The following is a 69,414-nucleotide window of genomic DNA, read 5'->3' as shown; positions in this document are numbered from 1 at the left end:
CATACAATCTTTTAAAATTCGAGATGTTAATCGCTAGAAAGATGCTTACACATGATTCTCAAAGATGCTTGTGATAAACATTTGTACGCAAACCATTAAAGTTGCTTTGCGCACCCCAAGTTTGAATATATAAATAACAATCACATGATTATTTAAAATGCAAGTAACTCGCATAATCATGCGACTTATTAAAATTCAAGATGCTTATCAATAGAGTATAATAAATATCTTTTTATGTAATGATGTGGTCTTCTATACTATATACATGGCACTTGACATGTGATATTCATTGAGCAAACAACAAATTTTTGTTTTTTTCTCTTATATCAAATTTCTGATACATTTAAAATTTTATAATAAGCGTTGTCTTATTTAAAGTCAGTTGATGTATTGTTTAATGATTTTGTTATTTGTATTTGTTTATTCTCAGTGATTATAATAACAAAATTATGCATATCAGCTATGAATTCTTAAATTATTATGAGTGTTAAGTGACAAGATTGTTTTTTAAATTACAAAAAAAAAAAACATAAATGTAAAGTACAACAAAATAATAAAGGGTATAAAAATGCGCAACTTGTTTGATTGTGGTGTAGATCCAAAATATGTATAAAGTGTAGTTATAACTAAACACTTGTCATACAAAACAAACGTGATTTTCATATAATGTGTCACTACGCCAAATTTAAGTTTTAGCAACGCAGCTACAAAAGCGCTTTTGGCAAAAGCGCTGCTATAGGCCTTCGCTAAAAACAAAACTAAAAATCAAGGGAAAAAAGCGCTCCTGTAGAGGGTACCTACGAAAGCGCTTTTGAAAAGCGCTGCTATAGGGCTGGTTACTAAAGCGCTTTAAAAAAGCGCTGGTATAGGGCTTGTTACTAAAGCGCTTTAAAGAAGCGCTGGTAAAGGGGTAGGTTACCAAAGCGCTTTTAGAAGTGCTGGTAAAGGGGTAGGTTACCAAAGCGCTTTCTATCTAAAAAGCGCTGGTATAGGGCTGGGTACCAAAGCGCTTTTTAAAAGCGCTCTCGTAGGGTATTTACAATTATATTTTTTAAAACAAAACATTCCCAGGTTATTACGTTTTTCAGAAATCAGGATACCATTCTAGCTTCTTCCCCAAACGTAAACCTACCACGATTGTTGCATATCTCCATGAAAATCTATGCCTTCCATGATATTGAATCACCATTCCATCCTTGAGTTTCGTTTGGGGCTGAATTTCGATACTGAATCTCTGAATTTCGTCTTCTCCTTCCGCCTTCGCAAACTCTTCGTCTCCTCATTCACTTCGTGGCTGAGTAATAGGGATAAACCCCCGCCTCCGGCTGAATCTTCGTCTCAGTCAAAGGAGACGCTCTCAAACCGTTTCGAGAATTGCTGACCACCATTGTAAGTCTCTAAAACCATCTCTCTATGCATCTCTTGCTGACCACCATTATGCTGCTTGTGTTAGGATGTGCTTTTTGTTGCTCTTTATCTGTTTGAAGAAATACCCAAATGTAAAAAAAATGATTTTTTTGTTAGTTTGTCTGTGATTTGTTGCATGTATCTTTCATTATCTGTGCAAGGTTCATCAACTCTGCCTAGAAATAGAGTGTGTGCTTATATGTTTCTGCCACATTTTGTTTTAGTAGCCATATGGAGCATTTTGATACAAAATAGATAAGCAAATTGTTGAAGTTGGTTGTGTAAGGGAATAGCAAGAAACAGAAAGAGTTCCTGTTGGCTGAACCTTGTTATATTTGGATTTATTCCATAGATTCTCCATTTGAAAAAACATTAACTATTGAGATTTGGGTGTTTATTCTGTATAGATCATTTTCTTCAATCATTGCTTGTGTAGATCATATATGCGATTCGATGAAAATTCTATATGACATCTCAATTTTCTGCAATCATTTACAGATTTTGTTTTTAATTTCTTGCCTGGATTTGTTTTGTTACTGTACGACTTAGTTAATGATTTGAGATTATGTTTTATTGTGTTACAATCAGTGTCTCAGGATTTTTATTACTGTGAAATTTGTGATTCTTTATCAGAATTGTCTATTCTGTGATTGTAGTTGGCTTTTAGTATTTTTAATTTTAATGGTGTTAACTTTCATGATCTTAGATTTGGTTATAAAATAATATTGTATTAAAGAATTCAACACAAGTTTTCCTCAAATTTATTGGTTGTTGTGTTTCATGTGTTTGTTGATATGAGGTATTGCCTTCAAATTTGTGATGCTCTCTAAACTTTAGACATGTTTTTGGAACTGATTTGTTTTGCAATTTCATTTTATAAATAGAAGAAGTGGCTTTTAAATCACCCTAAATTGGTGCAGTTTCTACTAATAGTGGTGTGATGTTGGTGGGTCCAAAGAAGGGTATCGTAGTTGCTCGCTTTTGCGACAACTTTTTGTGTGCTTTCTCGTTAGACATTAATGCTGCCCCGTTATGAAAATACATGCTAAATTGTTGTTTTCTCATGAGATATAATTGCTCCACCTTGATTTCTCCATTTGTATGACTCGACTATGATTTGTGGACGTTTTCACGCCGTTGTTTTGACATGCGTAGTTGCTGCCCCGGTTTCTAAGTAGTTGTTAAACTTTGATTTGCGGTACTATGTATCTAGAATTGCTATAACATCTGGGTGATGATTATTTTTCAGGGGATATTAAAGATTTTTTAAAAGAATATCACTAGAGACATCAGATTAGCTTACGGTGTGTGGTTCCAGAAGTTTCTGAATTTCTCTAAAGGTAATTAGTTATTCTTTTGCTATAGTTTCTGAATTTCTCTAAAGGGGACTGAATACTAATAGTTTATTTTTAGATTATATTAAGTAATACTCATTTTTGTTTGGTACAGTGGATATTTGTATTTAACTGCATCATGTGTGTGTGTTTAATTTTACAGTTACTTTGAAGTCTCTGGTTTCTACTTGTACAACGCCGATTCAAACCTACCCATCTCCCACATCAAGTCTAACTCAGGTTACTATCCCTTTCTTCTTGCTTATAGTTTGTTATTTTCTGCTTATAGTTTATTGTTTATGGTTCTATTTAATATCAATTTAGTGTCTCTCAACCAGTTTTTTGGTTTGTGGACTTATATTACCTTGAAATAAGGTAATGTCTTCTTTAAGAAATCAGGTATTCTGATTAGGTATTCTGATTAGGTATTCTATTATGATGATAGCTATTTATTATCTTGACAGAATTCCTTAGTACCTGATAGAGAAACCAAAAAGCATTTGTTTAGCTTAATTAAGACATGGATAAGACATGGATGAATTCAAACCGATTGTGGAAAGAGTACGAGAAAGGGGTATGGGAATTCGTTGAGTTTGCGGTTGCGCACTCCGAAGACCCGTTTCGAATGTCGTGTCCTTGTCTGGGTTGCTGTTATGGGGGTATGGTTGACGCGAATAAGTTGGCATCCCATTTACTACGGTTTGGAATTGATAGAAGTTATACATGTTGGACAATGCATGGTGAGAAAAGTAACGGGAATGCTGAGTCGAGTTATAATAGGAAGTATGCTTCAAACGACGATTGCACAGACACATACGATTGCGATCGAGTCGAAGAGATTGCAGAAGCCCTTGAAGAAGATCTTGCGGATTGTCCCAAAATGTTTGAGAGGTTGGTAAGCGATGCATAGAAACCGTTGTATGATGGTTGTTCAAAATTCACAAGATTGTCTGCGGTGTTAAAGTTGTACAACTTAAAGGCGGACAATGGATGGTCGGATAAAAGTTTCACAGAGTTATTAGCCCTTATGAAAGATATGCTACCAAAGGATAATGTTCTTCCCAATCGAACGTATGAAGCCAAAAAGATGTTGTCCTCTATTGGCATGAGCTATGATAAGATACATGCATGTCCAAACGATTGCGTTTTGTTTCGAAACGAGTATGCAGCGTTGAATGAGTGTCCTAAATGTGGTGCCCCTCGATATAAGAAAAAGTTGTCTCCTGCTAAAGTCTTATGGTATTTTCCTATAATTCCGAGATTTAGACGCATGTATCGTAGTGAGACCGATTCAAGACACTTGACTTGGCACGCAGATGAAAGAATTATTGATGGAAAGTTGCGACATCCGGCAGACTCACCACAATGGTCGAAAGTTGATACTGATTATCCTGAATTTGGAAAAGAAGCAAGAAACCTTCGGTTGTCATTGTCTACTGATGGAATGAACCCGCATGGTATTCAAAGTATCTCGCATAGCACATGGCCTGTGATTCTTATGATTTATAACCTACCTCCGTGGCTATGTATGAAGCGTAAGTACATGATGTTATCTATGCTAATTTCTAGGCCTAAACAACCAGGGAATGACATAGACGTATACTTGGCACCGTTAATCGAAGATTTAAAGTTTTTGTGGGAGAACAGTGTGGAGGTTTACGATGGGTATAGGAAGGAAAGTTTCAACTTGAGGGCGATGTTGTTTGGAACAATTAATGATTTTCCAGCATACGGAAATCTATCCGGGTACAGCAATAAAGGTCAAAAGGCGTGTCCTGTTTGTGAAGATGAAACCGATACGACACGATTGGAGCTTTGTCAGAAGAATGTCTTTCTCAGCCATCGTAGATTCTTAAATTCTAATCATCACTACCGTGGGTGGAGAAAAGCATTCAATGGAAAGGCCGAACATCGTACAGCCCCGCCTTTTTTGTCAGGTGATCAAATTTTTGAAAAGGTGAAAGATATGAGCACTCAGTTTGGCAAGACTTTTGCACATTCACTTGTCAAGGGTGGGTGGAAGAAGAAGTCAATTTTTTTTGAACTTCCATATTGGAAGTCGTTGTACGTAAGACATTTCCTGGATGTTATGCATATCGAAAAAAATGTATTTGACAGCGTCATAGGTACGTTACTCAATATACAAGGAAAGTCTAAGGATGGCCTCAACATAAGGAAGGACATGGTAAACATGGGAATGAGAACTGAATTGGGACCCGTGACGAAAGGAAAACGAACATATCTGTCACTTGCTGTTTACACTCTATCTAGAAAGGAGAAGAAAACATTGTGTAAGTTCCTCAGTGAAGTTAAAGTTCCAGAAGGCTACTCTTCAGATATTAGAAGACTTGTGTCCATGAAAGACCTCAAGTTAAAGAGTTTGAAGACGCATGATTGCCATGTTATAATGGAACACTTTTTACCAATAGGTATACGTTCTATTCTGCCAGAAAAAGTAAGAAGCGCAATAACTAAGCTGTGTTTCTTCTTCAGGTCAATTTGCAGTAAGGTGGTCGATCCCGCGATCTTACCAACATTGCAAAAAGAGATAGTTGTTACTTTATGTGATCTTGAAATGTATTTTCCTCCCTCGTTTTTTGACATAATGGTTCATCTAGTCATTCATCTTGTGAAAGAGACACAATTGTGCGGACCAGCTTATATGAGATGGATGTACCCTGCTGAACGTTATATGAAAATATTAAAAGGGTACGTGAAAAACAGAAGTCGACCGGAGGGTTGTATTGCCGAACGATACGTTATTGAAGAAGCGGTTGAGTTTTGTACTGAATATCTGTCAAATGTTCAATCAATTGGACTCCCCAAATCTCATATTGTCGAAAAAAAGAAGGAAAAAGGCTAATTGGAAATAAAGTTGTGACAGTATCAATGGTCGAACGGGATCAAGCGCACTTGTATGTTCTGCACAATGAGATTGAGGTTGAGCCATATGTTGAAATGCACAAGGTTGTTCTCCGAGATTTAAATCCAAATAGAAATGAGAACTGGATAGTACGAGAGCACAATCGAAGTTTCATACCGTGGTTTAGGGATCATATTTATTCAAAGTATCGTTCAGATCCTGCTTCAGTAACAGAAAGGTTGAGATGTTTAGCCTATGGTCCAAGTGTAATTGTGCTTTCTTATAGCGCATACGCAATTAATGGATACACATTTTATACCAAAGAACAGGATGATAAAAGTACTATGCAAAATAGTGGTGTTACCTTGGTAGCTGAAGCAATGCACATATCAAGTGCGAATGACTTAAATCCGAAATTTGCAAATTTGTCATATTTTGGGGTTATCGAGCGTATTTTGGTGTTTGATTACGCGAAGTTTCAGATTCCTGTATTTGGTTGCAAGTGGGTTGAAAATAATAGTGGCATACAAATGGATAAGTCAGGATTTTTGCAAGTGGATCTCAATAGGGTAGGGTACAAAGATGAGCCTTTCATTCTAGCCTCTCAAGCTAAACAAGTGTTCTATATCAATGATCTGACAAGTACGAAATGGTCTATAGTGCCTTTATCTAACAAAATAGTTGATGAAAACATTGAAGATCAAGGTGATATTGGTGTTGGCATTGAATCTTGTACAAGAAACGATCAAAATGAGAATGAATCTTGTACTAGAAATGATCATAATGAGGGTATTTGGATCAATCCAACCGTCCGCGTTGTTAAGAGACGCGTAGAACACAATCCTACCAAGAAAAGAAAGAGACGTTAGTGTTAAAGGTAATAGTATACATATTCCGACTAATTTGCTTTATTCAATTTGTACCGATTGTTTTATTCAATAGTATAGTACTTATTCAATTTTGGTGCATATTCTCGTTTTGTACATAACTTTTGAACCATGTATCCGTTTGTTGACTTCTTTACATGTAACTATACTATTTTGACGATTCTGGAGCTGCTCATGCACTTATCTTTACATTTCGGGACTGTTTTTTTATCGGTTTTGCTTCTGCCCGTAATCAAAAGTCGGGCTTAGGGTCTGAATTTCAGAAAACCGACTTTATTTTTGAGTCCGTGGGGACGTTTTACCATAGCCATGTAAATTTCGTTCAATTCCGACAACTTTCTTTTTTGACGCTTATTTTGATTTGTACCGATTTCGTTTCCAATTTACTTGTACATGCATGGTTTGACTTTCATTTGACTTGTATAGATTGTTAGCTTATTAATAGTGTACTAATGTGCTTTAGTTTGTTTGATACAGGTTCAATGGCTCCGGATAGAGATGCTCCACCTGAAAACTCACAAGAAAGAGATGCTCAAGAAAGAGATGCTCCGGATACAAATGCTCCACCTGATACTGAAGCAAAAGAAGTTGCACGAGGCATCACCATTATGAAGGGAATCATTCGACATAGAGACCAAGGATTAGTATACCATTTGGATTGGAATTCTGAAAACCAAGCAATTGGTCCTAATTCTGCAAAGTTGACAAGCTATATTGGTACACTTGTTCGTATGCATATTCTGGTCTCCGTAGCTAAATGGAATCTGAAAAGCGAAGAGTTGGATGCGAAAAAAAAAGCGATTTGGGACGAGCTTCAGGTATATATCATATATGGTTAATTGTTGTTATTATCTTGACGATAAATTGTTTAAATTACTTATACTAACACACTATGCGTATGTTTTTTTGCAGAGGACTTTTGAGATACCAGATGATCGTAGACGCTACATACTTAGTTTGGCCGGCAAAAGATATAGAGGGTGGAAAGCTTTTTTGACAAACACCTATCTTAAGGATAAAGATGGAAACTTTCTTGAAGAAGCACCGGGACGGCCAAAAAAGTATGAGATCTTCATTGATGAAAAAGATTGGGCTGAGTTTGTAAAGCAAAGAGATGAAGATTTTCGGAAAAGGAGTGCCACGAATAGTGCGAGAGCATCCAAACCCGCGTATCCATACAAAAAAGGGCGTTTGGGATATGCATGCTTAGAGGATAAAATTGTAAGTAAATAGAAATACGTTTTAATTAATTGTCTAAATGTGCATGTTTTATTTGACGATTTTATCATTTGTGTCAATGCATAGTTAGAGGAGACTAAAAGTGAGGAAACTTCACTTCCTGTACATGTGTTTTGGAAGGAAGCTCGTGTGGGCAAGAATCAAGCTGTCGATCCCGATGTTCAGAGAGTTTATACTGAATGTGTAAGTATAATACTGTGTCTTTAATTAAATCAAATGTTTTTTAATATATAAATGATTTTTTATCTCCACTAATAATTATTGAAATGTAAATGAATTACAAGAGACCTTGTCGCAATCGGTATCCACCGGTGAGGGGAGCGTACTTAGTAGAGCACTAGATGCTCCTGAGTATCCCGGTCGGGTGAGGGGTAAGGGTCATGGTGTGACTCCAACCTCTTTTTACAAGAGTCCTAGGTGAAGATCAAATATTACCAATGAAGAAGTGTTGCAAAAGTTGCAGGAATTGCAAGCACAAGTCTCTGAATTACAAAGGGATAAAGATATGTATATGAGAGAAAAGTGCAACACTTCATCGGTGAAAGAAACTAGTGATAAGGCTAGTTTCAACTATCAAAGGAAATTTCCCGAGGTAATTATAAATTTTTTTCCTTACAAATTGTTCTATTTTATTAATGATAATGACTTTATATTTACTATTGGTTTAGGGCATTTCATCTTGCCAACTATACTTATCGTCACCGAATTATCGACTAGTTGGCAAGGGAAAAGTGCACAACACTTTGGGAGATTTACTTCACCATAGACCGCTCCCGGATGGACACCTGAAAGTATCGGTGGATGTTGTATTAGATCATGATGCGATGCTACCGGTACCTGACATGGTCTCAGAGACGACATTGCTGCGAGATGCAATAGGATCATTTGTTGCATGGCCCTCGGAGCTCATTACCATTAGTGATGAGGTATATTGAAAACGATTATGAATCATTTAGTTTTCGAATGTCAATTCTAAACCGTTTATTAATTATTTTTTACATTTTAATTTTAGACTGCTCCTATAAAACCCGCAATTAAGGGTAAAGGGATTTTACAGGAGGAGGAGTCTGTTGCATCACTAAAAGAGGTACATTTAAAGTGTTAATATATAATCTGAATCTAAATCTGCATGATTTTATATTTTACCTAACTTATATGATTTTTAGACATCCGCTCGGGAGTCACAACAAGTGACGCAGTAAGTTCGTAGCGTACCACCCACTGGTCCTCCGAAGATAGCGGCAAAAAAAGACGGTGCTTTTGAGCCTCGATACCGGACGACGCTCGCAACAACGGTTGATATGTCTGATTTGAAGGATGGTGCTTTACGTGAAATCAATATGGATGAAAGTGTCTTCGGTATTGAATTCAAGTCACATATTGCAATTGATGACTTGGAAGAGATTTTTACGCATGAACTACTAGGCGTCGGTAATATGCACTCATACATCCGGTAATATTCACTCATCCGATATATTATTTAATTAGTCCCACAATATAATTTATTTACACATTTCAATGAAAATAATCTAATGTTTATTATGTTTTTATTTAAGGTTGTTGTATGACAGAGTGTTGCGCGGGACTGTATTGTCTAACAGATTCTGTTTCGTGTCTTCCGCCTATTGCAGCGGAATGGCAATTGCTTCGGAACCGGAATCAATTAGACAGCTCTTAGTCGATAGATTCATGTCCACCGGCAATTCAGAAAGTCTGCATCTTTGGGCGTATAATACCCGACCAGTAGGGTTAGTTTCTCATTCTTGGTTCATCTAATCTCTGTTTCTTTTGTGTATAGCAAAATTTTCATATAACCTATTGTTTTAATTTATAGAGCATACTGGTTGTTGCTTGCTATCAACCCTATAAGAGAAGTCGTGTATTATCTGAATTCGGTAAATGGTGACTGGACCAATTATCCGGCTATGAAGGAAATCGTTGATTTGTAAGTGGGATCGTTCTAAATATTCGTGTATATTTATATATTTACTTATTTGTGGGATTGATCTAAACATATGCTTTTATATATTTGTTAATTAGATCAATACAAGTGTTCCGAAGTCAACGGGACGCACAGGTATCCCGGACTAAATCAAACAACATTACTTGGATCAAAGTGCAGGTACATTATTTTTCACAATTTTGCTTATAATATTTATGCTACTTGATAAAACAAGACAACTATAAAATCCTATTTGTTTTTCTATGTAGTGTCCGCAACAACGTAACAGTTCAGATTGCGGATACTTTGTTTTGAGGTTTATGAAAGAAATCCTTCAGGCGAATCAATTAGAGATTCCGCTCACGGTATGAATTTATAACTTAAGATAATTTCATATGATTTATTACATTTAACTAAATATATCATTCATATTATGTTTTTGTTTTGTAGTACCTTGACGAATTCCGTGCTGCTGGGTACCCGAGACTTAAGTTGGAAGAAATCAAAGAGGATTTGTGTCACTTTTATATTAAGCAATTTTTCATGTAGGATTTGTGTCGATTTGAACTATAATATTATTGATGTTGTAATGATGTATATATATAATTTTGGATATTATAATGGTATTATATTAGTATATATATTGTCTTACTGATGGCTGAAATTATATCGTCGAAAATATATTACAGGTCGAAAATATTACAGGTTGAAAACATATTACAGGTCGAAAATATTACAGGTCAACTAGGAGGATTAAATTACAGGCTGCACATTAAAATACCTCATTTAGCAACGACAGCGCTTTTAAAAAGCGCTCTTAAAGGTCCACCTACAAAGGCGCTTCTTAGTAAAAGCGCTGCTAAAGATTAATAAAAAAGCATAAAAAAAAACGCAACATACGAAAGCGCTTTTGGAAAAGCGCTCTTATAGGGGGAGCTACCAGAGCGCTTTTTCCAGGAAAGCGCTCTTATAGGGGGGCCTACCAGAGCATTTTTTCCAGAAAAGCGCTCTTATAGGGGGGCCTACCAGAGCGCTTTCTGAAGCGCTTTTGTTACCTATGCCAGCGCTGGCTTTCACAGCGCTTTTAAAGCCCATAAAAAGCGCTTTTAAAGCCCCAGCGTGTTGTAGTGTGTGATTCTTCCCGTTAATAGGAGTATGTAACATCCCATTTGTACTTGTATATTTTCAAAGAATATGCATAGGAAAATAAGATTAACAACCAAAAGCGGGTGGATAACAAAAAGTATCATCTAAAGTAGGGCTATAGAAAGTAAGGAAAGAATTAAATGTAGCTTTTATGATTGGTTCAAAAACCCACTTTTTTGTCCCTGAGTTAATATTCTGATTTGTTGGTTGGATGGTCTCCTCTTGTATGGGTTGGAGTACCCCTAGTACTCCCATCTTTATATAAGAAGTTGCTTATTAAAAAAAAAAGTAGGGCTATTACCCATCCATTTATCGCAATGCACACCAATTTATCACAATGAGTATCCATTATTTGTGGCGTTCTTTCTTTTGATTGAATCACTCCCCACTTATGAAAACACAAGAATGGTGTGTCCCTACTCAATAACGGTATAGAAGAGAAAATTAACAAAGAGACTCATTTTCTTCAAGATAATAGAGTGAATAACTACTCTACTACAAATAATATATTTTCTAACAAAGTTTTCATTTCATCCAACAAAAATCAGAAATATAATGATAAGGCGCATCATGTTTTATTTGTTTTAAAAATAAAAACAACATATTTTCTCTACTGTTCATAAAATCGAAGGGAAAAACAATTCAGGACATGCTTCAAATCTCAGTTTATGCAGTTTAAGTTTTTATTTCTTACCTTTGTTTTTCGAATTGCATGCCTCTCATCATTCATTTCATACTCTTTAAAACATAAATTGTGGTTCAATAGCATGATTCTTTTATTGCATCGATTCCTTCGATTCTAATTTAATTTGAACAACATCCATTTATTAGATGGGTCTAACTCATTGTCGTCGCTTATCATCATAATTGTTATGATAACTTATCATCATAACAATCGCGATGATAAGCGACGACAATGAGGTAGACCCAACCAATAATTAGATTTTATTCAAATTAAACTATAAGAGAATATATCGATGTATTGAAGGAATAAGGTCATTGCATCAAATTCTAAATGCTAAAGAACGAGAAATAAATGATGAGATGCAAGTCATTCGGAAAACATTGATTTATATAAGTTGGTTTTCAAATACAATTTAATTTTAAAATTATAAATTTCTATGTCAATTTAACTGAATATATTTTCAGTAAAATATTAACGAAACAAACAATTTATATAGCATATAATAAACTACACTTCATCTACTGTCAATCTGTATAAGAATTTAAAGAACAAAACATTGGTAAGTCACGAGAAGCCTCATTCTTGTGAGTTACTAATGTCTTATTCTTGTTTTGAGAATATTTGTCAACAACAACATCATACAATAACACAACAAACACATGCAACAACGTACATTTTAGTACGCACCTTTTATAAAAAATTATCGTAAAAATGGAACAATTATGAAGTTCATATAGTTTGTGAAACTATGAAAAAGAAATACAAAGGTGGATGAAGTTTCCTCTGCAACTTCATACTTCTTAAATTTTTTTCCATAGCTACGCAAACTATAGCCACGCATGCGCTTTGTTAAGGTGGTGAAGACGAATCTGAAAAAAAATCATGACAAAAAAATTTAGAATAATGTTATGAAAATCATGACAACAAACATTTATGACGATGAAGAAGAGAAATAATATTATGAAAATCATGTGAAACATAACAACAACATACACGAAAACAAGAGAATAGAAGAATACCTTCATGTATGACGATATAGGATAAATTGTTCTCACTTATCTGAAAAACACTCATATAGAATAGGAAAGCTAATGACGAAGAACAAGATTGACGACTATTCTGTAGTATAGGAAAGCTAATGACGAAGAAGAAGAGAAAAAATGGATGTTAGGATTTTGTTGTGAAGGTTACGACAATACTGTCAAGAAGCGAGAGTTTATTCGCTTATATATAGGTAAACTTTTCACAACGCTTTTCATTACTGTTGATGCAAGCATAGCGGCAAGCAACAAAAGATTTGGAAATATTGATCCGAGAATTATCATCCTCAGAGATGGAGAGATGCCATTCAATAGTTTATATAGTTTCGAGCTTGGGTTTGAATGAACAAAAGATAAAAATATAAAAACAGGTAAAAATAAACATATTCTTAGAAGAGAAGGAACTTATCAGGAATGTAAATATATTCACTCTTCACAAACATACACTTACCAACCTGTTATACTCAACCTACGGTACTCATCTATCTCATCACGTATCTCTCACATAAGCGTCCATCTCTAGAGCAGAAACGAGATCATCTCACAACTAAGGTTATCTCTAACGCGAAGTCGCGAGAACATCCATATTCTCGCGTCGGCGATCTCTCGCGCGCCGCTCAGACACGAAAGCATTAAGAACAGATACAAACAGTGAATGCTAGCTCTAAATCTATCTCTAGAGTTCAGAACCAACAGATTATCATCCTAGATAAGGATTCAAGAAGTTTATCTCTAAAGCAACCCAAATCCCCAACATAGAGCAAAAGTCCATAACAACATCAACACAAATTTGTAAAGAAAGTTAAACATAACATTATAATCGGTAAATATACATAAGATTCAAGTAAATATACAAACAAAACCCAACCAAAGAGAAATACACAAAGAAGAAGAGAAATGAACCGAAAATCTCTCGGTTTGTCAGCTCCGTTCGACGCTCAATCCACCCCCGATCATCCGTATGCAACCTCCGAAGTTGTTTTCTAAGCTAATCTATCCTAAGAATGAAGGTTTGATGATTTGGGAACAATTACCCCAAAACATAACCTAAAAATTGTGTTTTTGGCCCCTTTTAACGAGCTGCTGTCTTAGCAGGTCCGCTTAGCGGAGGGATCCTGCTTAGCGGCTGGCAGCGAAAGTGAATTTTTGTTTTCGCCGTAACTTGAGAACCGTAACTCCGAATTGCGCCCAGTTCGAAGCGTTGGAAAGCTTATTCAATGCTCTATCCAATAATGAATTAATGGAAACCAAAATGATGATTTTTGTCATCCTTATTTTGAGCCTATGGAAGTCCGCTTGACGGTGGCTAAGCGGGCTTGCACCAAAACTGCGAAATTGAAGCCGTGCCTTTGACACATTATTCCTCAAGGCTCCAATAAGCATGAATACCTATAAAAACAAAGGATAAACTATCAAATGGTATAAAAGTATATGAAAATACAACTATTCACAAAGTATACGTATTTATACACAAAACGGGGAATTACTCAAACGGTATTAACAAAAGTATCGATAAGTGCCACTATTTACATACTCAAAACATTGACATTTTGGCACAATGGTTGTATAAAAAAAACCTTAGTGATACCCATTTTACTTTTTGTAAAACTAAATAAAGAAGAAAATGGGCGCCTTAATGTTAAAGGAATAAAATATTTTAAGAAGTTGAGGTTCGAACCCATGAAAGCTTGATTTTATCACCATGGTGAGTCTAACAGCCGTTATTATATCCTAAGAATGTTTTATTTAAAAATAAAAAATGTTAGCGCCTAAGATTTTAGATGTCAGAACGATGTTTAGAAGAACTGTGGTGACTTGGGCATTGTTGTTTGCATGTTTTGTAGGAGTGTTGTAATCCATCAGTAAAGACTTTTAGGAATAAGTCATAGTTGTTCAAATCCTTCAACAATGGCAACATCAACACCATTGTTTGACGATGGATTGCGAAAGCTGAAAAAAAATTCTTCAAGGTAAAATAATATATTTTTTTTTCTAGTTTTGCAATTCATCCTAAAAAATGATGCATTCGATGGTGGGCGGCTACAAATAAGATATCATTAGGGTGAAATCTGTTCAACGATTGCTTTTAAGTAAAATCTGATTATTATATCCCTCGGGTTACCAAAGAAACCGAAGGGTTAAATTTTTTTTTTTACATTTGTTAACAAATAAAAAAACATAAAGTGCATTAGCTACGATTCGAAGCATGTCCTGAATGGTATATCACATTAGTTTTTAAAACAACTGAGGCAACAAATTGTTATATATATATATATATATATATATATACGGCGCGCCTTGGAATAAAATCTCGATTTTTTTAATAGATGATGAGAAAATTTCGTTATTAAAAGCATCATTTATTGTAATGAGGTTGTCATGGTTTAGATCGAGAACACTTGTAATTGAACCGATTTAAATAAGTAATTGGCTGGTTTGGTTTCCATTGGTAGGATAGGAGGTCGATCCGCACCATAAACACCCATAAATAAATAAATCACATTAAAAAGTTGATATGTGTGAAAGAATATCTCACACACACACACACACACACACAGATATATATATATATATATATATATATATATATATATATATATATATATATATATATATATATATATATATATATATATATATATATATAGGGGACGACTCAAGTGAGAACACTTGGTTATTATGAGAAATGAGAACAATGAATCACGACCATTAAATTTTAATTTTGTTGATTTTAATGGACTTGATTGGTTTCTCTTTCTATGTTTTAATTAAATTAAATATTAAGGATCATAGAAAGAAAAACCAATCATGTCCATTAAAATCAACAAAATCAAAATTTAATGGTCGTGATTCACTGTTCTCATTTCTCATAATAACCAAGTGTTCTCACTTGAGTCGTCCCCTATATATATATATATATATATATATATATATATATATATATATATATATATATATATATATATATATATATATATATATATATATATATATATATATATATATATATATATATATATATATATATATATATATATATATATATATATATATATATATATATATATATATATATATATATATATATATATATATATATATATATATATATATATATATATATATATATATCAAGGAACTCTAATAGAAGCACGGGTGTTCGAATTCACAACACATAACCTATTCAGCATTAACCAAAGAATTCTAACAATTATATTTTAATAGACAAAAAAAAAAGAAACAACTTATTATTATTAAAAAAAAATTTGTTCAGATGGCTTTTAATTTAATACAGAGGAACTAAATAATTTTGCATCTAAAAAATTTGTAATATAAAAACTTAATTGTTAACATAAAATTATTTTATTTTAGAATTCGCTTCTTGCCTATATATGTGTTGGATCAACATTTACTAAAGTTATATTTATATTTATAAAAAAAAAAATCTATTTTCCAAAAAAAGAACCTATAGATAAATAATCTTGCATCTAAAAATTTTGTTTAAGTAAAAATTTAATAAGAGAAATGATATAATGACACCCATTTTTAATACTTACCCTATAATAGTATGCATACAAGATAAAACTTTTGTTTTTTAATAGTTTATTCTGCTTTGGTTTTTGTGCATGGATATTTTGCCTTACAATTTTATAGCATTTGGTGTATACACTGTCAAAATAACGAGTAAGGATCCCCTTCATTTCTTAAACTCTATTTCTTTTTTATTAGTATAGTTTTGTGTGTATAATACACATATTTCTAAAACATGTGACACATATTTATTATTTATTTAATTTTATGTACACAAAATTATAGTAATGGACCTTCCATTTCTTTTTAAAAAATGGAGTGGATCTTTACTCAAAAATAGCAAAGCTCGTTTAATAATTAATATAAAATTGTTTGTGAGAGTTGCTATTTTGACACTTAAAAGTGACACCTTATCTTACACCAAATCCAAAATACATCGTGCATGTGTTTGTTTGTATCAAGAGAAAAGAAAAAAATAATTATTAAACATAATGAAAAAAACAAAACCGTATATTCATACGGTGTAGTGTCATTATGTAAGCATAATATTTCTCATTGTTTTATATTAGAACTTGCTTGTAGCCTCAATATATGTTGTATATCCATAAAGTTAATATTATATTTATTCAAACTCTTATTTTTCAAAAAAAAAAACAAACTATAGACAAATTATTTTGCATCTATAGAAACGTGTAATTTAAATATATAATTTTTTACATAAAATTATTTTATTTTAGAATTCGTTTCTACCGTCAAAATATGTTGGATTGGCCATACCAAAGTTATTATTATATTTATTCCCTTAACTTTTAACTTTTAATATATGTTTCGTTTTAGTTATTTTTGTTTATTAGTCATGACAAAAAATTAAAATCGGTCATTAAATCCATCTCTAATTAAATTAAAAGACTACAATAAAAAATTTTAAAAATTGAAGAACCAAAGTGATAAAAAAAATTAAAAGACCAATCTAAACCTAATAGTATAATTAACAGACCAAAATATTTTGCCTTTATTAAATGACACTTTTGGTCAATCATGTTTACTAAGTCAAATGTATTGCGTGTGTGTGTGTATATATATATATATATATATATATATATATATATATATATATATATATATATATATATATATATATATATATATATATATATATATATATATATATATATAGCATATCAAGTGAGAGTAATTTATAATGAGAGATGAGATGAAGAAATATTAACCATTGGATTCATCAAGAGAAAGAAATTAATAGTCACATTGAATTCTTAATATTCTCTCTTGATATTGGAACCTCGAAACCATGGTGGAATATGCAAACGATCCTTTTGTCCAGGCGTAGTGTGGAGATATCGTGGAGCTGCTGTCCGAGTATGTGATCTGCAGGGATTTAGAAGATAGCCACAATTGGAAGATGACAGAAGAAGGTGATAAGTGCAAATTGTAGCTATTTTTGCATATACTTTTTAGTGCACTTATCGACTTTTTGTTGTTAATTTCAGTTGAATAAACCCAACTTTTATGTAAATACGTTTAGTTTGTGTATACTTGTGTTTTTGATTCATTTATGTATCATTTGATAGTTTTCTATTCATTTTGTAGGTATTGAGGCGTATTTGGAGCATGAGCAATAAAGTGTCGAAGACATGGCTTCAAACGCGCGATTTTGAGCAACGGAAGCAACGAATCGTCGAATAAATCTAAAAATCAAATAAAAATAAATCATCAATTTAGTTGATATTCATTCATTATTGGATAGAGCATGGAATAAGCTTTCCAACGCTTCGAACCGGGCGCAAATCGGAGTTACGGTTCTCAAGTTATGGCCGAAACAGTGCAGAATTTTTCTGCTACTGGTGTCACTCGCCGGGCGAAGGATTAGGCTCGCCGGGCGAGCCCGACTGGCCCAAAAATGTGATTTGCTACTGCCTGGAGTCGCCGGGCGAACCATTTTAGTCGCCGGGCGAAGCAGTGTCGGCAGAAAACGCAATAAAGCTGTTGGAAATCATTTTTTCATGGATGGTTGGATATTTTAGAGCTCCAATCCATCCAATAGCATTTTTTGAGTGGAAAGATGCTAGAAAACACATTGGAGCTGTCAAATGGATGATCCGGGGTTGAATCCTTCATCAATCGGAGCCGACAAACCGGGAGATTTTTGGGTTTTTCTTCTTTTCTTCTCTTTGTGGTTTTATTTGTGGGTTTTGTGTAGATCTACTATGAACTCATGTATATTTGTTGACTATTATGTTATATAAAGCTTGCTTTCATATTTTTATGGATTATTGTCTTAGATTGTTGCTTTGTTGCTATGTGTTTGAGTTGCTATAGAGATGTAGGGCTCTAATGCTTATCTAGGATGATTTTCTATTAACTTAATTGCAGAGATGGATTAGGTTGATAATCACTTAGTGTCAGTGCTTAATGTGTCTGAGCGGTCGTGTTTGTCTGAGAGATCGACATTTACGGGAAGCTCGGATTTCTCATGTGTTGTTTAGGTGTCTGAGAAATCGACACTTAGATAATGTTGTGGGTTGTGTTGTTGACATGTGGTAATATTGATAGGTTACAAGTTGAGTATATTCGGTCAATAAGTTTAAGTTTGTGAAGAGTATATTATATGCAATACTTGATAGTTTCTTCTATTTGAAGAATGTATTCTTTTTGTGTTAATATTTACTTTTCCATTTTTTATCTTTAACAAATTCAATCCAAACTCATAACTATGGAAACTGTTGAATGGCAGTTCAATGCACTAATCCCTGTGGACACGATAAATTCCCGGAGTAATATTTCCTAATTTTTGTTGCTTGCCGCTTTACCGCCTCAACAAAATGGCGCCGTTGCCGGGGATTGGTGTTTTATTGAATTTGCATTGCAATAGTTTCTTTGGTTTGGAGTTTTGTATATATTGAACATATTGTATATTCTTACTTGTCTATATTTGTGTATATGTTTACTATACTTTCACATGTTTTCTATACTTGTACATTTGTTATATTATTGTTTGTTTTCCTTTCACGTTTGCTTGTGTGTGGTTAGGAATAGCCAGACGGAAGTAACTTGAAGGAACTTTATTGAATAACAGGCGTCGAGCTTACGACGTAAAACAAGCATGTTTATTCTTTTTAGTTTGTGTTTAGTTTAAGTAGTGTGATGCAATTGTCTAAACAAATTTAGATCGGACCAGTTCTTAAATTTCAAATCTTCACTTTTAAATTTGTTTAGACAATTTCATATGGTCTTTTAGTTTGTGTATATTAATAGTTGTGTGTTTGTCTTTGAGCTTGTTTTGAGTAGCTTGAGGAATTTGAGGTGGTTTTCCAAGTTTGATCGTTTCGACTTGCGAGTGTATGGTAATGATTTTGTTAAAGTTTTGTACACGTTCAAGGTACGTGTTTATCGCTTTCTATACTATAGCATATTCATGTTACTTAGGCTTTTTACAACTTCTATGTCATTCATTCTTTTGTATACTTGTTCATTTGTGAATCACTTTAGTCCCCACCTTTTTGTGAGGTAGTTTTCCATTGTTCACATATGCTGGAGACCACATTCTTGTTTTAACTAGATTTTATTATGCTTAATCTTTTATGTGTGTTGATTGTATAATTGCATGAAAGTGATCAAGGCATTTTTGTTTCATTTTGAGCACAACTACCTTGGCCAAATAGTCAATTCACCTTGTGAGTGTGTGATCATTTGTACCTCCTTTGAGCCTTTTTGTCAATGTCCATGTTGGTTTTGCTAAATGCTTGTCTATGAGTGTTTGGTTCTCATTTTTTGTATGGATGTTGATTCTTTGTTTTCTTGAACCCTTAACCATGATTTTGGGTTTGAATTTTTACCTTGCCTTAGAAAGTAGGGAGTATTCACATTTTGATAATATGGTTGAATTCAAGTTGGGGAGAGAATGATTGTGTACTTATTGGTTGATTGCTATGAGGTTGAAAGAAAAGAAAAAAAAATATGTGAAAAAAAAAAGTGAAAAGAAAAAGAAAGAAAAAAGAGAAAAGTCTTGAAAAAAAAAGAGTTTGAATAATTGTGCAAATAAGTATGGTGCTTTGGTGTGAAATGGGGGTTGATGAGGAAGTTTGATTGGAATTTTGTGTTTGAACTTTTGTGAGTTGATCACTCCCTTAGGTTTAGGCAAGTAAGTTTTTGTTTCGATTATCCTTAGGAATTATCCCTTGTTTGTTCACCAGACCATGCTACAACCTTGAAAAGCCCTTGTGATTCTTGCGTTTTTATTTTCAATACGATTTTTGGATGACGGCATAATTTAGTCTTTTGTTTGCAAGATTGTTGGTGAGTGAAAATACCTAATTTTTGTGTTTTTCATCTACCGATGATTGTGTGCTAGGTGTGATTCATTTTTGAACTAGTGTTGTTTTAGAATGTTTGGCATATTCTTTGTATTTAGCATTTGTGTCATGTTTATGTTATCGTCGTAGTTTAGTGGTAAGTATTTACTTTGTGTGTACCGTTTTGCATTTGAGTCATACATTTGTCCGTGTTTCAAAACTTGTTGTTGCGTAATTGCTTGAATATTGCTTTTGTTTCCTTGAGTTAGTTGATTCTTGTTTAGGGACAAACAAGTTCAAGTTGGGGAGAGTTTGATAAGTGCAAATTGTAGCTATTTTTGCATATACTTTTTAGTGCACTTATCGACTTTTTGTTGTTAATTTCAGTTGAATAAACCCAACTTTTATGTAAATACGTTTAGTTTGTGTATACTTGTGTTTTTGATTCATTTATGTATCATTTGATAGTTTTCTATTCATTTTGTAGGTATTGAGGCGTATTTGGAGCATGAGCAATAAAGTGTCGAAGACATGGCTTCAAACGCGCGATTTTGAGCAACGGAAGCAACGAATCGTCGAATAAATCTCAAAATCAAATAAAAATAAATCATCAATTTAGTTGATATTCATTCATTATTGGATAGAGCATGGAATAAGTTTTCCAACGCTTCGAACCGGGCGCAAATCGGAGTTACGGTTCTCAAGTTATGGCCGAAACAGTGCAGAATTTTTCTGCTACTGGTGTCACTCGCCGGGCGAAGGATTAGGCTCGCCGGGCGAGCCCGACTGGCCCAAAAATGTGATTTGCTACTGCCTGGAGTCGCCGGGCGAACCATTTTAGTCGCCGGGCGAAGCAGTGTCGGCAGAAAACGCAATAAAGCTGTTGGAAATCATTTTTTCATGGATGGTTGGATATTTTAGAGCTCCAATCCATCCAATAGCATTTTTTGAGTGGAAAGATGCTAGAAAACACATTGGAGCTGTCAAATGGATGATCCGGGGTTGAATCCTTCATCAATCGGAGCCGACAAACCGGGAGATTTTTGGGTTTTTCTTCTTTTCTTCTCTTTGTGGTTTTATTTGTGGGTTTTGTGTAGATCTACTATGAACTCATGTATATTTGTTGACTATTATGTTATATAAAGCTTGCTTTCATATTTTTATGGATTATTGTCTTAGATTGTTGCTTTGTTGCTATGTGTTTGAGTTGCTATAGAGATGTAGGGCTCTAATGCTTATCTAGGATGATTTTCTATTAACTTAATTGCAGAGATGGATTAGGTTGATAATCACTTAGTGTCAGTGCTTAATGCGTCTGAGCGGTCGTGTTTGTCTGAGAGATCGACATTTACGGGAAGCTCGGATTTCTCATGTGTTGTTTAGGTGTCTGAGAGATCGACACTTAGATAATGTTGTGGGTTGTGTTGTTGACATGTGGTAATATTGATAGGTTACAAGTTGAGTATATTCGGTCAATAAGTTTAAGTTTGTGAAGAGTATATTATATGCAATACTTGATAGTTTCTTCTATTTGAAGAATGTATTCTTTTTGTGTTAATATTTACTTTTCCATTTTTTATCTTTAACAAATTCAATCCAAACTCATAACTATGGAAACTGTTGAATGGCAGTTCAATGCACTAATCCCTGTGGACACGATAAATTCCCGGAGTAATATTTCCTAATTTTTGTTGCTTGCCGCTTTACCGCCTCAACAGAAGGTACATTCACCGTTAAATATTGTTACGGTCTTTTTTTCAGCAGAGTTAAATGTGGAGGATAGGGTGGATGAAGTCATTTTAAAAGCTTTGAATTTTCAGTGGAAAACCAAAGCCCCGGCTAAGCTCTCTTTCTTCGGATGGAGGTTTTCTTTAAATAGGCTAGCAACCAAAGATCAACTCATCAAACGAAATGTTGTGTTGGAATCAGATGATGTTTATTGTGTTTTCTGCCATTTACATGATGAAACCATTTCCCATCTTTTTGGATCTTGCTCTTTCATGGAAAACATATGGTATTCTGTTTGCAAGTGGTTAGGAGAAGATATGATAATGTCTCTGGAGGATTATAAGACCTACTTCCACCATGCCGAGAAGATTAAAAATGAGGCAAAAAGGAATATTTTAGGTGTTGTTTGGCTGGAAACGATTTGGAGTGTGTGGTTAGCGAGAAATGATTGCATTTTTAATCACATCTCTCCCTCTTTCGATAATGTTATGTCTGCCATTGTGTATAGAACGTGGATTTGGATCTCTTCTTATTGTTCTTTAAAAGAGGGTTGTAATTTTTACACTTGGAACTCTTTTCCCCTACTTTTTTTCGGGAGGTAGAATTTTTTCTGAGTTTGTATTTTGGGTTGAGTATCCCTAATTGCTCCGTTTTTAATAGATTTCTTGCCTATTAAAAAAAAAATTCTCTCTTGATGAATCCAATGATTGATATTTCTTCCTCTCATCTCTCATTATAAAATGCTCTCACTTGATATGCTATATATATATATATATATATATATATATATATATATATATATATATATATATATATATATATATATATATGGGAGCATATCAAGTGATGAGGTCATTTTTAAATGAGAGATGAGAGAAAGAAATATCAACCATTGAATTCATCAAGAGAGAGAATATTAATACATTAATGAGGCTATTAATTTCTCTCTCTTGATAGACACCTTCGGAAAATACTGGTCAATGCGGGATATGCATTAACTCGGCCTACATTCCAACATTATCGGAGTGAAACTGTTTTGTCAAATCCGAATACGAGAAGTTTGATTGACAACCTATCCAAGGAGAAATGGACCATGGCTTACGATAACGGCGTGCGATGGGGCCACATGACAACAAATCAAGTAGAATCCATGAATGGTGTTTTTAAAGGCATCCGAAACCTTCCAATCACTGCACTAGTGGAGGCAACCTATTTTAGGATGGCTTCACTATTCTCAACAAGAGGTCAAATGTGGAGTGCTGTTAGAGAATCGGGTCAACTGTTCAGCGAGAGTTGCATGAAATTTATGAAAGAACAATCTGCCAAGGCCAACAGTCATCAAGTAACTTCTTTCGATCGATTCAACCGCACCTTCAGTGTTCGAGAAACAATTGACCACAATGAAGGATTGTCGAGACATCAGTATCGGGTTATACTAGATGAGCATTGGTGCGATTGTGGTAAGTTTCAGGCATTTCGTATGCCTTGCTCGCATGTTATAGCAACATGTGCATTTGTGCACCAGGACGCATTATCGCTACTATCTCCAATTTATAAGACAAAGACATTGCTCCAAGTATACAGTGTGGCATTTCCAGTGGTGGCAAAGGAGGATTACTGGCCTGAGTATGATGGGGAGGTAGTATAGCATAATGACATGATGCGATAAAATAAAAAGGGTCGCCCGAATTGTACTCATCACCTGCAAGAAAATGCAGCATTTGTCGTCAACTAGGGCACAGTAAAAAGAAATGTCCTAGCCGTGGAACAACCTCATCACATGTTTAATCAATTTTGAAACTTTTTTTTACGATAATGTATCGACTTCGTGTATCGACTTTGTAACATATTTTTTATCAATGAACTCTACTTTATTAAACGGTGGAATCAGTCACACAAACATTAATTAAGGTTAATAAAAATTTTACGAAATTGACGTATCAGACAATTTTTCGAAAATCAAAGACCGGAATCGAAAACTTTGCGCGAAATGAAACAAAGTGGGGTATTTTTTTTTTAAAATAACCCCTACACATAGGAGCCATTTCAAATGACGCCTATGTGCAAGCAACACAACACATGCGCCATTCCAATTGGATTTCCCTAATCCACATAATGTTTGCGCCATTTCATATGGCTAGGTCTCCACCAATGCGCCAAATAGTTTGGCGCATACCCCTGGAGGATCTGCCAAACCTCGACACTTTGATAAATATCTTGAAAAGTTGGTTTTTTTGATATTTTTTATTAAACATAGTTATTTATTTTTTTTCTCTGACCTTCCTAACAAAGCATATGTTTTCATTTAAATGGATTTCAGGTACCTCTTTAAAGTTGGTTCCCTAGCGTCATATATTTGTGACGTGTTATTCACGTGGGAAGAAAAGGACTGTTCTGACGTGAATAACACGTCGGTATATTATTTTAATCAATAATATTAACAATTACGTATTCACATGGGGGATCAGAAAAAATTATTTTTTAAAAAAACTTGTGAAATGAATTCCACGTCGCAAAGGATAAAACAAAATTTGTAAACTTTGAAATCTGTAAAGTCTAATGGGGGGAAATAAAAATTTTGAAATTTTCAGTTGTGACGTGGTTTTCACGTCGGAACAATTTAATGCTGACACTGAATTGACCTGCGCAGGCTTTGGCAGGTGAAGACAGATTCAAATTTCAAAATTTTGTTACCGTTGAACTTTGCGACGTGGCATGCCAGTCACTAAATAGCGACGTGAAACTAATGACGCTGCCAACTGGACCGTTGGCAGCTTGCGACGTGGCATGAACGTCAGTGAGTTCCGTCAGGTGGTTCACGTCGCTAGTCTTTAATAAATTCTGCACGTTTCCCCTTCTCCTCCTCTCTTCTCATTCTTCCTCTCTTCCTCATTTCTCATATTCTTCCTCTCTTCTCTGTATTTTCTCCATGGCTCTTCTCTCATTCTCTTCCTCTTCTCATTAATTCCATTCTCAAACCATTGTTGAAGGTAACTTATTTAGTTTATTTATATTTTATATTTTGTTTATTTATAATTTGTATTGATTAAAATTCTAACTTATTTTAATTTTTTTATTCAAGATTTTGAAGATTGGAGGAGATATAAATTATAAGAATTGAACTTGAAGATTGGATGAGATTAGAAGATTGAGGTATTTTTATAATTTTAAATCTAATATTTTGAAGTATATTTTTGTGTTATATTTGTGTTAATAGGTAAATATTATATTTTTTCTGTAATATTTGGATATATTAATTAGATTATTGAATATTGTTAGGTTATGTAGTATGTAATATTTGTGATTAATTGTATGTTTTTTCTGGAATTTTTGTGATATATTAATGTAGTATGTAATATTTGTGATAATAGATAAATTGTATGTGTTTTTATAAAAATTTTGTGATATAAATTATAGGTTATGTAGTAATTTATGGTAAATAGAAATATTTATGTTTTTTTAATAAAACATATTATGTTTTTTATTAAAATAGATTTTGGTTAATAGAGATAATTTGTTTAGTTTATGGTAATATATATATTTTTAATCGAAATATAATTTAGTAAAAAAGAATATAATTTAGTAAATCGAAATTATATATTTTAAAATTTATAATATTTAGATATGTTATATTTTTTTGTAAATAGATATAATATTATTAAACATAATTTATATATGAAATTTTTATATATTATTAAACATGATTTATAAATGTAAGTTATGATATCTAATTAAACATAATCTATATATGTAAATTATATAGACAACATTTATAGTATACAATTTTTTTTTAAAGTTTAATATATATTATTTAATGAAAAATAGAGGTTTAATATGTATTGGAAAATATAATATATTTTAAAATGGTAAAAAGAAATTTTAATATGTATATAGTATGTTATTATTATGTTAAAAAATTGTAAAAAAAAATATTATTGGTAAAAAGAATGTAATATTATATTAATATATATTGGGAAATAGAATATATTTTAAAATGGTAAAAATAAAATTTATTATATATGTGTATATGTTAAAAAGGTAAAAATTGGGAGCGGCTGACATTGAGCAAGAGAATGATGATGATTTCAACCTTGATAATTATCCCGATCCAGATGATGATTTTTTAGGATGAATTTTATTTTTATTTTAATTTAAAATTGTATGAGATAACAAAATTTTACTTATTATATGTTAGTATTTTGGATATTATATTATAACTTTAATATATTTTAGTAGTTTAATATATTTTAGTATTTAGTTTATTATTATTATTAATTTAACTAAATAAATATTTTTGTTAATATTTATTAATTTCCAACAAATAATATTAATAATAAAACTTTTTTTATAATAATAAAAATCAGATTTTTTTTTTAAAACATTTTAATGTTTGTGGCGTGTTTTCCATGTCACTGATTTGTGACATGTAAAACACGTCGCAACTTTCAAAATTAATTTCAAAATTAGCGACGTGTTTTACATGTCACAAATCAGTGACATGGAGAACACGCCACAACTTTTCTTCGTGTACTGTGCCATACTGCTTTTTGCAGACCTTGTCTGTCCCTGTTGCAGATGGAGGCTTGGTAATGGTGCAAGATTAGCGACGTGAATGCCATGTCAAAAAGTTGTGACGTGATAAACACAACACAATAAAGTTCCCACGCATTCCCAGGCGACGTATATGACCATGTCGCTAATTTTACGTTCTGACGTGATTTTCCATGTTGTGTCATGGATTCCACGTCGCTACAGACGTGATTTTTTTGTAGTCACTATTACCTGATTATTTATAATTCAAGTTACTCCATAATCATGCAATCTTTTAAAATTCAATATGTTTATTGCTTGAAAGATGCTTACTAAAACAAGCACTAGCACATGATTTTGAAAGATGCTTGTAATAAAAACTAGTATGCACACCCTTATATAATAATCTCCAATATTATTTATAAAAAATAATTTATTTTTTAAATATATTGAATAACTAATATATTTAAATAATACATAGAATAAATACATTAATTATTTAATAAATATGAAATACTAATTTTTCTTAAAAATAGGACCGAATGAATAGTTGTTTTGCACGCGCCAAGATTTACTCGAAAAATAACTACAAACATCTTTCATGTACTGTCACAATCATATAATTATATAGAATTCAAGTTACTCCCATATATAATCATACAATCATTTAAAATTCAAGCTGCTTATCGCTTGAAAGATGCTTGCAGATGATTCTGAAAGATGCTTGTAATAAACATTTGTACGCACACCATTAAAATTGTTTTGCCCACCCCAAGTTTGAATCTATAAGTAACAATCACATGGTTATTTAAAATGCAAGAAACTTGTATAATAAATATCTTTTTATGTAATGATGTGATCTTCTACACTATATATATGGCAGTGACATATGCTATACATTGAGCAAACGACAAATTTTGTTTTTTTCCCTTATATCAAATTTCTGATACATTTAAAATTTTATGATATGCGTTGCCATATCAGCTATGAGTTTTTAAATTATTATGTGTGTTAAGTGACGAGATTATTTTTTGAATTTAAAAAAAGAAAACATAAATGTAAAGTACAACAAAATAATAAAGGATATAAAAAATGCACAGGCAACTTGTTTGATTGTGGTGTCTATACAAATTTGGTATAAAGTCATACAAAACAAACTAGATTTTCATATAATTTAACCTTTGTCAAATGATTATACGATTAATGTGTGATTTTTCCGTTAATAGGAGTATGTAACATCCCATTTTGTTAGAGATGTCAATTGGCCGGAGCGGAGGCGGGGATGCATTCCCAATATAATTTCCACCATCGAATTTATTCCCCAGTTCTACTTCGGGTCTTTGCTACGGAGGAATTTTGTCCCCCGTCCCCGTGAATTCTCGCGGATCTCTACGGATTTCTAAGGTTCACGCGATCATCAATATACATGATTTTTTATTATTTATTTTAAACCAAATTAATAATAAAAGCTTCAAAAGTTAACCACAAAAAATTTAGAAATTATTCTTTTAGGATAAATATATTGTTTTAACAATATTTAATCTATAATATTGAGTGTCAGGACCACCAAAATTTCAAACTAAGAAAAAATTGAAATAATCCTTTATATCTCACTCTTTTATTAACAATACATATATATTTTAAATTTGTGTATAAGATTAATTATATGAAATGACAAATAAACTTACATAATAATTTAAAATTATATATAAATTAAGAACATTATGCTATTTTAGGCGGGACGGAGATTCCATGGGACGGAAATATTTACGCTACCCCGTTCCCAAAACGCCTTTGGGGAGACTTTCTTCCTTATTCACGCTGGGAGGAAAATTTCCCGTCTTTGAGGCTCCAAACGGAAAATCTCCACAGAGATCCCCGCTAACAAAGACAACTTGACATCTCTACCATTTGTACTTGTATATTTTCAAAAAATATGATTAGGAAAATGCTAGGAATGGTGTGTCCCTATTCAGTATCTCCAGTATCGATACAGGAGGAAAAATTTAAGAATAGACTCATTCTCTACAAGATAATAAGGTAAATAATTACTCACACTATTGTAAACAATATATTTTATAACAATTTTTTTACCTTTTCTAAAAAAAATCTAAAGTATAATGACAAGACGCATTGTATTTTATTTGTGTTAAAATAAAAAACACATATTCTTTCGGCTTTTAATAAAAACGAATGAAAAACAATTCAAGACATGCTTCAAACTTTAACTTCTGCAGTTTACGTTTTTATTTTTTAGAAGTTGAGTCTTTCTTCTTATTTATTTTTTTTTAAACTAAATGGTCTATCCATTCAATTTCCGTAAAAACATAGAGATAAAAAAAGTCAAATTTTACTATAAAAACGTTCGTTAAATAGGTTATTTTAATTTATATATAGCCGCCTCAAACTTGTATGCATCATTTTTTGGGATGGATTGTAAGAACTAAAAATTATTTAATATTTTATTTTTTTTCTATTTTGAACAAAACAACTTTTTGCTCTTGCAATCTATCTCACATAATAATGTTGATGTAATTATTGTATTTTTGGAATAACCTTTGTATGTTGTCAATAAAAAAAACAACATTAATTTCCTTGGTTTACAATATTAAAAAATTTATTCCTAAACATGATGTAAATTGCGCACAAAAAATGTGACCTGTAAATAATAGAAATAGAAATATGACAAGTTACTTTCAAATTTTTACCATTTACCATTTTTTACTTCGAACATATTACCTCTTTTTTATTACTAAAATCGAGCGGTTTACTTATTTTATTTTTTTTTTAATTAAAAAAGAAAATATATATTCCTTCTTTTTATAACATAAAAGAGAAATTTTGTTACACAACTACAACAACGAATCTATATCCTACATTCATAAAGGAACAACACTCAAGATATTGCGAAGACATCAGTCCACAATAAATTATCTACATCCACCGCTATATATACTGTTCTCTTGTAAAAGTATTTTGCTTAAAAATATTTGCTCAAGATAATGAAATCTTGGAACTTTTAAAAACTTAGAAAAATTCTCTTTGATGAATTGCAAGTGCAGAAATAACATTTTCCAAGGATTCGAACAAATATCTTATTAGAAGTTGGATGCAAGCAAACCATTGAACTTGAAAAGAATCCACGCAAAAGGTATGTAACAAAATAATAATATATTTCATGACAAAATTTTCACCTCGCCCAATAAAAAATTGAGATATAATGACAAGGCGCACTATGTTTTAATTTTTTTATAAATCAAAACCAATTATTTTATTTTATAACTTGCTTCTACATACCAAAGTTAATATTATATTTATTCCAACTCATATTTTCCAGAATAAAAAACTATAGATAAATAATTTTGCATCTATAAAAATTTGTAATTTAAATATATAATATTTGACATAAAATTATTTTATTTTAGAAATCGCTTCTAGCCTCAAAACCTATAGATAATTTACTAAATGACACTTCTCATAAACCATATGTTTAATATATATGAACATACACTAAAGTAACATACACTAAAAAAACCTATATATATGAACTATGCCTAAAGTAACACACACTAAAATCAACCATTTGTAGCCTCCTCAATGGATCAAGCTACCATCATTAAATTTCCTAGTCTTTTTACTAAAATCGTCTTCATAACCTCCTTTCTTTTGTTCCTCTGGGTGCTATTCAAGCTACTTAAAAAATGGAGTTATAAAAAATCCGTTGTTAATTTACCACCAGGACCATGGACACTGCCTCTCATAGGAAACATACATCAGATTATCAGCAGCTCACTGCCTCAACACTCATTCAAAATATTGGCAGAGAAATATGGACCCTTGATGCACCTAAAACTTGGTGAGGTACCATATATAATAGTTAGTTCACCCGAAATGGCGAAAGAAATTATGAAAACACATGACCTCAACTTCTGTCATAGACCAACCCTTCTTTTGCCCGCAATACTTACTTATAATGGTACAGATATTGTGTTTTCTCCGTATGGAGAACACTGGAGGCAACTGCGAAAAATATGTGTTATAGAGCTATTAAGTGAAAAACGTGTCCAATCATTTAGGTCCATAAGAGAAGATGAGTGTTCAATATTAATTAAATCGATATCTGAAAGTGAAGCATCTGTTGTTAATCTCAATAAGAAGGTATACTCAATGACAAGTGCAATAACGTCACGAGCAGCTTATGGTAAAAAGTGCAGACACGAGGAAGTCTTCAAATTGAAAATGGATGAAGCAATAGGCCTGATGGGAGGATTTTGCATTGCAGACTTTTATCCTTCTATTAAAATACTTGAAAGGGTGAGTCGGGGAAAAACCAAAATGGAAAAACTTCAGAGAGAGCTTGATGACATACTACAAGAAATCATCAATGATCACAAAACAAGTCAAGGTGAAGCAAGCAAGGATGAAGATCTAGTTGATATTCTTCTCAAGATTCAACAGGAAAATGATCAATCACAACATACCCTTACCGATGACAGTATTAAATCTGTCATCCAGGTTAGTTTACAATCATATATTTTCAATACTTGTTAAATGTCTGCTTTATAAGTAGGAAGAGTTCTTGGTGTTAATTATTGTATATCCCTTTGCAGGACTTGTTCGCTGGTGGTACGGAAACACCTTCAGGGATTGTGGTATGGGTTATGTCTGAGATGGTAAAGAATCCAAAGGTAATGCAAGAAGTACAATCAGAGCTAAGAAGAGTATTTGATAATAAGGGGTATGTAGATGAGTCCGACCTGAACAAATGTATATACTTGAAATCTGTCATCAAAGAAACATTGAGGTTGCATCCTTCTCTACCATTGCTGATTCCAAGAGAAAGTAGGGAGAGATGCCAAATCAATGGGTATGATATCCCAGCTAAGACAAGGGTCTTGGTCAATGTTTGGGCAATTGGAAGAGATCCAAGGTATTGGGTTGAAGCCGAGAGTTTTAAACCGGAGAGGTTTCTTGATAGTAAAGTTGATTTCAAAGGTACAAACTTTGAATACATACCATTTGGTGCTGGAAGGAGGATATGTCCAGGCATTGCATTTGGCTTACCTAATGCTGAGTTGCCTCTTGCTAATTTACTTTACCACTTTGACTGGAAGCTTCCTAATGGAATGAAGAATGAAGAATTAGATATGACAGAGAAATTTGGGCTTACAGCTGGAAGAAAAAATGATCTATGCTTGATTCCTTTTACTCGTCGTCTTTGATATGTATTCCATAAGAAAACCAGATCACACAATATTTGAGTTTTATTATACTACTTTTCACACTCAGAAATTGGACTATTTCTCACATGAATGAGTATAATGTTGTTAATACAATGCTACTACGCCGCTTCGGCGGAAGTAGTGTTCCACACCGTTCTTATCCACATGTTTGTGAAGGCAAAAATTAGATTTTCCCTTTTATCTTTTTAATATCTAGTTGTGTTTTTATCAATTTTATGCAAGGTTGATTTATGCTTTAGAATGTAAATGATTTTTATTGTATCATATATATTAGAAACCTTTTTTGGTTTTAATCTTTGCAAGTCTGTGTGTGTTTTAGTCTTACTTTATAGTAGCCTGTATTTGTTTTGCTACATTCATGAAATCTGGCCCTTTTTGAGAAAAAGGTTGTACTTGCACAACGTGATATAGCATTCCTACAATGGGATTATGTAATTGTGGAACAAAATAATTCACTTTTGGAAAGAGATAATGTAATAGCAACTCTTCATTTTGATAAAGCTCTTTGGTCGATTGCAGTATGTGGTCTGCCCTCCAAGATATCAATGGAAAGTAAATATATTTTATCCTACAAGAAAACTCCAAAATCTACTATAAAGGTTAAGAAAGAGAGTGAAGATATAAACAACAGTGTTTGCCAAAGACAAAGCACTTGAATGGAAGAGTAGACAGAAAATTATAAATATAAATGATAATCTTAACAAGCAGTTAGTGATCTCAAAGGCTAATTCAACTACTAGAAAGCATACAATGTTTCAAAACCATGCAGGCACCAATGTTCTCTTGTACCGGCGCTCTTAGAAAGTGCTATAAACGGGGTAATGGAGGTTTGCAATCTTTTTGTTGTACAAACCTTTTTATCGGTGTATTCACTTCTAGCACTTCTCAACAAAAGACATGCTCGAATAGGCGGTAGGAAAATGAGTGTGGAACCATATTTTGCAATTTAGTGGTCAAGAAAGATCTCTTGAAGATGAATATGTTTTTTATGATGATAACTAGTCTTTGATGATAACAACTAAAGTGCAAGCATAACAAATGGTTAAAGATGCAAGCACACAAAGCTAGGATTTAATGATCACTACAAAGATCCTCTAATGATGGCACTCAGCTAGAATAAATCAAAAACCTCATTTTCAATAAGAATTCAAACAAGTGTCTGTATAACTGATTTATCCGACAAATATTGAAGCTTCTAAGTAAGAAAGAGATGAAGTGTGAAAACTCGCCAATTTATGTTTAAGTAAACAGTATGATGTAAAAGCATAAGGTCTTTTTTGTAAAGTTATACGACAATTCAAACATACATTAAAACAAGTTTGATGACATATTTTTCCTAAGAAAATATTTCTAATAGTGTTTTAAAGCCATGTCAGTTGAATTTGAGAGTTGTCAGAAAAGTTCTAGACATTTTTTTTACACTGGCCAATCAACTGGAAGTTATACGCAATTGATTGAGTTAATGCAAAAAATTTCCGTAAACGTTTAGGTAACAACTATATATATAATGTTCTTTACTTTTAAAATCTTATAAACGATTAATTTTATAGGTGAACGAATCGATTGAAGCATAATGCAAATCGAATGGCTCCTTGGTTTTGGCCACAATTCTTTTCTTTTTTGTGTCAATCTCTAACTGATAAATAAAAGTCATTCCCTCATTTTTCAAGCTCTCATATCTCAATCCTTGCTCTCTCTCTAAAAATATTTCTTACTTTCTCTCACTTAGATATTTAGCTGTAGTGCTTACGAGAAAGGTGTTTTGTAAGTGAGGTATCTTTGTATTTTTGGAAGGTAGTATTGTAAATTCACCAAGAAACATTTATACATTGGATGAATAATGTATCCAATTAGGGATTGTTTATTTGGGTTCGAAGGTAAGCCCTTTAAAAGCTTTGGTTTGGAGATTTAGGTACTAATTTGTCCGTTTGGTTCCAAGGCTCATCTTGTTCAAAAGCTTTCATCGGTTCGAGATCAGTGCGATATAAAATCTTACATTGGTTTATGGTTATCCTGGTAAGAACCCCGCTTTGGTTTGTAAGCTCAGTCCATTTAAAATATTTCTAAGGTTGGAGACAATCCTAATATAACAACTCATAGATTTTTCACATGGACCAAAATATGTCATTTTTTTCACAGGGACTTAAAATAAAATTTGAGAAATTTATAAGGATAAAAAAATATTTAACCCTTTTCTTAATTCCTAAACTATCATTTCTAGAGCCTAAAAAAACACATTTTCATTCACAAATGACATTAAGAATCACTCACAAAAATAAGTCAAAACTTCACACAAATTTCGAGAATATCTTACCCCGCCTCATGGGTCTCTTATGCCCCATGCGAGTTGCCTAAAATGCCACATGCTTCCCTAGATGCACCTCCGAAAACACTTTCTTTTGTTTAAATTTTGTTTTGTTCTGTGATGCACATACAAAAGCTTTCGTAGATAGCATTTTATGTTATATTTGCGCCAGACTCTTCTCATCCCCCATTCTTCACATTTCTCATTTCAAAACTCTCAAACTCTCTTAAACTCAAAAATCAAACTTACACCGAAGTTATTTTTTCTCTCAAGTTTGGCCATTAACGTCAACATCAACGATCAACACATTTCGACAAGTTCAAAACCTAATATAATCGATAATTTTTCGAGTTATTTTAGAGTATTTCTTGTAATAGAGTTTGAATCGATTTTTAGGTGTAGAAATCATTAGTTACTTTTCTTAGGGGTTATGAGACAACCAAGTTTGTAATATTGATGTAATGCAAAGATGTAAATGAGATGGGATATTAGAGGTAAAAAGTAGAGTATGACACATTTCTTTTACTAACCACGAGAATGCTATATTGTTTTCATTGCGCCTTCCACGCTCAATTCAACACGTGCCTTTTTTTTATAAATATAAAGAGAATTCATGAAGATAATACACACACAATAATTTTGGGGCCTCTTGCAGAAATCATTTATTATATTAACGATAATTTTTTATTTATCCTGCAACGTGCCACGTCGTGTGGATTCATGCTCCAGTTATGAGTTATGAAGTACAGACACCTCTACGTGTCGGCGTGTCTCTGTGCGCGGCACTTGTATGACACTTGCTAGACACTTTTTCGCTGTCTGAAACTTTTTTAATCTATGTTCAACTCATCTATGATACTCATACAACACGTGTCGGATACTTCATACACATGTTTCAAAAAAGAAATTGCTTTAACACACCTCATACATTTTCTTAAATAATTCTCACATAAATCTAAAAGTATAAAACATGTATTGAAGCAATGTTATCAATGAAGGATTGAAGACATTAAATTTTATTGGAATATTTTAGTTTTTTATATAAAAGATGGATAAAATAGCTCAAATAGTATTATATGTGTAGCGGTGTCGGTGTCGGAGTGTACGTGTTGTGTCGTGTCGTGGTGTTCATGTCGAAATCTATGCTTTATATGTTATGAGTGCGTCGGATTTAAAAATTTGCCAAGGAATCTTTTGTTAAAACAACTAATTTGCCCATCCTAGATAATCACATTAAGTTTAGGACCTCCGGCATTGATAGGCTGCAAGCTTACGACTCTATCGGTTTTTAAATTTAATCGAGGAGTTAAATGAGATTGAGCTTATTATATATAATGTGGATTGCTTATTTCACTAAACCCTCACTGAACATATAACTTCTCAAAATCAGTTAAAAAAATAATCATATGAACTCTTGTATTATATATGAAGAGAAACTTACACTAATCAATGATTTTCTAGCACCCTCACTACTATAAAAAGATCTTTCATAACACATTTATTACAACGGCCTTCATGTTAGCCGTGATAATATATCGTTTAGGCGCGCCTGGATTTTTTAATTATTTATTAAAATACATTTAATTACGGTCTTGTAACCCAGCCGTTGTGGTATATTGAAGTTTACTTGTTTCGATTCTCAGCACCAAATTTTTTTCTTCTTTCTTTACAAAAAAGGGTAGTAAGTATAATATTATAAATATATTAAAATAAAAGTATTTATCTCCCCGATATATATTTGAAACCGTTGTAAATAGGTCTTACTTATTATCACTGTTTTTGTAATACCTCACTGCTAAGTCACAAGAAAAAAACTTCTTGTGACTTAACAATGTTTTGTTCTTTAATTTTTTATGCAGATTGACAGAAGATAAATTTGATTTTAATATATCATATGCAGATTATTTATTTCACTTACACTTCACTAAAATGCATTCATTTAAATTGATTTAGAAATTTATAATTTGAAAATTAAGTTATATATTTAAAAACCAACTTAGACCAGTCAATATTTTTCGAATTGCATCCATCTCATAATTCATCTCTTGCCTTTTACCATATAGAGTATGGTTCAATGACATGAATTCTTCATTGCATCGATTCATTCTCTTATACTCCCTCCGTTCCTTAATAAATGTTACTTTTTAGAAATTTTTTTCGTTGTAAGTGTCATTTTTAGGGTTCCAAGTAGTAATGATGGTAGTTTTGTCAAAATTACCCCTAATCATTTATTATAGAAAGAGAACAAAGTAAAATGAATTACTAAAAAATTAAGGGTTATTGTAGGCAAAAAAGTAATCAATGTTTAAAAAGTAAGAACAATTATTAGTTGTCTTTGTATGTGTAAAAAATTAAGAAATGACACTTTTAAAAGAACATATGGAATAATTTATTTTGAATAGAATCAATTTATGGGCTAAGTCTACCTCATTATCGTCACTTATTATCTTGATTGTTATGATGATAAGTCATTGTCACAATCATCATGTTAGTGATGATGACGAGACCGACTTAGCCAATAAATTGATGTTATTCAAAATAAACTATAAGAGATGGAATCGATGCTACGAAGGACTTAGTCCATTGAATCATATTCTATATGTTAAAGATCGAGATATGAGATTTAACATGCATGCAATTTAAAAAATAGTGATTTTTTGAAGTTGTTTTTCAAGAAAAGTTTAATTTTTTAGATTATTTTTTTCTTCATCAATTTGAATGGTTGTATTTGTTTAGTGAGGTGTATGAAAAAACAAGCAATCTACATATTATATAATAAATCCATGGTACTTTCCACAATATTTATCTATCATAACAGTAGTGAAATGTTAACTGTATTTCAAATAAATCACTACTGCTGGGTTTCAAACTCATTACCTTTATATATGAAGTTGTTGAAATTCGAAGCGTGTACAATATATTAGTTTACTCCTCAATTCTTAAGAAAATTCGACGAAATATTGTTAAGAAAAAAAAACATAACGTCCCCAAGATAGATATATTAACTTTACGATATGTGAGTTGAAATAGTTGCTATAAAACATATATATTTTTTTTTAATAGTGAGAAATAAATTTATTTTCTAGAGTGATTTTTTTTTTTTCGCTTTCACGCTGTCATTGTATTAATACCCATTTGATCTTAATCACGATTTTAAAAAATAAAATTAATGTTTTATTTATGATTAAAAAAATGTAACTTAAATTCTGTTCAGAAATTCATATATATGCTTGCGTGATTTCAATGATTACGTAACTGCAGCAAATCGCTGTTCGAAAATGAGAGTGAAGGCATACAATTAATATAGTTAGTCTATTATTGACAGTGACAATCCATTTGGTGATCTTTCTTTTCAAGTAGGGTCTTTATCAACATGGAATCGTCCGTACCTGAAAAAAAACTTACAAACTGGACACTTTCTAAGACACCATCATTATGTCCCTCTAGCATTTCAATTTCTAACTAGTACAATTTTGTTTTGGTAGATAGGAGTAGGACCATATAGCACCGGTTTCCATTATTAAGCAGTAATTGATAGGAAACATGTGTGATTTATAATTGGTATCTTCATTCTCTAGTATTGTATATAAACCATCATCTAGGCATTCTTCTCCCGTTCCTCTATAGTCATGGAGCTTCACAACAACTTTTCTAACTTCACCTTATTGGTTTCCTTTCTCTTCCTCTTTGTACTACTCAAAATACTTACAAGATGGAATACTTCTAAAAACTCTAACGCCAATTTACCACCAGGACCATGGACACTGCCCTTCATAGGGAACATTCATCAGATTATCAGCAGCAAACAGCCTCACCACTGTTTCAAAAAATTGGCAGATAAATGTGGACCTTTGATGCATCTCAAACTTGGTCAAGTACCATACATAATAGTTAGTTCACCAGAAATGGCCAAGGAGATTATGAAGACACAAGACCTCATATTCTGTGATAGGCCAAACCTTATGCTGTTCACAATATTTAGTTACAATGCTACTGATATTATATTCTCTATATATGGAGAGCACTGGAGGCAACTACGAAAAATATGTGTTTTAGAGCTATTAAGTGTAAAGCGTGTCCAATCATTTAGGTCCATAAGAGAAGAAGAGGTGGATGATCTTGTTAAATCAATAGCTGCAAGTGAAGGATCAATTGTTAATCTTTCTCATAAGATTTCCGACATGACGCATGGGATAGTGGCGAGGGCAGCTTTTGGTAAAAGGAATAAACACGAACAAGTATTCAAATCAGCACTTGATGAAATAGTAAGTTTGATGGGGGGATTTTGTATTGCTGATCTGTATCCATCTGTTAAATTGCTTCAAAGGATGAGCACGGCAAAGAAAAAATTCGAAAAAGCTCATAGAGAGATTGACATGATAATGCAAGATATCGTCGATGATCACAAAAACATTCATAGGAGAGTAAGCAAGGATGAAGATATAGTTGATGCTCTTCTCAAGATTCAACAGGAAAATGAACATACACAACATCGCGTGACTGACGTAGATTTAAAATCAATCATCCTGGTAAGTTTTCGATTAACCGTTCATTCCACAATTTAATGACTAAATTATAAATTTGTGTATGTTACTGTTAATCCATTTGCAGGACATGTTCGCTGCTGGTACTGAAACATCCTCAAGTTTTACGGCATGGTGTATGTCTGAGATAGTAAAGAACCCAAAGGTAATGGAAGAAGCACAAGCTGAGGTAAGAAAAGTGTTTGATAAAAAAGGGTATGTAGATGAGACAGAGATACATGAGCTGATGTACTTAAAGTCTGTCATCAAAGAAACACTAAGGCTGCATCCTGTTTTACCAATGTTACTTCCAAGAGAATGTAGGGAGAGATGCCAAATCAATGGGTATGATATCCCAGCTAAGACAAGGGTGATGATCAATGCTTGGGCAATTGGAAGAGATCCAAGGTATTGGGTTGAAGCTGAGAGTTTTAAACCTGAGAGGTTTCTTGATAGTAAACTTGATTTCAAAGGTACAGACTTTGAATTTATACCATTTGGTGCTGGAAGGAGGATATGTCCAGGACTTGCATTTGGCTTGCCAAGTGTTGAGCTATCTCTTGCTCAATTACTTTACAACTTCAATTGGAAACTTCCCAATGGCATGAAGAATGAAGAACTGGATATGACCGAGGCAATTGGGATTACAGCAAGAAGAAAACATGACCTATGCTTGGTTCCTATTATTCGCCATCTTTGATATGTATTGTTTAAGAAAACAGTTCAATAAGTAATTTATTTTCCATAAGTGAACTTGATGTTTGTGATAAAGTTTGATAACCATTGAAGTATGGTTCCACAATGTTGTATGAGACATTAATCCGAAAAAAATGTTGTCCTGGATTATCTGTTGCCCCTAAGAATTCAGATTAGACACAACGGTGACAGTAACACATAGCAATGGTTGAATATGGTTATGCATGTCATTGTTGTTTGGACAGTTGACACCAACATGTTGTTAGCTTTAGGGTATTGATTCGGAATAAGGAATATGAGGAAGTCTCCAAATGCTAAAGACGTGCCAAAGGCCATAATGTTTTCGTTTTAATTTCTTTTTTACTAGCATGTTTCCCGAATAGGTTTGCTTGTGTCTTTTTGTTGGCTTTGCTTGTGTGATATTATCTAAAATGAGTTTAGATAGAGATGATTGTATGTGATATTAAACCGAGCTCTGAATTTTACTCAAGGATTTATGATATGAAATTTGATTAGAAAACTTGTTTGGTTTGATAAAACTGTGTCACTTTGCACCTATCATACGCACATTCAAACTGCGGTAATCAATTTGCCGTTTTCACGGAACCAAACCTCACACACTATACATAGAGATGAAATGAAGATGGAGACAAAAATTATGTGACTATTGTTTCTCCATCTTCATTTTGCTCTAATACGTGCGGTGTATGAGATTTTGGCAAATGTAAAATTCTTGTTAAGTATCTTCAACTTGACTGCAATATTGGTGCATATATTCAACTCATACATGAGTAATTGTAGCGGATTTGCTTGGTATGTAACTAGATAGCCACTTAGGCTTGGTATGATATAGTCCAAACATGCGTTATACCCAATTCAAATTCTAAGAACTTACTTGAATATAGATGGCAAAAATGCGAATTTTGAGAAACCACTACCTCATGTGATACTTCTTTTATTCTAATGAAATGGTTTTTGGATCCAATTTAATTGGCATTCACCATGTCCTAACCAATTTCACTAGATCTGTCTATTCTGATTGTGATCATTTTAAAGGACTTTGAAGTAAACAGATTTCCAAGATTTAGATATGTTAAATATATATGTTTAGGGCCTTTAACATGTCCTACTTAAATATGTTTTTCATCCTTATAAATCTTTCAAATTTAATTTTTAGTCGGTATTTAAAAAAATAATATATTTTAGTTTCTATGAAAATTTTATTTACTAAACTTTAAAATTTTTTAAATGATAAAAATTAAATATGAATTTTTTAAATTTAAAAAGATAATGATAAAAATAATAAAAATTTCGACTTAAAAATTAAATTTTAATTTTTTTAAAGAATTCTTTAAAAAGTTATGAACATGTATGTAATTATCCTAACATTGGACTACAATACAAACGATGCTTGAAATGCCATCTGTTCAAAACATTTATAATATTGTTATGTGCACCTTCATATTCATTTTTATTCCAGAGACCAAACAACATCATCGCTTATACATTAACATACCTTAACCCTAGTAAAATATACTAACATCATAGGTGAATAAAAAATTAAGAATAATACTATGATTTTTATCTAATTGAGTATATTACTATACGTTTGTAAACTTTGGACAAAACATTAATATTATTATGTTACACAATTATTTTATTTTTCATTTTAAATTGTTGACTTTTTTTATGGGAATAAAGGTAATGGAATGATTGCCTTTTCTCATTCATCTGGATAATATAAATATACATCAATATGCAACGTTAGGTCAAACGTCTAATTATTATACATTATGACAATTATGACTTAATATTCTATTTTGTCGAATTATGATATATTATGACAAATTACGACTTAATATTTTATTTTATCTCACTCCGCAGTCGAAGTGGGAAGTTTACAAACACTTAAATTAGGAAGCCTTTTAATGAAGATGTCTGCAATCTGATGTCTACAGGGAACATGAAGAACGCATACCTGACAACGAGCTATACCTTTTCTCGAACAAAATTAATTTCCATTTTAATATGCTTGGTACGCTAATGGTGTACAGGATTACCAGATTGATAGGTGGCACTGACATTGTCACAATACACTAAGGTGACATGAGGAATGAGAAAATAGAGCTCAAATAGAAGATTGCAAATCCAACACAATTCAGAGACAACATTGGCAACGCTTCTATATTCGACTTCACTAGTAAAACGAGAGAAAGCAAGCTGACTTTTGGAAGACCCATAGATAAGGTTGCCACTGAGAAAAATATAATACTCGAATATGGAGCACTTGGTGTCAAGACATCCACCCCAATCAGCATCAGTGTAGGAGATAAGCTTTGTAATGAGGGATGATGATAAATGTAATCCAAAGTGTATGATACCTTGAACATAACACAAAATGAACTTGAGAGCAAACATGTATTGCGTGCTAGGTGCATGCATGTGAAGACAAACTTGCTGAACCGCATAAGATATTTCCGGTCTAGTGAACGTGAAGTACTGTATGGCCCCTGTAAGACTTTGATATAAAGAGGGATCCTTATAGGGTGTGTCATAGGAGGTGCTGTGTTTTTGCTTGGTATTGACAAGGGTGGCTAACAGTTTGCAAGATGTCATGCCATCATGTTCCATGAACTTTGAAGCGTAGGTTCTCTGACTTAGAAAGATGCCACTAGGGTGAGAAGAGACAACAATACCCATAAAGTACCTTGGGGCGACAGGTCCTTCATCACAAACATAAATTCAAATATTACATAATTGATTTGCAAAGAGCGCGGGTAGAGGTAATAAGGATGGTGTCATCCACATAAAGAAGAATGTACGCCATATTAGAATTGTTACGATATATCAAGAAAGATTGGTTGATCTGATGTGTTATTTCGGAAACCTATGGTGGCTACATAGTCAGCAAAGCATTGACACCATACTCTAGATGCTTGTTGTTGAGTTTATTATAATGTATGTAGATGGCTTGTTTCACTAACCCTTCATTGAACATAATGCATTCATTTAAAGTGATTTAGAAAATAATAATTTGAAAATTAAGTTATATTTGAAAATCAACTTAGATCAATCATTATTTTTCGAATTTAATTCATCTATCGCTCTTTAACACGTAGAACTTGGTTCCATGCCCCAAATTCTTCAAAGCAACAATTTTTTTAATTAATATTGTTGTAACTCGGTGAAATGACTTTTATTTTTAAGCAAACAATGTTGCGGTAAGCATGAGTCGCCACCGACTTTTATTTTGTCCAACATCTTGGAAGGGTAAAAAGAACAAAAAAGACCATTTCTTAAGAAAACGGGTTCGGGGGGTAGATTATGAAAAGGAAAGGTGTAAGCACCATTTTTATCCGTAGTTGTCTACGGGCGCTTAATTTACTTAGCTCAATGTTTGTTTTGTTTGATTTAAGTTGAAAAGGGACTTAAGGACTTTAGCGTAAATGCGTAACCTTAGTCTTTGAAAGAGTATTGAAAAGATGTTTTTTAATCGAGCTAAGCATATTAAGAGCACTGCCCTAAATTGATCTTTTTCTATGCTTTTTATTCTTTTAAGAAAGGGATAAGGCTATACTTACCATTTAGGGTAGGTAGTCCTATTGATTGGACGTGTTCGGGACAATCGAAGGGTCATCGGATGGTCATAGAAGGCAACATGTAAAGACATCTTAGCATTCGAAGGGACGATCATTGTTTTATCGCAGGCAACTCAAAGGGACTATATATGATGACATTAATCGGAGGCAACCTCGCTTAGACGTTCCTACGTTCGAGGGACTTGACCATTATTCAAAGGCAACAGAAGAGGGGAAACCCTAGAGGTGAGTGTGTGCAGCAATCACGTGTGTTAGATTCGAGTATTTAATCTTGAGTTAGTGATCTAACGATTGATTATTAGTCTTGCCATACACACCTAATTAAACATACATCTAACGGTCGAAATATAAGCAGGAAATTAAAGTGCGGAAATTTAAAATGCAGAAATAAAACCTAATTACTATTACATAAAAGCTTGTGCGACCTATACACCTTCTGGAATTGTAAAATAAAGGCAATAAGAATACAAGCGATATTCATAGAGCTTGAGGTGAGAAGAGAGAATCGTAGAAAAAATTAGAGTTTGATGTCTTGTTGAGTGAAAGATTAATTTTAAATAAAACTATTTCTAAATTAACCTAAATTAATTATATAGAATGTCTAATTAATTAAATCCTAAAAATTAGTTATGTACAAGTTAATTAGTAATTAAATCTTAAGTCTAAACTTAATCTAATTAAATTTTTTTAGTTAAAACCCTAACTCTAATTATTAAATAAAATAAACCAAGGCTAATTAAACTAAATTCTAACTATTTTTAAGTATATACTCCCTCCGTCCCAAATTATAAGAGAAAATCACTTTTTAGATTCATTGAATAATTAATGTATCTGGTCTATGTATAGTCCAGATACATTAATTATTCAATGAATCTAAAAAGTGATTTAATAAAAAAACCTGCCCAGGAATCGATCTCTGGTTTCCTTGGTTGTCCCTTTACTCTCTTGGCTAACTAAGCTGCAAACAATTTGTTGTCATTGAATCTGGACCATACAATAATATGGTGATCACACGTTTCATTTTGGATTTCAAACGAAGTCAACAGTGGGGCCTCTGGTTCTATGGGTGAACGAATGAGAAATAGAGAGAGTGTGGCATCTTTGACTGGCCAATCGTAGCGTCACACGCCTGGTCAAAATTTCAGAGCCACTGTTCATCATCCTCGTCCTCATCTCCTGCGGGTTTAGTTAAAGATTCAGCTGCGGGTTTTCCTGCGGAAAAACCTTTGAATAATTCTGCATTTTTGAAACCTGCACCATCAACGTTAAACAAACAAACTACAAGCCCAGATCACCTAATTAAGACATCCTGAATCTAATGGTAGTATTATTTTAGGCTAAAACAACCTCCAACATGCAATATGAACAAGAATAAGAAACACGCCCTAGCCATGGTGTTTCGTGTTTCCGGCGTCATGGCTTTGTGATGAGTATTCGAGCCTTCTCTAAATGCTACTAGGGACTCAAAAAAACCATTAGCTGGAATCAATTTATGGGCTAAGTCTACCTCATTATCGTCACTTATTATCTTGATTGTTATGATGGTAAGTCATTGTCACAATCACCATGTTAGGGACGATGATGAGACCGACTTAGCCAATAAATTGATGTTATTCAAAATAAACTATAAGAGATGGAATCGATGCTATGAAGGACTTAGTCCATTGAATCATATTCTATATGTTAAAGATCAAGATATGAGATTTAACATGCATGCAATTTAAAAAATAGTGATTTTTTAAAGTTGTTTTTCAAGAAAAGTTTAATTTTTCAGATTATTTTTTTCTTCATCAATTTGAATGGTTGTATTTGTTAAGTGAGATGTATGAAAAAACAAACAATCTACATATTATAATAAATCCATGGTACTTTCCACAATATTTATCTATCATAACAGTAGTGAAATGTTAACTGTATTTCAAATAAATCACTACTGTTGGGTTTCAAGCTCATTACCTTAATATATATCTGAAGTTGTTGAAATTCGTAGTGTGTACAATATATTAGTTTACTCCTCAATTCTTAAGAAAAATCGACGAAATATTGTTATGAAAATAAATACACAACGTCCCCAAGATAGATATATTAATTTTACGATATATGGGGTGAAATAGTTGCTATAAAACATATATTTTTTTTCTAATAGTGAGAAATAAATAGATTTTCTACAGTGATTTTTTTTCGCTTTCACGCTGTTATTTTAATAATAACCATTTGATCTTAATCACGATTTTAAAATATAAAGATAATGTTTTATTTATGATTAAAAAAATGTAACTTTAAATTTTGTTCAGAAATTCATATATATGCTTGCGTGATTTCAATGATTACGTAACTGCAGCAAATCGCTGTTCGAAAATGAGAGTGAAGGCATACAATTAATATACTCCTTCCGTCATTTGGAATAATTTAATGTTCCAAAATGAATGATCCATTTCAATTTTCAATAAAAAATTTTCAATTCTACCCTCTAATTAATTAAACTTTCACAATTTTCAATACATGATTAGGGTTACTATAGTAAAAGTATTATTCTCTCTTACTTTTCTACACTTTTTTTAATATGTGGAAAATGGTGGACTGGGTCACTCATTGTGGGACGGAGGGAGTAATTAGTCTATTATTAAGACAGTGACAATCCATTTGGTGATCTTTCTTTTCAAGTAGGGTCTTTATCAACAATGGAATCGTCCGTACCTGAAAAAAAACGAGTAAGGATCCACTCCATTTCTTATCCTCCATTTCTTTTTCATTACTATAGTTTTGTGTGCATAAAATTAAATAAATAATAAATATGTGTCACATTTCTTAGAAATACGTATAATATACACAAAAAACTATGGCAATGGAAAAGAAATGGAGTGGATCCTTACTCGAAAAAAAGTACTAACGGGACACTTTCTAAGACACCATAATTATGTCCGTCTAGCATTTCAATTTCAACTAGTACAATTTTGTTTTGGTCGATAGGAGTAGGACCATATAGCACCGGTTTCCATTATTAAAGAGTAATTGATAGGAAACATACATCAAATGATTATTGATTAGGAGTAGGATTAAAAGCTTAAATGATTATTATTGATTATTATTATTGTTATATTGAAAGAAAATGAGTGATTAAATGGCTTTCTTTTTTAAAATATTTTTATGAGACATAGGAATATTATTTATTGCATTCTGATTTATAGTTGGTATCTTCATTCTCTAGTATTGTATATAAACCTTCATCTAGGCATTCTTCTCCCGTTCCTCTATCGTCATGGAGCTTCACAACAACTTTTATAACTTCACCTTATTGGTTTCCTTTCTCTCCCTCTTTGTACTATTCAAAATAGTTACAAGATGGAATACTTCTAAAAACTCTAACGCCAATTTACCACCAGGACCATGGACACTGCCCTTCATAGGGAACATACATCAAATTATCAGCAGCTCACAGCCTCACCACTGCTTCAAAAATTTGGCAGATAAATATGGACCTTTGATGCACCTCAAACTTGGTGAAGTACCTTACATAATAGTTAGTTCACCAGAAATGGCCAAAGAGATTATGAAAACACATGATCTCAACTTTTGTGATAGGCCAAACCTTATGTTGTCAACAATATTTAGTTACAATGCTACTGATATTATATTCTCTATATATGGAGAGCACTGGAGGCAACTACGAAAAATATGTGTTATAGAGCTATTGAGTGTAAAGCGTGTCCAGTCATTTAGGTCCATAAGAGAAGAAGAGGTGGATGATCTTGTTAAATCAATAGCTACAAGTGAAGGATCAATTGTTAATCTTTCTCATAAGATTTCCGACATGACACATGGGATATTGACGAGGGCAGCTTTTGGTAAAAGGAATAAACACGAACAAGTATTCAAATCAGCACTTGATGAATTAGTAAGTTTGATGGGGGGATTTTGTGTGGCTGATTTGTATCCATCTGTTAAATTGCTTCAAAGGATGAGTACGGCGAAGAAAAAATTCGAAAAAGTTCATAGAGAGATTGACATGATAATGCAAGATATCGTCGACGATCACAAAAACATTCACAGGAGAGTAAGCAAAGATGAAGATATAGTTGATGCTCTTCTCAAGATTCAACAGGAAAATGAGCACACACAACATCGCGTGACTGACGTAAATATGAAATCAATCATCCTGGTAAGTTTTTCGATTGAAGGTTCATTACACAATTTAGTGACTAAATTATAAATTTGCATATGTTACTATTAATCCATTTGCAGGACATGTTCGCTGCTGGTACTGAAACATCCTCAGATGTTACGGAGTGGTGTATGTCTGAGATAGTAAAGAATCCAAAGGTAATGGAAGAAGCACAAGCTGAAGTAAGAAGAGTGTTTGATAAAAAAGGGTATGTAGATGAGACAGAGTTGCATCAACTGATATACTTAAAGTCTGTCATCAAAGAAACATTAAGGCTGCATCCTGTTATACCAATGTTACTTCCAAGGGAAAGTAGGGAGAGATGCAAAATAAATGGGTATGATATCCCAGCCAAGACAAGGGTGATGATCAATGCTTGGGCTATTGGAAGAGATCCAAGGTATTGGGTTGAAGCTGAGAGTTTTAAACCCGAGAGGTTTCTTGATAGTAATCATGATTTCATAAGTACAAACTTTGAATACATACCATTTGGTGCTGGAAGGAGGATATGTCCAGGACTTGCATTTGGCTTGCCCAGTGTTGAGCTATCTCTTGCTCAATTACTTTACAACTTTAATTGGAAACTTCCCAATGGTATGAAGAACGAAGAACTAGATATGACCGAGGCAATTGGGATTACTGCAAGAAGAAAACATGACCTATGCTTGATTCCTATTATTCGTCGTCTTTGATATGTATTGCTTAAGCAAACAGTTCAATAAGTATTTTATTTTCCACAAGGGAATTTGATGTTTGTAATAAAGTTTGTAAACTATTGAAGTATGGTTCCAAAATGTTGTATGAGACATTAATCCGAAAAAAATGTTTTCCGGGATTATCTGTTGCCCCTAAGAATTCAGATTAGACACAACGGTGACACTAACACATAGCAATGGTTGAATATGGTTATGCATGTCATTGTTGTTTAGACAGTTGACACCAACATGTTGTTAGCTTTAGGGTATTGATTTAGAATAAGGAATATGAGGAAGTCTCCAATGCTAAAGACTTGCCAAAGTAGGGGTGTGCATGGATCAATAACCAAACCAAATTGAACCATATATATGGTTTGGTTTGGATCTTAAAACTATTTTACTAAAACCGGTTTATTTTTTAAAAACCGGTTTACATATGGTTTGGTTTGGTTTTAAACCGGTTTTTCACAAAAACCAGTTTTAACCAAAAAACCGGTTTTAAACCGGTTCTCTTAAAACCAGTTTTATTTTATTTTTTAAAAAAACCAGTTTTTAAACCAGTTTTATAAAAAACCAGTTTTTAAACCAGTTTTATAAAAAACCAGTTTTAAAACCAGTTTTTAAAAATAACCAATTTAAAAACCAGTTTTTAAAAATAACCAATTTAAAAACCAGTTTTAAAACCAGTTTTTAAAAATAACCAATTTTCAAATAGCATTAAAACTAAACATAAAAAAAACCATTAAAAGAGCAAATACTTGTGACTTATAAGAGCATATTATGTTTAACATGTAAAGAGACATAAGTTCTACAAAATTAAGATTAAAACTAGTAGTATTGTAATCCTAATATGGTCCACAAAAGATCTAGTAGTTACATGAAGTTTAATTAAACCGCACACTAAATATCATATAGCAACAAAAAAAAAAGACACTCCAAAATGGACATGTTAAGTCTTAGTCTCAAGAAGCTCTGAGCACTTTCTTATTTCACGCTAATGCCAAATTCTTCCTCAACTTCCATCACAATCTCAACCTGCACAAAATTTAAACCGAGTGGATTAAATTCTTCCTCAAATACTATAAATTCACACATAATCATACAAGACAATCCACCCTATTCATATTAAGGAACTCCAATCCAACACAATTCAATTACAAAACAAAAATGATATATGGTTTTAATAAATGCAAACTCCAAATTTGTCATGTGTAGTTAATCTACCATAGTTCCTTAGCATTTGTGTAAATTTCTTGGTCATCATCATAGGAATCAACATTGTTAGTTGAAGAGATAATAAAATGAGTTCTGACTGCAAATTGGTTATGTGAAATGACTATGACTGAATCAAGACAAACCATGCATGATATATTCATCACGTGAGGAAATCATAATAAGATTTAAAATCAAACACATGCTATGGCAACCTATTACTAATACTAACATTCAAAAACCAAAAGTATACATATAAATCTTTGTTGGACACTAAGAAAGAGTAGTTAAATATTTAGTAGAAAAGCTTTACCGAGTGCAGTACAACAATTAAACCGAGAAGTCCTCTTCAAGTGCAACAGAGGTTGAGGATGTTGAACAGCTAGCACCATCTTCCGTACGAAGTAATTCTACAAAACATATAAATACATTTCATTATGCCTCAAGTATAATAAATAATAATACATTAGCGAGTATACTTAGTTATCATACCTTGCTCATATCTCTCAAGAAGATCAAAATCTTCATTTGTAATCAAGGATGAAGATGTTCCTTTGAGCCAATCCTGAGTGCATATCAGTGCTTCGACTGTTTTAGGTGTTAATGAGCTACGATATGGATCAAGCACCCTTTCTCCTGTACTGAATGCAGATTCAGACGCCACTGTGCTTATTGGTATAGCTAGCACATCCCTTGCAATGTTTGCAAGGATGGGATAGCGGCCAGAGTTTACTCTCCACCACTCTAGAACATTTATCTCCATGTTATGCTCTAACTTCTCTCCAAGATAAGCAATTAATTCATTATCTGCATTGTCACACCCTTCTGAAAGATAGAACTCAGCAGTTCCATAAGGATGACTAACACTACCAAAAACTTGCGGCTCATTTGAATTACCTTGGGGACACATAAATCCAACACAATATTCCTCATAAATAGATGTCAAGCAAGACTCTAAGGTTCCTTTCAAGGCATCAGCATCAACCTTATTATAATATCGTCGTACCATCCAATCAACCAATCTAACCTTGCGTCTAGGGTCGAAAACTAGAGCAATCAACAACAACATGTTAAGCTTATCATGAGATCCCCAATACTTATCATACTTCTTCTTCATCTTTTGAGCTGCTGAACGTAGATGTTCATCTTCAGACGCACACATAGCCACAATGCTCTTTCCAATACCCAGGACCTCAAACATATAAATATTGCTTGTCAAATAAGATGACCCTGATATTTTTACAGTAGCATCATAAAACAATTTCAAGAATGGAATGATTAAGTTGATATGCTTCCAATCGTCTTTCGTCGGAACACCTTTTCCCTTTTTTGTCAATTCATTCACATACCTAACACAACATAAAATGAGAATAAGTAAGATTAGTCTCTTCATAACTAGGATTACATCATTAAAACAACAAGGATTACATCCAATCTGGTCTCAAAACAAATTACAGAAAGAACTAAACAACAAATTTCTTTTCCACTACAAAGCAAACAAATGCTGAGAAAACTAAGAAATAAAAAGTGAGGAACTAAAGCTCAACTTTGAGGAAGATAAATCAAACACCAGAACAATCAAAGGTTTTGTAAAAGACATCCTTGACTCTGTACGTAAACTGAGAGATGTATCACTGATCTCAAATGCAACAACCAAAATCAGCAAATACATACTCTGACAGTTCATGACAAAATGTTAGAAGATTGAACTGTTTACAGTCTTAACATCATAAAATCAAATTCAAAACGCAGCTTGCAAAACGGCAGTGACCAAAGTTTAGATGAAGATTGGACTCTCCACATTCTGACTTCAACAACCATTTAGTTCGCTAAATTCAATGACTAGATCAATTTGTTAGCTCAAACAAACAATATGAAACAAACATAACATAAAAGTAATGATAATGCATTCACTAGCAGACCCATCATTATCAAAATAAGACCTATTTGGATGTGCTTATTTTAGCTTATCTACAGTCCTAAGTTTTGTGAGATTGTTTGAGAGACCAAGCATTTTTCTTCACTTTGGATAGTCATGACATTCGATAGAAACTAAGAAAACAGTCACTGCCTATTCAGTCCTTCTATTAAGTAATGCTAAGCCATAACTTTTAATGATTGCTCCTCATTAAATAAGGAAAATGCAAAACACCAAATTGCTCCTCATCAAATAATCAGCAGAATAGACAACATGTTCAGTTCTTACATACATGATACAGTATACAATATACACCAACAACCATAAATTATAATTTCTGATCTGACACAGAGATAATTTAGGGGATAGTTTCTAGCAGTATGTGTTTTGTGCCCATAGTAATATTCACTAATAAAAAATTAATTCACGTACCTTTTATTTCGGTAACCTAATTCTTCAAAAGTTCTTTCATGATTTGATGCGGATACTAACATCAAGTAAGTTGAATTCCAACGAGTCTCAACATCTAGAGAAACTAAACCTTTATAGTCCATGCTCTCCTCATCAATACATGCCTTGAATTTAGCAAGTCTCGCGGGAGAAGATCTAGCATACCAAACAGCATGACGAACTCTATAAACAGAAGCATCAATGTCTTTCAAACCTTCTTTCACAATTAAGTTCAATATGTGTGCGCAACACCTCATATGAAAATTGTTTCCGCTCATAACTAAACTATTCTTGGACAAAAGCCTTCTCTTGAGACGTTCAACCCCAACATCATTAGATGAAGCATTATCAACCGTCAAACTAAGCACGCGGTTTAAACCCCAACTATTCAAACACATCTCCATTGTTTCACAAATAGCATCTCCTGTATGACTTGTGACTTGACAAAAAGTTAAGATTTTCTTCTGTAAGTGCCAATTATTGTCAATGAAATGGGCCGTCACACACATATAGCTCAACTTTTGACAAGAAGTCCACATATCAGTGGTGAGACAAACTCTTCGGCAATTCATAGAGAGAAAATTTTTCAAAATCATTCTTTCGGTGTCCCACAGTTTCAAGACATCACGTGCCAATGTTGTGCGCGAACAAATCTGAAATCTTGGTGAAGCGAGACTCATAAATTCATGAAAAGACTCGTGTTCAACCTTCCGAAAAGGAATCTCCATGTTAATGAACATCTTAACCATTGCTCTTCGAATAGCTTCTTGGTCAAACTTGACAATTATAGGAGAGCCAACTTGTTCTTCATCACTTGTTATACAAGATGATGTCTTTTGCTTCTTGTAAGCGAGACATCTCGATAAATGAGCATGCATTGAACTAGTTCCATTATTATACTTAATCTTTGTGTCACAGTATTTGCACGAAGCTTTTTGTTCTTCTTCTGACGATACAATGAAATGATTCCAAGCCTTGTTTAATTTCCTCTTTGCTAGTAATTCACCTTGTTTAATTGACGAGCAAGTTTCCCGAATAGGTTTGCTTGTGTCTTTTTGTTGGCTTTGCTTGTGTGATATTATCTAAAATGAGTTTAGATAGAGATGATTGTATGTGAAATTAAACCGAGGTCTGAATTTTACTCAAGGGTTTATGATATGAAATTTGATTAGAAATCTTGTTTGGTTTGATAAAACTGTGTCACTTTGCACCTAGCATACATTCAAACTGCGGTAAACAATTTGGCATTTTCACTTTTGTTTGTACTTATTTGAATTTGTGAATCGGAACCAAACCTCTCACACCATACATAGAGAAGAAATGAAGATGGAGATTTTGCTCTAATACTTGCTGTGTATGAGATTTTGGCAAATGGAAATTCTTGCTAAGTATCTTCAACTTGACTGCAATATTGGTGCATATATTCAACTCATTCATGAGTAATTGTAGCGGATTTGCTTGGTATTTAACTAGATAGCCACTTGTGCTTGGTATGATATAGTCCAAACATGTGTTTGTTAGTGGTGGGTAGCTTATAAGCCATTTTTGTAAGAATTGAGTTATACCCAATTCAAATTCTAAGAACTTACTTGAATATAGATGACAAAAATGCGAATTTTGAGAAACCACTACCTCATGTGATACTTCTTAAATTCTAATGAAATGGTTTTTGGATCCAATTTAATTGGCATTCATCATGTCCTAACCAATTTCACTAGATCTGTCTATTTTGATTCTGATCATTTTAAAGGACTGTACTTTGAAGTGATCAGAATTCCAAGATTTAGATATGTTATCTGTCTAGGGCCCCTACTTAAATGTTTTTCGTCTTTATAAATATCTCAAATTTAATTTTTAGTCAGTATTTAAAAATTAATATATTTTATTCTTTATAAAGTTTTTAAAATCTTTATTTATCAAATTTTAACATTTTTTAAATGATAAAAATTAAATATGAATTTTTTAAATCTAAAAAGATTATGATAAAAGTAATTAAAATTTCGACTTTAAAATTAAATTTTGAGATTTTTTTTTTTCAAAGAATTTTTTAAAACGTTATAAACATGTATACAATTATACTTATGGTTGGACTACCATACAAACTATGCTTCAAATGCCATTTGTTCAAAACATTTACAATATTGTTATGTGCACCTTCATATTCATTATTTTTATTCCAAATATCAAACATCATCGCTTATACATTAACATGCCATAACTCTAATTAAATATAAAACATCATAGGTGAAAAAAAAATTAAGAATAATACTATTATTCTTATATATCTAATTGAGGATATTACTATTCGTTTGTAAACTTTGGACAAAACAATATTATTATGTTACACTATTATTTAATTTTATTTTTCATTTAAATTGTTGACTTTTTTATGGGAATAAACTTCTTTCAGGAATGTAATGGAATGCTTGCCATTTTTCATTCATCTGAATAGTATAAATATACATCAATTAGTAACGTTAGGTGAATCGTCTAATTATTATACATTACGACAATTATGACTCAATATTCTATATTGTCTAGCTATGATATATTATGCCAAATTATGACTTAATAATATATTTTATCACACCCCACACTGGAAGTGGGAGGTTTACATACACTTAAATTGATTCAAAAATCATCAAAGAGAATACAAGGAAGCCTTTTGGTGAAGATGTCTGCAATCTAATGTCTACAGGAAATATGAAGAACGCATGCCTGACTACGAGCTACCTTTTCTCGAACAAAATTAATGTCCATCTTAATATGCTTGGTACGCTGATGCTGTACAGGATTACCAGATAGATAGATGGCACTGACATTGTCACAATACACTAAGGTGACATGAGCAATGGAAAAATAGAGCTCCAATAAAAGATTGCAAATCCAACACGATTCAGAGACAACATTGGCAACACTTCTATATTTGACTTCATTACTAAAACGAGAGTGAGCAGACTGACTTTTGGAAGACCAATAGATAAGGTTGTCATTGAGAAAAATACAATACTCGAATATGGAGCACTTGGTATCAAGACATCCACCCCAATCAGTATCAATGTAGGAGATAAGCTTTGTAATGCGGATGATGATAAATGTAATCCAAAGTGTATGATACCTTGAACATAACGCAAATATGCACTTGAGAGCAAACATGTGTTGCGTGCTAGGTGCATGCATGTGAAGACAGACTTGCTGAACCACATAAGATATCTCCGGTCTAGTGAACATGAGGTACTGTATGGCCCCTACAAGACTTCGATATAAAGAGGGATCCTTATAGGGTTTGCCATAGGAGGTGCTGAGTTTTTTCTTGGTATCGACAAGGGTGGCTAACGGTTTGCAAGATGTCATGCCACCCCGTTCCATGAGCTTTGAAGCATAGGTTCTTTGACTTAGAAAGATGCTACCAAGGTGACAAGAGACAACAATATCCACAAAGTACATAATTGATTTGCAAAGAACACGAGTATAGGTAATAAGGATGATGTCGTTCACATAAAGAAGAATGTACGCCATGTTAGAATTTTTACGATATATCAAGAAAGATTGGTCTGATGTGTTATTTCGGAAACCAATGGTGGCTACATAGTCAGCAAAACATTGGCACCATGCTCTATGCACTTGTTGTTGAGTTTATTATAATGTATGTAGATGACATGTTTCACTAACCTTTCATAGAACATGCATTCATTTAAAGTGATATAGAAAATAATAATTTGAAAATTAATTTATATTTGAAAATCAACTTAGATCAATAATTATTTTTCGAATTTAATTAATCTATCGCTCTTTAACACGCAGAACATGGTTCCATGCCCCAAATTTTTCAAAGCAGCAAATCTTTTTTTAGTTAATATTGAAAACATCAAATTATTGAGAAATTCCGAATCATCTTCATCGCTGTCATCATAATAATCATCACCATCGATTAAAATAATGATGATAACAATGATGATGATTCTGAATCAGTCAACATATTAATGCTTTGCAAAATAAAATAGGAGATAATGAAAAATTGCTTTATTGAATAAAATTATATGTATTAAATAGCAAGAGAGATGAATTACAATATACATACAATTTGAAAAATGGTTCATTTAAGTTATTTTTCAAGAATTATTTAATTTTTCAAATTATTATCTTCTACATCAATTTTAATTGTTGTATATGTTTAGTGAGGTGTAGGGAAAAACAAGCCATCTGCATGTTTTATAATAAACTTATATTCAAAATAAGTTGTTGCTGCTAGATTTCGAACCCATGACCTAAACATATTTCACAACAGTTGTGTAGTATAACCACTGTGATAGGTAGCGCGCTAGCTATAACATATCATCACAGTCACGCGACCGTGGTAAAAAACATCAAATATACAATCACCCCTTATCTCACAACGGTTGAGTAAGCGTTGTGGTACCCCTTTTCTCGGACTTAGGATATTTGGAATTGTCTAAAAGGCAAACTTCATGTAGACTCTTAATTAGAAATCTATCATGAGAAAATATGAAATTATCTCTACAAAAGTAGAGGTAGTCTTATATATTAGTCGTGCCACTAAAAGGATAGTATTGATCTCTGAGCCAAAAAAAAAACGAGACGGTTAAAAAGTAGCTTCGCTTTAACTTGATGTGGGTTCGGTAATCCAATCCATTCTCAGCAGAACTAAACTTTGTTTAGTAATCTTGTTGAAACGTAAACTTGCGGCCATTCACTACCAAGTCCCAACTCCCAAACTTAATGTGACTCTGCAGGAGTAATAGATAAGTTTATGTTGTTATCGAAAGAGATTAATTTATGTGTCATGTATATCTTCATGAAATCTCTTTATATTCATAAAAATTAAAAAGGCACATGGCCAATTGAAGGTGGCAATGAAAAGAATATAGTATTCTCATGGTTAGTGCAAGAGACAAATGGGAATCTTTATATGTTAATATTGTATATTCATTCTATATTAGTTTTGTATTATTGTACAACTTTACAGGACTGCATTGTCTTGAAAATGTAACGACTATTTAATGTGACCCTTTTGTTTAGATTCCTTCATCTAAGCATTCTTCTTCCCTTGCTCTACAATCATGAAGCTTCAGAATAATTTTTTGAACTTTACCTTAATTGCATCCTTTCTCTTCCTCTTGCTACTATTCAAAATAGTTAAGAGATGGAGTACTTCTAAAAATTCTAACGCCAACTTACCACCAGGACCATGGAGACTTCCCTTCATAGGGAACATACATCAAATTATTAGCAGCCCATTGCCTCATCATTCCTTCAAAAATTTGGCACAAAAGTATGGACCTTTGATGTACCTAAAACTTGGTGAGGTACCATACATAATAGTTAGTTCATCAGAAATGGCCAAAGAGATTATGAAAACACAAGACCTCAACTTTTGTAATAGGCCAAACCTTATGCTGTCCACAATATATAGTTACAATAATACTGATATTTTGTTCTCTATATATGGAGAGCACTGGAGGCAACTACGGAAGATATGCGTTATAGAGCTATTGAGTGTAAAGCGTGTCCAGTCATTTAGGTCCATAAGAGAAGAAGAGGTGTCAGATCTTGCTAAATCAATCTCGGCAAAAGAAGGATTGGTTGTTAATCTCACTCATCAGATATTTTCAATGACATGTGGGATAGTTGCCCGGGCAGCATTAGGGAAAAGGAGCAAACACCAACAAGTAGTCGTTTCATTAATTAATGAAATGATAAATATGCTAGGAGGAATTTATATTGCTGATTTGTATCCTTCTATTAAAATTCTTCAAAGGATGAGTAGGGCGAAGTCCAAAATTGAAAAACTTCATAGCGAGATTGATATGATATTGCAAGACATCATCAACGATCACCGAAGCATTCACAAGGAAGCAAGCAAAGATGAAAATCTAATTGAAGCTCTTATCAAGATTCAACAGAAAAATGATCAATCACAACTTCCATTGACTGACGACAATATGAAAGCAATCATCCAGGTTAGTCTATAACAAAATCACCACAATTCACCTATATGGAAGAAAATTTATGTTTGTTTAGGTTATCATTTTTCATGTTGATTCATTTGCAGGACATGTTTGCTGCTGGTACTGAAACATCATCAGGGGTATTGTTATGGGGGATGTCTGAGTTAGTAAAGAATCCAAAGGTAATGGAAGAAGCACAAGCTGAGGTAAGAAGAGTGTTTGATAAGAAAGGAGGTGTAGATGAATCAGAGTTGCACCAGTTGACATACTTAAAGTGTGTAATCAAAGAAACACTAAGGTTGCATCCTATTGCACCATTGTTAGTTCCAAGAGAAAATGGGGAGAAATGCCAAATAAATGGCTATGATATACCAGCTAAGACAAGGGTCATGGTTAATGTTTGGGCAATTGGAAGAGATCCAAAGTATTGGGTTGAAGCTGAGAGTTTTAAACCGGAGAGGTTTATTAATAGCCCAATTGATTTTAGAGGCACTGACTTTGAGTTCATACCATTTGGTGCTGGAAGGAGGATGTGTTCAGGAATTGGATTTGCCTTACCAAACATTGAGCTCCCGTTTGCTAAATTACTTTACCACTTTGATTGGAAGCTTCCCAATGAAAAGAAAAATGAAGAACTTGATATGACTGAGACATTTGGATTAACTGTTGGAAGAAAACATGATTTGTGCTTAATTCCTATTATTCGTCGTCTTTAATTTTTTCTTTATTACTTAGTAAAAGCATTTGGAAAATGATTGTAATAAAGAGAGAAAATACAATGTATCTCTCCAATGTTATGTATTGGTAATTAAACTTTAGAAGCTCGTTTATGTGTGGTTTGGTTATATTGTACAATGTTATATTATATTTCAGCGGTAAACAATTTCATTGTAGTTGTACAAACTTAGTAATTAGAACCGAACTCGAACATGTGTATTTTTTTAATTTTATGAAATTGAAATAATTTAAATGATATTCTTAGATATGATTTATTGGTATAAAATTAAATTGTATCTTAGAAAAGTAAATTTGTTTTGTATAAATAATATAAGATTATTAAATTTTAAATTTTATTATTCTAGAATTAAAAAAAATGATATTTGAAATAATATGCTTTTGTATTTGTTGGAATTTGAACTTATGACCGCAAATAGAAATTTAATACATGAGCTTGTCTTTTCAGAAGTGATGAATTTTGGAAAATATACTCTCTTAACTAAGTATATTTAGTTGGAGTGATTCTTGTGTTAGAAATTTTAGTTCAAAATGAGTTTTTAATTCATATCTTTCAAAATACTTTTTATAATAAGACTAAAATGTTATAGTGAGTTGAATATCGGAGTATGCTATTGATATATAAAAGGTTACATATGTATTATATTGCATTTTTTTCACTTAAAATTATTTAAGAAACATAAATAAATTAAAATATGTAGGTCGGAAACAAATTGTTGTGATTCTCAACCAAAAAAATGAAACACAACTGTTCATTTATCAAAATAATTTAGTAAGGAATACTTTCAGAAAAATGTAATAAACACATAATAACACCAATACACACTATCACTGCTTAGTATCAAAATAACTAAGATCTCACATATACAATAAAATAAAACAAAAGAAAAAAACAAATACAAAAGAAGATTTAGGGTAAAAGTTGTTTAAAAAAACTTGCAGATTTTATATAGTATTTGAGTTTTTGCAAAGTGATTTTAATATCAAATGTTAAAACTAACCATTGAAAGAGTAGTATAACATTTTGTTTTTAATAAAAAAAAAAGTCAAAAATTATTTTAGATACATTATATGAAAAAAATATAAAATTTCTTTTATTTTAATTTTATTAACTAAAAAGTAATTGCAAGGAAAATAAAAATATTATTTTATAATTTTTTATGAGAATATGTAAGTTTTTTTAATAAGATTAATATATTGAAAAAGAAAAACAAAAAAGAGAAGGACTATATTAAAATCCTCTAAAAAAGAAGAGAATCTAAAAAGACATTTCAAGGTTATTTCTCACAAAATCTTGTTTAATGACACCATAGAAATCTCATCAAAGAAGGTTAAGAAAGTAGTTGTGAGGCCTATAATTAAAAAATTATTGCAAGAAAAATATAAACATTATTTTAAAAGTTTTATTAAAATATGTTAGTAGATAATAGGTTAGTATTTTTTTTTTTGGTTGCATTTTTAAGCATTTGAACTTGTGACCTCGAGTAAATAAATTTTAGAAGATTCCACATAGAATTACGAGTGATGTGGCAAAAATAAACTTTTTAAGTCGGGTTCAAATGGCATAAGAGGATTCTGAAAGCGTAGGCTTTTTAAATCGGTTTAGGTTTAACTGATCTAACAAACATTTCTTAAGTCAGGTCCTGAACCAACTTAAGAAGCACAAACTTCTTATGTTGGCAAATCTTAAGTCAGGTTCAAAATCGTCTTAACAGTTTGTTTTTAACTGATTTAACAAGCGTTTCTTCTACTATTGATTACTTATTTGTCTGTGTTTTTCTTTTGTGAGCTAATTGCATGAGGAAAAAATGATTCAAGCATGGGAGAATTTGATAAGCTTGTTTTTATCGTTTATAACCATTTGAATTTATTCCATATTGTCTATTTTTTGTTTCGCTTTGTTTTTATTTTACCTCTATTTTCTTGTTTTCATTTTGTTTCACATGTTTGTAGAGAATTGAAGGTTTTAAGCCTCGTGTAGATTTATACTTTAAAATTTGTCATGAGAAAAAAAATATGAAATTGCTCGTCTTTTAGGACTTATTGTATATATCTCTATAAAAGTTAAAGTAACCTTAAATATCAATCTAATCTATACACTAGAAGGATAGTATTGATATTTAAGCCAAAAAGACAAGACGGTTATACCAATGCTACAAATATGTCTCTAGTATAATAAAAGTAAAACTCTTTTAAAAAGTAGCTTCGCTTACAGGATTCTTAAAGAATGAACCACGCTACGGAAGTAGGTGAATCACGGGTTTATAACAAGATTATATCATATGCTCTAAAATGAGATATGATCATTTTATCTTTTTTATTTTGCAAGAAACATGAATTTTCATAATAAAATGAAAAATGAGAGTTTTACATAAACAGAGCCATAGGCGGAAATCACTTGTGTTTATTTTTATAGTTATTTAAATCAATAAAAAAACAATTTAAATCTTAATTCTTTTTTTTTTTTACAAAAGCAAGCTCAACGCATTTCATTCAAAATAATAGATTGAATACAAGGAGAAATCACGTTTGTAATACTACGTCTAGACCAAAAATTGGCCGCCTTCGCAAGGGAGTAGGCAACCGAATTCGCTTGACACTTAACGAACTTCACCTCGAAGTTTGAAAATATATGTAACAGGTTTCTAATGGACATAATAATTAAACTAAACTCGGAATCACCCTTACGATTGGAGTGGATGGCTTGAACCACATGTTGAGCGTCGCTTTCAAAGATGACATTTTCCAAGTGCAAAGCTAGAGCACTCTCGATAGCTTCTTTAATGGCCGAAGCTTCCGCTTCAAGAATGGAGAAAGTACCAATATCCCAAGCAACTCCTGCAACAATGAAATTTCCACTTTTATCCCGCACACACCAACCTCTGTTAGTTGTCCCTCACTGTTTATTAAACCCCGCATCCACACTGCACTTTAACCATCCTTCCGGTGGCGGGTTCCAACTAGTGACATTCTGATGATTTTCATTTCTTTCCTGATTTCTTTGAGCCATAAACCAATCTTGCCAATTATGAAACGCAATCAATCCCAACTTGGATGCTTCCTCCTTCTCATTGTGCCAAATAAGATCATTTATATTCTTCCAAATTACATCCATCACAACTGCAAATCTCCCTGCAACCTTCCTATCCTCCAAGCTACAAAAATCAAGAATAAGGGATTTTGCATCGTTAAAAGATCGTAATCTAGGGTCTAAGAGATTGGACAAACCTGCTGCCCTCTAACACCGGATAGAAGTATCACACTTAAAGAAAATATGCCAATCATCTTCATCGTGATTCTCACAAAACTGACACGCTGACGGGCAAGGGACGAAATGTTGACGAAGTTTGATACGCGTTGGTAAGCAACCCCTACAAATTCTCCACAACAAGTGTTTTGATCTAGCGGGAGCTTTTATGTTCCAAAGACTACTTCAATCCGCCTTTATAATATCATTATTCTGTCTCACAAAAGACCTCCTCCACAATTTGTATCCCGAACAAACACTATACACACCATTTTGTTCTTCTTTCCAAATCAACCTATCCTTCACTACCTCCTTCAACAAAGGGACCTGTAAGATATCTTCACAAGCTACATGATCAAATAAATCCTTTATCAGTCGCATATCCCATTGTTTCTCATTTGGCAACATCAACTGTTTAACAGTAATATCATACGTATCTTGCTTTTAGGGTCCAATAAGACAACCTTCTCTTCTTCCCCTAAGCCAAGGTTCATTCATTGCCATAATTTGACTACCATCTCCTATACTCCACCTGTAACCCAGCATTAAGACTTCTCTAGCCTTCCATAAACTTCTCCAAACAAAACTAGGATTAAACCCGATATTATCATAGAAAAAAGAAGTTTTAGGGTAATACCTTGCTTTGAAAATTTTGGAGACAAGCGTGCATGTGTGGTTTGCTTATCAAGTTCCATCCTTGTTTAGCTACCATAGCCATATTGAAAGCTTTCAGATCTCTAAAGCCCAACCCACCTTCCTTCTTAGTACTTGTTAATTTATCCCACGACATCCGTCTTATACCACTAGTATTATTATTTCCTCCTCCCCACCAGAAAGAATTCAACATCTTCTCAATATCATTTATAGTTACATCTGGTAAAATGAAAATGCTCATAACATATGCTGGAATAGATTGAAGCACATATTTTATCATGATTTCCTTTCCTGCTTTTGATGAAGATCTTCCTCTCCACGAGTTAATCCTCTTCCAAATCCGATCCTTGATAAAAGAAAATGTTGCCTTCTTGCTTCTACCAATCATCGATGGTAATCCTAAGTAATTCCCGGTCCCCATGACATGGTGTACTCCCATAATTTTTGCAATGTCTTCTTGCGCCGGTTTGCTCAAGTTACGACTAAAAAACACTTCAGACTTATTCAAGTTAATCTCGTGTCCTGACACATCAACATATGTCATGAGCAAACCCATGAGATGGGTCACCTCCGATAAGTTAGCCCTGCAAAATAAAAAACAGTCATCAGCAAAAGGCAGATGGGACACACTTGGTGCCCCTCTGCAAACCTGGATCCCATGGATATCGCCCCGTGCCACCGCTCCCTTTATAAGGGCTGAAAGACCCTCTGATATAAGAATAAAGAGGTAAGGGGATAGAGGATCCCCTTGGCCGAGTCCTCTTCCTGGTTCGATTGGTCCAACACGATCTGAGTTAACAAGAACATAATAGTGTACCGAAGTAATTGTGAAATACGGGAATTTGATAATCCAATATGTACTGAGCGGAACAAATGTTTTTCTTAATATTCTAATAGAAGCATACACTTGCAGCCATGGGCGGAACTACAGCCCAGCAAGCCCGGGCACGCGTCCGGGCTCAACCTCTCCTTTCGTTGTATACTCTCCGTTTAATAGTCGATTTTTAGACAACATCAGAGATAAAATTAGTAATTTTTAGACAAAATTAAGGATAAAATTAGTAAAAATAAGGTATGAAATTTTAAGACAAAATCAAGAACATAATTTTTAGACAAAATCAAAGCAAAATTAATAGAAATATGATGTAAAAATAAGATTAATTTTTTTTGCCCAAATTCCCTAAAATTTTTTACTCCGCCAATTATCACTGTCATACTTAATGTGATTATGTAGGAGAGGTAGATAAGTTTATGCTGTTACCGAGAGAGATAAATTTATGCATCATGCTTATCTTCTTGAAATAGCCTTATCTTTATAATAAAAAAAGGTCCATGACGAGTTGAGCCGAGCGTGACAGGTGCAGTGAAAAATAATACTAGTATAGTATTCTCGTGATTTAGTGCAAAGGACAAATAGATGACTATATTATTGTATTCTGGTTTACAATCATGAACCTTTATGTTAATATTGTATTCATTTTATATTATATTAGTTTTGTATTATTGCACTTCTTTACTGGACTGCATTGTCTTGAAAATGACTATTTAATGTGAATATTTAGTTTAGATAACTTCATCTAAGCATTCTTCTTCCCTTGCTCTACAATCATGGAGCTTCACAACAATTTTTCAAACTTCACCCTACTTTCATCCTTTCTCTTCCTCTTGGTACTATTCAAAATAGTTAAAAGAATGAGTATTTCTAAAAATTCTAGCGCCAAATTACCACCAGGACCATGGAGACTGCCCTTCATAGGGAACATACATCAGATTATTAGCAGCCCATTGCCTCATCATTCCTTCAAAAATTTGGCACAAAAGTATGGACCTTTGATGTACCTAAAACTTGGTGAGGTACCATACATAATAGTTAGTTCACCAGAAATGGCCAAAGAGATTATGAAGACACATGACCTCAACTTTTGCGATAGGCCAAACCTTATGATGTCCACAATATATAGTTACAATAATACTGATATTTTATTCTCTGCATATGGAGAACACTGGAGGCAACTAAGGAAGATATGCGTTATAGAGCTATTGAGTGTAAAGCGTGTCCAGTCATTTGGTTCCATAAGAGAAGAAGAGGTGGAAGACCTAGTTAAATCAATTTCTGCAAAAGTAGGATTGGTTGTTAATCTCACTCATCAAATTTTTTCAATGACATACGGGATAGTTGCACAGGCAGCAGTGGGGAAAAGGAGCAAACACCAACAAGTATTCAGATCATTTATTTATGAATTAACATATATGCTAGGAGGAATTTATATTGCTGATTTGTATCCTTCTATTAAAATTCTTCAAAGGATGAGTAGGGCGAAGACCAAACTTGAAAAACTTCATAGAGAGATTGATATGATATTGCAAGACATCATCAACGATCACCGAAGCATTCACAAGGAAGCAAGCAAAGATGAAAATCTAATCGAAGCTCTTATCAAGATTCAACAGGAAAATGATCAATCACAACATCCATTGACAGATGACATTATGAAAGCAATCATCCTGGTTAGTCTACGACCTAAAGTGTTAAGTTAACATCTTTATTAAGTTATTCTTACACCAAACACATACAACACTATATTTCATTGTTCACCAATACTTTTTATTAACCAATTTTAATATACTACTAAAATTATTTTAATTTTCATTAACCTACTTTGTTTTAATACTAAACATTATTTTTAATGTCTGAATGTTTATTAATCCGCTTCATTAATCAACTTTTTATTTTTTTATAAACAAACTTTGTTTTACTACTAAATTATTTTTAATATTTGGCCGTTTGTTAAACAACTTCATCACTTTTTTTAATAGGTTATTGATTCATAAAGCTCGCACTAGGGGTGCAACCCTTACAAACAGAGAACCCTAGAGAATGATTGAGTCGGATAAAGGAAATTTAAACCAATAATAGTAATTGGATCTAAACTTAGAATATCCACTAGATAACCATCTCCAAGAAAGGAAAATAACATTAGAACAAACAACATCAAAACAAAAAGCTTTCCCGTCGAAGATAATAGCATTCCGCATAATCCAAAGACACCAAATCGTAGTTATCCACACCACATTGTTCACGGGTGTTCATGTTATTGTTCACATCAATGTTAATAAATATACTTATGTATTTTAAAAAGTAATGTTCACCATATAAATACGATGAATAGTTTATACGGTGTAAGTATTTGGTGTAGAAAATCTGTGTAAAGATAACATGCTGCTTTATTAATGATGCTCCACTATGCCACTACACTATTCACCTATGTGGAAGAAAATTTATGTTTGTTTATTGAGAGTTTGGAGGAGAGAGGAAGGAGGATTTCAAAATCTTTTAACATTTTTTGAAAAAAATATTTTGTATAGAAAGATAAAGTAATCTTTATTATTAATCTATTTTTAATTTTTGAAATCCCTTAAAAACAAAAATCATATTTGAATAATTTGTCTAAATTCTCCAAAATCTTTCAAAACCATCATTCAATACAAGTTTTGAGGTTTTCAAATTAAATTGTTTTTGGTGTTATAAAAAAACAAACTCTCCCGACTAAAATTCTTCTATTCATTTCACCTGGTCTTTTCTATTTTTTTTTTAACACCCTTATCTCACTTCCTCTCTAAACTTTCAAACAAAGTCTTAAAGAATAGATAGTGTAAATGTTGATCCATTTGTAGGACATGTTTGCTGCTGGTACTGAAACATCATCAGGAGTTTTATTATGGGGGATGTCTGAGTTAGTAAAAAATCCAAAGGTAATGGAAAAAGTACAGGATGAAGTGCGAAAAGTGTTCGATAAGAAAGGGGGTGTAGATGAATCAGAGTTGCACCAGTTGACATACTTAAAGTGTGTAGTCAAAGAAACACTAAGGTTGCATCCTATTGCACCATTGTTAGCTCCAAAAGAAAGTAGAGGGATATGTCAAATCAATGGCTATGATATTCCAGCTAAGACAAGGGTCATGGTCAATGCTTGGGCAATTGGAAGAGATCACAAGTATTGGGTTGATGCCAGTAGTTTTATACCGGAGAGATTTCTTAATAGCCCAATTGATTTCAAAGGAACAGACTTTGAATACTTACCATTTGGTTCTGGAAGGAGGATGTGTCCAGGAATTGCATTTGCCTTACCAAACGTTGACCTACCATTTGCTAAATTACTTTACCACTTTGATTGGAAGCTTCCAAATGAAATGAAAAATGAAGAACTTGATATGACTGAGACATTTGGATTAACTGTCGGAAGAAAACATGATTTGTGCTTAATTCCTATTACTCGTCGTCTTTAATTATTTTTGTATTACTTTTTAATAATAGCATGTGGAAAATGATTGTAATAAAAAGAGAAAATATCATTTATCTCTCCCATGAAGGAGTAAGATATTCCTTATAAAGTTTGTATTGGTAATTAATCTTTACAAATTGATTTATGTATGGTTACAATGTACAATGTTATAGGAGAAAATTGGTTTGGATGTGGTAGTTTATAGGAGATATTACTTATCTCAATTCTAGTTTTTACAAATTTAACAAAGATCCTTTATTATTTTTTATCGTAATTCTAATTGGTTTGTAATCTCTTTCTTTTTGTCGGGTTTTCCCGTTCAATTGTGTAGAAAGGTTGAAGAACCCTAAATTCTCCGTTAATATATTCCTTGATTAAAAAAAAAAAAGTACGATAATTCAACTGTAAAAAATTTCATTGTGGTTGTACAAAGTTAAAAATTAATTAGAATCGAATTCTAACTTTGCTTCTATTGGTTCTATCATAATGAAATCACTAAAAAATGTTAAGAATTGACACTTTATGAACATGTAATTTTTGTAATACTCTAAATCTTAAAACTTAAATATTTAGTATTATATGAGAATTTAAGGTGTTACCAATGAAAATTCTTTAGCAACACATAATTATTTAGCAACACATAGCGGGAAATTAAACAAAACATTAGGCAACACATGTCATCAACGCTCGTCATAGATTAGGTTCATTGCGACAGAATAATCAATAAAACATAACATTCAAAATACTCTTGTCATCGCTTTAATTTCATTATTAAGGAAACTGGAAAAAAAGCTTATCTTCAATATAGATCTAACTATTTTCTAACTCAAATTAAAATTATTTTTAAAAATCAAAGTAAAATCAAAATTTCATTCATAACTTAACTAATATCAAGTCTCCTTTCCCTCTTAAATCTAAAATCTTTTCTCAATAAAATCGGATGAAAAAGGATTTATTGGGTGTATATCTCTATGATTCCCGAATATTTTCATGCAAGTTGTATAGCTTGCCTTTCCAACATTCTTCATCCTCTCAAAACGTAATAACACAATCAAATTCAATTCGTTCCTTCACGGATGAAAAATGACCTATTGCGTATATATCTCTATGAACCCTAAATACTTGGATTCAAGTTGTATAACTTGTCTTTCAAGTACTTGTTATCTTGAAGGGATCTTGACTCGATTCATATAAATTGCTATTGTATAATAAAATCGAATGAAAATGATCTATTGCATGTATATCCCTGTGATTCTCGAGTGTTTGTATACAAGTTGTATAACTTGCCTTTAGAACACTCGGCACCCAACTAAAAACAACTTGAACTCATCAAACGTATCTTTTTCCGCCTTAGCGTAACCAAATTTTTTTCATAAACGAATGATGTTTTATCCATTCTAATGCAATACAAACAAACGCTTCAGCTTCCCACACGCACCCAATAAGAAACATTTATATGTTAGAATGTAACTTAAATGCCATTCACTAAAATCAACTAACAAATATTCATTAGCTACTTACAACTACAGAGCTTTGAATTCCTCATCGAACCTGAGGGTAGGTAGGAGCAAGACTGCAATCTTGTCAAGCACCCTAATAAAAAAACTGATTTTTTTTCACTTTCTTTCTCTTTTAAATAACCCGCAATAATAAGAAGAAAACAAATAATGTAAGCTAACACCCTAATTCACAAAATTAACTAAACAATTCTTGTTGAGTACAACAGATGTGTGGGGTGCTTATACCTTCCCCGCGCATAATCGACTCCTAAAACTGAATTTGATTGGGACTATCATATTTTTGTTATTTTGGAGTTTTATCTATGTTTTCTCTTTAATACATAAACTTAGTTGGCGACTGTGTTATCTTTCTAGCATTCGTACGCTCGGGTATTATATGCGTCGTGACAGAAGACGCCCTTCATGATAAAAAGGAGTGGGGGGAGGCGGAATCAAATCTTAGGGATAAAATGGTGTTAATTTTTTATGTCTATTTTGAATGGGCGAGAGAGCATGTTTCCTTCTTATATCCTCAGCTGAACCTAAGTAAGTTGGACTTCCTTAAAAACGTTTGCAATGGACAGCAGGTGGATGATGATGAAGAGGTGTCCCTCTTGGAGACTCAAAGTTCTTCTCCTTCCAAGGATGGTTTGGATGTTGACTTAGTGATGGAAGGAGGTAGACGTGAAGCTCTCTGTTTGGAGGAATCCTCACAAAGGAGGTAGTCCGGGATGAAGCTTAATGGATGAGCTTTTGTGGTGTTCTTTGGCCTTTAGTGACATTTATTGTAATTTTCGCCCTTGTGGGGATAAAGTGTTCAACCAAGGTATGAACAAAACTTATTTGGTGAAATTAGAAATCTACCCTTCCAGAATTATACTTTTCTCACTCATAAAGTACCTTCTTGAAAAAGCACTTCGACTAAACTTTTATTGGGGAAAACTAAACAAATAGAAATTTTAGAGAGAGAGTGAGAATAGTGAAATGAAAACATAATTATGGATATGAAAAAAAATGGAAAGGGACCTCTAATTATAGGTTAGAGGTTAGTACAAAAAAGGAAACAATTTTAAGGATTTTTAAAACTTGTCAATCAATTGGTACATATTGTTAATCGATTGATTACCTTAATTTAATTGATTATCAAGCTCAAGAAATAAAGGAAGATATTTAGACGTTGCACATTACTAAGAAGTTGTCCTAATCATTTAGGTCCATTTTTTAATTGCCTCAATCGATTGGTATATTGCTAATCGATTGGTAAAGACATGATCCCCGTGAACTTTTCTGATTTCTTATAACTCGTCTGGCATGGCTTCAAGATATTTTTGAAAAAAATTCATAAGAAAAATCAATTTAAAAAATATTTTCTTGTGTGTGTGATTTAGCCATGTACTTTTACGAGAACATCCTAATGCTTTATAAAGTATTCACTTAGACTGGTCAAGATAGGGCTTTCACTTACTTTCATATACTTCAAGACTTGTCAGATATTCATTTCTTATAGACACTTGCTTGAGTTTTCTTGAGATGAGGTTTGAGTTAAATTCTTTTTAATTTGCATTATCGAATAGTCTAGCCC

General features: G+C 32.7%; 6 protein-coding genes and 1 non-coding gene across 7 annotated transcripts; 4 read left to right on the top strand and 3 right to left on the bottom strand.

Annotated features, from left to right (window-relative positions):
* The first annotated feature begins 30,228 nt into the window (after positions 1 to 30,228).
* Positions 30,229 to 32,139, top strand: LOC131617789 (cytochrome P450 71D10-like). The gene is made up of 2 exons (XM_058889042.1): positions 30,229 to 31,157; positions 31,253 to 32,139. Exons 1-2 carry the CDS (start codon positions 30,240 to 30,242, stop codon positions 31,862 to 31,864), a joined length of 1,530 nt encoding a protein of 509 aa, XP_058745025.1. The 5' UTR covers positions 30,229 to 30,239; the 3' UTR covers positions 31,865 to 32,139.
* A 5,512-nt stretch (positions 32,140 to 37,651) lies between these two features.
* LOC131615743 (cytochrome P450 71D10-like) lies at positions 37,652 to 39,895 on the top strand. Its single transcript, XM_058886898.1, has 2 exons — positions 37,652 to 38,719; positions 38,802 to 39,895. The coding sequence occupies exons 1-2, from the start codon at positions 37,820 to 37,822 to the stop codon at positions 39,411 to 39,413; spliced, it is 1,512 nt and encodes a 503-aa protein (XP_058742881.1). The 5' UTR covers positions 37,652 to 37,819; the 3' UTR covers positions 39,414 to 39,895.
* A 1,554-nt stretch (positions 39,896 to 41,449) lies between these two features.
* On the bottom strand, positions 41,450 to 42,109 carry LOC131619655 (uncharacterized mitochondrial protein AtMg00810-like). Its single transcript, XM_058890730.1, has one exon. The coding sequence runs from the start codon at positions 42,107 to 42,109 to the stop codon at positions 41,450 to 41,452; it is 660 nt and encodes a 219-aa protein (XP_058746713.1).
* Positions 42,110 to 46,223: 4,114 nt separating this feature from the next.
* On the top strand, positions 46,224 to 48,142 carry LOC131615744 (cytochrome P450 71D10-like). Its single transcript, XM_058886899.1, has 2 exons — positions 46,224 to 47,167; positions 47,251 to 48,142. Exons 1-2 carry the CDS (start codon positions 46,268 to 46,270, stop codon positions 47,860 to 47,862), a joined length of 1,512 nt encoding a protein of 503 aa, XP_058742882.1. The 5' UTR covers positions 46,224 to 46,267; the 3' UTR covers positions 47,863 to 48,142.
* A 470-nt stretch (positions 48,143 to 48,612) lies between these two features.
* Positions 48,613 to 54,964, bottom strand: LOC131619654 (zinc finger BED domain-containing protein RICESLEEPER 2-like). Its single transcript, XM_058890729.1, has 5 exons — positions 54,164 to 54,964; positions 51,428 to 52,527; positions 49,570 to 50,426; positions 49,391 to 49,487; positions 48,613 to 48,900 (listed from the first exon to the last, which is right to left on the bottom strand). The coding sequence occupies exons 1-4, from the start codon at positions 54,962 to 54,964 to the stop codon at positions 49,408 to 49,410; spliced, it is 2,838 nt and encodes a 945-aa protein (XP_058746712.1). The 3' UTR covers positions 48,613 to 48,900; positions 49,391 to 49,407.
* A 1,530-nt stretch (positions 54,965 to 56,494) lies between these two features.
* LOC131619653 (uncharacterized) lies at positions 56,495 to 66,612 on the top strand. Its single transcript, XM_058890728.1, has 4 exons — positions 56,495 to 57,426; positions 57,519 to 58,122; positions 63,633 to 64,558; positions 65,726 to 66,612. The coding sequence occupies exons 1-4, from the start codon at positions 56,527 to 56,529 to the stop codon at positions 66,335 to 66,337; spliced, it is 3,042 nt and encodes a 1,013-aa protein (XP_058746711.1). The 5' UTR covers positions 56,495 to 56,526; the 3' UTR covers positions 66,338 to 66,612.
* On the bottom strand, positions 58,846 to 58,987 carry LOC131621207 (small nucleolar RNA snoR135). Its single transcript, XR_009289532.1, has one exon. It is a non-coding gene; the product is annotated as a small nucleolar RNA snoR135 (small nucleolar RNA).
* Positions 66,613 to 69,414: the final 2,802 nt, after the last annotated feature.

This window comes from Vicia villosa, linkage group LG7 (genome assembly GCF_029867415.1).
Source record: "Vicia villosa cultivar HV-30 ecotype Madison, WI linkage group LG7, Vvil1.0, whole genome shotgun sequence".
Lineage (NCBI taxonomy): Eukaryota > Viridiplantae > Streptophyta > Magnoliopsida > Fabales > Fabaceae > Vicia > Vicia villosa.
The sequence above is the reverse complement of the archived record's forward strand: the minus strand, read 5'-3'. Positions and strand labels throughout refer to the sequence as shown.

Bases quoted from the DNA above. Each gene is read 5' to 3' on its own strand.
- LOC131615744 (XM_058886899.1), top strand. From the start codon at position 46,268: ATGGAGCTTCACAACAACTTTTATAACTTCACCTTATTGGTTTCCTTT. The intron at 47,168-47,250 runs GTAAGTTTTTCG...ATCCATTTGCAG, and splicing joins ATATGAAATCAATCATCCTG to GACATGTTCGCTGCTGGTAC.
- LOC131619653 (XM_058890728.1), top strand. From the start codon at position 56,527: ATGAAGCTTCAGAATAATTTTTTGAACTTTACCTTAATTGCATCCTTT. The intron at 57,427-57,518 runs GTTAGTCTATAA...ATTCATTTGCAG, and splicing joins ATATGAAAGCAATCATCCAG to GACATGTTTGCTGCTGGTAC. The intron at 64,559-65,725 runs GTTAGTCTACGA...ATCCATTTGTAG, and splicing joins TTATGAAAGCAATCATCCTG to GACATGTTTGCTGCTGGTAC.
- LOC131619654 (XM_058890729.1), bottom strand. From the start codon at position 54,964: ATGGCGTACATTCTTCTTTATGTGAACGACATCATCCTTATTACCTAT. The intron at 52,528-54,163 runs GCATGCGTTCTT...AACTCATTTTAG, and splicing joins AAAAGGTAGCTCGTAGTCAG to ATAATATCACACAAGCAAAG. The intron at 49,488-49,569 runs GTATGATAACTA...TATGTTTTGTAG, and splicing joins TCTTGAGAGATATGAGCAAG to AATTACTTCGTACGGAAGAT.
- LOC131619655 (XM_058890730.1), bottom strand. From the start codon at position 42,109: ATGGGTATTGTTGTCTCTTCTCACCCTAGTGGCATCTTTCTAAGTCAG.
- LOC131615743 (XM_058886898.1), top strand. From the start codon at position 37,820: ATGGAGCTTCACAACAACTTTTCTAACTTCACCTTATTGGTTTCCTTT. The intron at 38,720-38,801 runs GTAAGTTTTCGA...ATCCATTTGCAG, and splicing joins ATTTAAAATCAATCATCCTG to GACATGTTCGCTGCTGGTAC.
- LOC131617789 (XM_058889042.1), top strand. From the start codon at position 30,240: ATGGATCAAGCTACCATCATTAAATTTCCTAGTCTTTTTACTAAAATC. The intron at 31,158-31,252 runs GTTAGTTTACAA...ATCCCTTTGCAG, and splicing joins GTATTAAATCTGTCATCCAG to GACTTGTTCGCTGGTGGTAC.